Source organism: Pristiophorus japonicus, unplaced genomic scaffold (genome assembly GCF_044704955.1).
Source record: "Pristiophorus japonicus isolate sPriJap1 unplaced genomic scaffold, sPriJap1.hap1 HAP1_SCAFFOLD_29, whole genome shotgun sequence".
Classification (NCBI taxonomy): domain Eukaryota; kingdom Metazoa; phylum Chordata; class Chondrichthyes; family Pristiophoridae; genus Pristiophorus; species Pristiophorus japonicus.
Window position 1 is genome coordinate 15,958,798 of NW_027252668.1, and position 72,089 is coordinate 16,030,886.

General features: G+C 46.9%; 6 non-coding genes across 6 annotated transcripts; 1 reads left to right on the forward strand and 5 right to left on the reverse strand.

The window, feature by feature from the left end:
• Positions 1-4,928: 4,928 nt before the first annotated feature.
• trnak-cuu (transfer RNA lysine (anticodon CUU)) lies at positions 4,929-5,001 on the reverse strand. The gene has a single exon. It is a non-coding gene; the product is annotated as a tRNA-Lys (tRNA).
• An 18,227-nt stretch (positions 5,002-23,228) lies between these two features.
• On the reverse strand, positions 23,229-23,301 carry trnav-cac (transfer RNA valine (anticodon CAC)). The gene has a single exon. It is a non-coding gene; the product is annotated as a tRNA-Val (tRNA).
• An 8,695-nt stretch (positions 23,302-31,996) lies between these two features.
• On the reverse strand, positions 31,997-32,069 carry trnav-cac (transfer RNA valine (anticodon CAC)). The gene has a single exon. It is a non-coding gene; the product is annotated as a tRNA-Val (tRNA).
• A 1,285-nt stretch (positions 32,070-33,354) lies between these two features.
• Positions 33,355-33,443, forward strand: trnaq-uug (transfer RNA glutamine (anticodon UUG)). The gene is given in 2 exon segments: positions 33,355-33,390; positions 33,408-33,443. It is a non-coding gene; the product is annotated as a tRNA-Gln (tRNA).
• A 7,345-nt stretch (positions 33,444-40,788) lies between these two features.
• On the reverse strand, positions 40,789-40,861 carry trnav-cac (transfer RNA valine (anticodon CAC)). The gene has a single exon. It is a non-coding gene; the product is annotated as a tRNA-Val (tRNA).
• An 8,719-nt stretch (positions 40,862-49,580) lies between these two features.
• Positions 49,581-49,653, reverse strand: trnav-cac (transfer RNA valine (anticodon CAC)). The gene has a single exon. It is a non-coding gene; the product is annotated as a tRNA-Val (tRNA).
• Positions 49,654-72,089: the final 22,436 nt, after the last annotated feature.

A 72,089-nucleotide genomic window follows, 5' to 3' on the forward strand; every position in this document is an offset into this window, starting at 1 on the left:
CTTCTTCAGGATGCCAACAGTTTGCTGCAAGTTTGTGTTGGATTCGTATTCTCGTCGCCAGTTATTGTGGTCCTAACAGAGATGATGCTGCACACAGGGAGGTTAAAGTAAGAGTGACCTCAGACTTTCATAAGACACTCCAGAGTGAGAAGCTCGCCTTCGGGTCCGGCTTACATACAGTGCTCCCAAGTATTGCTGGGATCCCTTGGGACTTCAGGGGATGAGCTCCCTGCAGGCAGAAAATGGGAGTGCATGCTTTACAGATACACAACACATACATTGCCTCAACTTTGATTTCTGCCAACATCCCTTGTGTTTAACCTTCGCCGCACCTCCGCCACGATCTCTCACCGTTCCTCCACCTCGACCTCTCACCGTTCCACCACCACGACCTCTCGTCACTCCTCCACCACGACTTCTCACCGCTCCTCCACTACGACCTCTCACCGCTCCTCCACCACAACCTCTCACCGTTCCAACACCATGATCTCTCACCGCTCCTCCACCACGACCCCTCACCACTGCTCCACCACGACCTCTCACCGATCCTCCACCACGACCTATCATCGCTCCTCCACCACGACCTCTCACCGTTCCTCCACCACGATCTCTCACCATTCCTCCACCAAGATGTCTCACCGTTCCTCCAACACGATCTCTCACCGTTCCTCCACCACGATCTCTCACCGTTCCTCCACACTGACCTTCGAGTTCCTCCGCTGTACCTGAGTCCCGCCGATGTTCCTTCCCATGCACCAAACGGTGACCTGGGTTTTTATGACGTGCAGCAGAGCAGGTCTCCAGCCGTCCTCGTTAACCCTTGCCACTGGACCAAGACCTCGCTCTGTCAAGCCCGTGTGGTGGCTGGTGTGCAATGGTCAGACCACATTAAAACCATCCACCCACAGGCATCTTCCACCCTTTGATTGGAGTTCAGGACTGCAACATCGGGTCCTTCATTGAAACACCTGTTAACACATGTGGAAGTAAGCCTTCCTCGTTCGAGGATCCACCTATGATGATGATGATGATGATGTGTGGGACCTTTCCAAATGCCTGCTGGAAACCATCAGATTAAATCTAGCAAGACCCGTCCCTTGATTCAGTTTTCACTGACCTTGCCTTAGGAAGGCTATATTGGCTTTGGAGGGAGCACTGTGTCGGTTTCCCATAATGATACCTGGATTCCAAGGTTTAAATTAAGATATGAGATTATACCCACTGGAAATTACAGGGTCGAGCAGTGATTTGATCAAAATTTTCAAGATAATAAGGGAGCAGATAGATTAGGTGGAGAGAAATGATTCCCGCTGGTTGGGGAGTACCAGACGAGGGACCGTAGTCTAAACATTAGAGCCAGACGTTTCAGGAGTGAAATTCGGAAACATTCCTACACACACATGGTGGGAGAGGAATGGAACTCCCTTCTGCAAAGGGCAGTTGGTGCGGGGTCAGTTGTTCATTTTACATCGCATTTTATCAAAATTATTAAGGAATATTGGCCAAAGGTGGGTATATGGAGTTTCGTCACAGATCAGCCATGATCACATTGAATGGCGGAACCGGCTCGAGGGGCTGAATGGCCTCCTCCTGTTCCTGTGTAACAGGCTCGAGGGGCTGAATGGCCTCCTCCTGTTCCTGTGTAACAGGCTCGAGGGGTGAATGGCCTCCTCCTTTTCCTGTGTCACAGGCTCTAGGGGCTGAATGTCCTCCTCCTGTTCCTGTGTAACAGGCTCGAGGGCCTGAATGGCCTCCTCCTGTTCCTGTGTAACAGGCTCGAGAGGCTGAATGGGCCTCATCCTGTTCCTGTGTAACAGGCTCGAGGGGCTGAATGGGCCTCCTCCTGTTCCTGTGTAACAGCCTCGAGGAGCTGATTGGGCCTCCTCCTGCTCCTGTGTAACAGGCTCGAGGGGCTGAATGGGCCTCCTCCTGTTCCTGTGTAAAAGGCTGAAGGGACTTAATGGGCCTCCTCCTGTTCCTGTGTAACAGGCTCGAGGGGCTTAATGGGCCTCCTCCTGTTCCTGTGTAACAGGCTCAAGGGGCTTAATGGGCCTTCTCCTGTACCTGTGTGTAAGGTCTGGGAAACAAAGGGAGGTGATATGAGAAAACATAAACTAAATGGTATTATGTTAAAAGGGAAGTTGAAGGATTGAGTGATTTACACACATAAATCTTTGAAGCTGGGTAGATAAGTTGCTAAGTTGTTTAAAAAGAATACAGCGCCCTTGGCTTTATATGTCGTGAAATGGAGGACACCAGCGAGGAAGTTATACCATACCTTTTCAATCCCGGTTTAGGTCTCAGTTGGAGAACTGTTTACAGTTCTGAGCACCACAATTTAGGAAGGATATCAAGGCATTGGAGAGAACGTAAGAAATATATAAGAAACATTTCCTGTTGTTGTTGAAGACACAAACACAGGCATTAATCGAGAATCAACCTGCAGGTGACCACACATAACTAAAGAGAGCCAGAGAGACTGACAGAATCGGGAAACACCGGCAAATAGACAAGAGATATTGACAAGGACTGAAAGAACTTTGCGATCAGAAAATTGACGGCCCAGCTGTGGTTAATGACACGGCTTTGGATGATTGATCTCCTTCCAAGCCTTGAAATTCAGGAGAACCGGTTTCGTGCTATGAAGCTCGAGATAAACCCACGGGGCGATGCCAACAGGCGCCTGGCAGCAATCAGCGACAGGAAGATGCAACTTTAGCTGGCCCGGCTCATTCAGTCGGCATCGTATTAGATTTTTAATCTCCGGGTCGTGGGATCGAGCCCCATGTTGGGTGAATTATTTTCCTTCAACTTTTATGGTGCTTTCACAAGAAAACATCATTAATGAACCCACAATCTTCTTTTGCACAATGAAAGAAATGCGAACTGAGGGAGAGTTGTTCATTTGATCATTTGTTCTGTATAAGAACACAAGAACCAGGCACAGGAGTAGGCCATTTGTCCCTTCGAGCCTGCCTTCTTTTGCACTGAAACAAATTATAACCGTGTTTTTAAATTAGCAGTGCGAGATATTTAGAGGGCACATTTCAATGTTTCACAAAACCATTCCTTTCGCGACAGCCACCCAGGATCGATTCCCGGTTTGAGAAGTAACTTTGATATCGTTGTTTGTCATTGAAGTGGGGTCATTTTATTAAGTTAGATGGATCTCCCAAAGCACTTGATAGTGGTGTCGAAACAAATGAGTTTGTAATTAAAAACACTGAATGTCAGGAGCTGGATTTGAACCCATACCACCAGAAGAGACTGTGAACTGAACACAGCACCTTAGACCGGTTGGCCATCCTGAATGTTAGATACTCCAGTTGCAAGTTATTACTCTGGAATGTTTCAGACCGGACACTTGTTCAGTGTTGCTGGAAGGATCAATGACCGGGATATGCTCTCCCCCGGGGTTTTCCTGAGCAGTTGCTCGGTGTATGGGGCGTTGGTCCGGGTCCGAGGTCGCTTGCATCATGTGACAATGCACCTCGAACTGCTCTTGTTCCATTTTATCGCACATTAGTTTTTGGTTCAAAAAATATATCAGAAAGGGGACATGAACCCACATTTTCAGAGGAGACATTGACCTGAACACAGAACCTTAGACCGCTAGGCCATCCTGATTATTCAGTGCTGTGTGGCCATTTGCAGGTTGATTTTGAACTTTTGTGTCCTGTCATGAAATAAATGAGGGCAGCAGGCTTGTCTCTGCCTGACACCGGGGAAACAGTGAGACAGACATTGCATTGTGTTCAGGTTTCATCACAGCAATATCCGCAGTCAGGAGCTGAAAAGGACGAAGAGCTGAAAAAACACAAGAAGAAAGCTAAGAAATGTCAGCAATTGTGGTAAACTCTTTAATGTGTTTCCTGCTCGTTTAGTGATGCGGTGCTCACAGAGGGAGCCCGGATGCAGAAAGTAAATCTTTCATTCGAAATCTTTAAAATAATGACATGCAACAAATTAAACTGTGTGTCGAGGGATGGGGATGGGTGAAGATTATTTGTTTTATTCCCCATTCATTAACCGACAGCGTTGTTTTGTAGAATTGCTACTGAGGGACAGTGGAAACTTCAATAACTGAACTTTAACTATGTACGGATTTTGAATCATTGATGAAGTTTTCTCCCCTTACTGACTTTACTCACTCTGTATGTTGGAGACTGGTTTAAAATGTTCAGTGCTCATGCGAAAAGGAACCGGGGGCGACTTTTGTTCAATTTATTTCACAGCAAAAATAGTCTCCAAAATAATGTTTCCACCCGTGCTCGAACGGGGTACCTTTCGCGTATGAGGCAAAACTGACGACCTCTACACTACAGAATCATTGTGGGTAAAGTAATCTTAGGAATACAACCAGAGCTTTAACCGACACAGCTGGCCGAAACGTCAGGAGCTGGTTTTACGAGAATAGAATGAAGGTGCGAAATTTAAGAAGGCTGTGAATGTAGCAGAAATTGATCTCGTGTTTCCCAGACTTCACCCATAGGAACAGGAGATGGCCATTTAGCACCGAGTGGTTAGGATCTGGGATGCACATCTTGAAAGGGTGGTGGAGGCAAATTCAATCTTATCTTTCAGACGGGAGTTGGATAAGTTTCTGAAGGAAAAACAATTGCAGGGCTGTGGGGAAAGGGTGGGGGAGTGGAACTCGCTGAGAGTCCGCACGGGCTCGTTGGGCCGAATGGCCTTCCGTGCTGTAACCATTCCATGATTCGATAAGTTATTGGCACATTTCATAGTGTGGGTGGGAGCACAACATTGCAAAGGGTCATGGATTAGTCAGCAAAACTAGATGCATCTGATTCAGGAGATTCGCGGGGCGTGGAAATTTCGGAGTTTAATGACTTTGAAAGGAACATTTTTGTTTTGGTGCCGTTTCGGTCATAGGTTTTCCATGAAAGCAACATGAAATGAAAAGAAATCGCCCAACGTGGGGCTCGAACCCACGACCCTGAGATTAAGAGTCTCATGCTCTTCCGACTGAGCTAGCCAGGCTTCGGACCAACACACATTTTATCACTCATTGCAGCCAGGCGCCTGTTGGCTCTGCCCCAGATGTTAAAATTTGCTGTTGAAGAACTGACAGGATCTTCTTCAATGGTGGACCAGGCTCGAGGGGCCGAATGGCAAACTCCGGCCCCTAATCCGTATGTGTTTATGTTTACGTCTTTATGCGGAGCTCCTTCAGGGTGAACGAGCCAAAGGAGGACAGCGGAAAAGTTACAAGGACACCCTCAAAGCCTTCCTGGTAAAGTGCAACATCACCACTGACACCTGGGCGACCCTGGCCGCAGACAGCCCGAGCTGGAGAAAGTCCATCCGGGAGGGCGTTGAGCTCTTTGTGGCTCGATGCAACGATAATGAAGAGACGAAGCGCAGGCAGCGGAAGGAGAACGCGGCAAACCAGTCCCAACAACCCCTTCCCTCGACGTATGTCTGTCCCACCTGTAACAGGATCTGTGGCTCTCATATCGCACTGTTCAGCCATCAAAGGACTCACTTTGGGAGTGGAAGAAAGTCCTCCTCGATCCCGAGGGACTGCCTCTGATGGTGTCGATGATTTGCGTGTGAGGCGAACGTGTTGACCGCTCCACTGCGGAAACATCTCCACTTTCAGCACCAGATTACCAGAATAAAACCCAATGTGATCGGGAGAAAATTTCCTCATATGCTCAGACCAAAATATATCATATGGCAATAGAATTTTATAAATTAATAAATGATGTTTAAATCAATGCTTCTATTTTTTTTACACAGTAGATGCAAAAAGATGTGTAAATTAGATGAACTATTTTTTTTATAAGGTTTTGAATGAAAAGTACAATTTCCCTGACCAGGAATCGAACCCAGGTCGTAGCCGTAAGAACGCAGCTCCGTAACACAGGACTCTGTGCTCTACGGGCTGTTCCCAGGGACATTCACCGAGACAGACATCACCTGCTGCTGGAGGGCCATCAACTCAGTCAAAGATGCTCTTTGGTTTTGCCGAAACTTACTGGTCTTCCAGATCAAGGAGATATCCACCTCTGCGTGTTGCAGACTGGCGCAATCCAATATCCAGGATTACGTGCTGAGGGACGCACTTAAAAGTGGTGCAGTTGCCGCAAAGGCAGGGTGGGGAAGGGTCACAGTTTAAAGCCCTTCTGACACGGTAAACCCCGGGGCAGGAATCAATATAAAACTCCCCTCGGGCCGTACTTGTAACTTCTTTATTGTGTACATGGAGCACCATGGTCTGTAAACACATCTGTAGTGCCATGTACAATGTAAGGTCTGTTTCGTGATGCACGTTGAAAAAAAGTGTAAGTGTACCGTTACCCATTCCTTGTACTGTACAGTGACACGTGTGATGTAATTTGTTGAATGTACTACAAGGTATCCCGTATTGTACCGAATTGTACTGGAACTGAAAAGCAAGGGAATATATCGATAGGAACTGCCGTCAGAACCCAAATGTAGTGTATGGGATTACTGACCGCAGCTAAATGTACTGAACTGCTTTTGAATGTACTGTACAAGTTTTTATATGAATAAAGTATTTTTTCAAATAAAGAAATATTCTCTGCCTGACACCGGGGAAACAGTGAGACAGACCTTGGAGCAAGGGTCTGGTTATTGACAAACAGCAAAAGAAACATTAATTCTGCAAGAACAATATCCGAACGAACAGTGACCCCGACGTGATTTAAACACGCAAGCTTCGGATTTAAAGTCAGACACACTACCGTTGCACCATGAGTCCGACATAGCGTGCTGGAGATGTTCCTCGATAGGAAGGTTCTGTAATACAAGGGTCTTTAAAATCTCCGTCCATTCCCACCAGGTATCACAAGTAGCGCTCACCTGACAGGCACCGTATGGTTTCTTCTCAAAGTTTTCTCTTGCTTTCACGGGAAACCATCATTAATTAACCCCTCACCTTCTTTTGCACAATCAAACAAATGCTAACTCAGGAACAGTCGGTACTTCAATCATTTGTCCTGTGCTTTGCATCTGAACTCGAAAACCATATCTCATTTTATTCACTGTGTTACAGCTTTCTGGTTCAAAATCTTGATTGCCGATGACACCACGAATCTGGGGCAACTTTTTTCAAATTTAACAGCACCGGTTATTCCTATCATGCACACAAAATACAATCAGTCGTGAAGATAAAATCCCAACATGCGTATTTTCAGATTCAACGCAGTAGCATTTCAAATAAAGTGAAAGAATTTTACACTGAAAAGTTTTGCAAGTGTTGCTTGTATTTGTGTCTTTAATTCATTTTTGTGGCGTCTGACTCCCGTTCATGCCACTGCTGAATAAGAAAGGAGGGTTTGACATTGACCAGACTGCACTGCCCCTGATATTTGTGAGCTCATCCTTTATATTCAGTGGTTTCTCGCCCTTTGTTGGGCTGCAGTGTAGCGGATATCACGTTGGCCTCACATTGAGTAATGTTGAGAGGGAAGACTCATCAGGGGAGGGCAGCAGCAGCCAAGTTCATGGCACCGTGGCTGGCTCTGCTACACAGGAGGGCAGGAAAAAGAGTGGGACAGCGATAGTGATAGGGGATTCGATTGTAAGGGGAATAGATAGGCGTTTCTGAGGCCGCAACCGAGTCTCCAGATGGTATGTTGCCTCCCTGGTGCAAGGGTCAAGGATGTCTCGGAACGGGTGCAGGACATTCAGAAAATGGAGGGTGACCAGCCAGTTGTAGTGGTGCACATTGGTACCAAAGATTTAGGTAAGAAAAGGGATGAGGTCCGACGAGATGAATTTAAGGAGCTAGGAGCTAAATTAAAAAGTAGGACCTCAAAAGTAGTAATCTCGGGATTGCTACCAGTGCCACGTGTTAGTCAGAGTAGGAATCACAGGATAGCTCAGATGAATACGTGGCTTGAGCAGTGGTGCAGCAGGGAGGGATTCAAATTCCTGGGGTATTGGAACCGGTTCTGGGGGAGGTGGGACCAGTACAAACCAGACGGGCTGCACCTGGGCAGGTCCGGAACCAATGTCCTAGGGGGAGTGTTTACTGGGGCTGTTGGGGAGGAGTTAACTAATATGGCATGGGGATGGGAAGCAATGCAGGGAGACAGAGGGAAACAAAATGGAGACAGAAACAAAAGACAGAAAGGAGATGAGTATAAGTGGAGGGCAGAGAAACCCAAGGCAAAAAATAAAAAGGGCCACTCGACAGCAAAATTCTAAAGGGTCAAAGTGTAATAAAAAGGCAAGCCTGAAAGCTCGGTGCCTCAATGCGAGGAGTGTTCAGAACGCAGGAGAGGGCTCTGAGCTAGTTAGAGTGGGTGAGAGCACAGATAAACAGGACCTCAAGAAAGAATGCAAAAGGCAGGAGGCAACAGAGCAGAGTCGCACTGGGGTAAGTGTAAACCACAAGGTGATAGGAAGGGACAATATGTATGAATATCAAGGGGCTGCAGGAGGAGTCAATACAAAAAATCATGGTCTAAAAACTAGTATTAAACACTCTACCTAAACGCACGCAGCATTCAAAATAAAGTAAATGAGTTGACGGCACAAATCATGACAAATGGGTATGATTTGGTGGCCATTACAGAAACGTGGTTGCAGGGTGGTGAAGACTGGGAATTAAACATACAGGGGTAGCTGACAATTCGGAAAGATAGACAAGAATGGAAAGGAGGTGGGGTAGTTCTGTTAATAATGGATGATATTAGTCAGTTGTGAGAGATGATATTGGCTCTAATGAATAAAATGTTGAAACATTGTGGGTGGAGATTACAGATAATAAAGGGAAAAAGTCACTGGTGGGCGTAGTTTATAGGCCCCCAATTAATAACTTGACGGTGGGGTGGGCAATAATCAAGGGAATAATGGAGGCATGTGAAAATGGAACGGCAGTAATCATGGGGGATTTTAACCTACATATTGTTTGGTCAAATCAAATCGCACGGGGTAGGCTGGAGGAGTAATTCATAGAATGCATACGGGATTGTTTCTTAGAACAATATGTTACAGAACCGACAAGGGAGCAAGCTATCTTAGATCTGGTCCTGTGCAATGAGACAGGAATAATAAACGATCTCCTAGTAAAAGATCCTCTCGGAATGAGTGATCACAGTATGGTTGAATTTGTAATATAGATTGAGGGTGAGGAAGTAGTGTCACAAACGAGTGCACAATGCTTAAACAAAGGGGACTACAGTGGGATGAGGGCAGAGTTGGCTAAAGTAGTTGGGAACACAGACTAAACGGTGGCACAATTGAGGAACAGCAGAGGACTTTTAAGGAGCTCTTTCACAATGCACAACAAAAATATATTCCAGTGAATAAGAAGGGCAGTAAGAGAAGGGATAACCTGCCGTGGATAACCAAGGAAATAAAGGACAGTATCAAATTAAAAACCAATGCGTATAAGGTGGCCAAGGTTAGTGGGAAACTAGAAGATTGGGAAAATTTTAAACGACAGCAAACAATGACAAAGAAAGCAATAAAGAAAGGAAAGATAGATTACGAAACTAAACTTGTGCAAAACATAAAAACAGATAGTAAAAGCGTTTACCCATATATAAAACGGCAAAGAGTGACTAAAGTAAATCTTGGTCCCTCAGATGATGAGAAGGGGGATTTAAAAATGGGAAATGTGGAAATGGCTGATATCTTAAACAATTATTTTGCTTTGGTCTTCACAGTGGAAGACACAAAAACCATTCCAGAAATTGCTGGTCACAGGAATGAGGGAAGGGAGGACCTTGAGACAATCGCTATCACGAGGCGGGTAGTGCTGGACAGGCTAATAGGACTCAAGGTAGACAAGTTCCCTGGTCCGGATGAAATGCATCCCAGGTTATTAAGAGATGGCGGATTATAGCAGATGCATTGGCTATAATCTTCCAAAATTCTCTGGACTCTGGGGAGGTACCAGCGGATCGGAAAGCAGCTAATGTAACGCCTCTGTTTAAAAAAGGGGGCAGACAAAAGGCAGGTAACTATAGGCCGGTTAGTATAACATCTCTCGTGGGGAAAATGTTTGAATCTATCATTTAGGAAGAAATAGCGGAACATCTAGATAGGCTTAGTGCAATCGAGCAGTCACAGCATGGACTCATGAAGGGGAAATCACGTTGAACTAATTTACTGGAATTCTTTGAGGATATAACGAGCATGGTGGATAAAGGTGTACCGATGGATATGGTGTATTTAGATTTCCAAAAGGCATTCGATAAGGTACTACACAAAAGGTTACTTCCGAAGTTATAGGTACGCGGATTCAGATGATATGTAATAGCATGGATCGAGAATTGGCTGGCGAACAGAAAGCAGAGAGTCGGGATAAATTGGTGCTTTTCAGGTTGGACATCGGTGGTTAGTGGTGTGCCACAGGGATCGGTGCTGGGACCACAACTGTTTGCAATGTACATAGATGACCTGGAAGAGGGGACAGAGTGTAGTGTAACAAAATTTGCAGATGACACAAAGATTAGTGGAAAGCGGGTTGTGCAGAAGACACAGAGAGGCTGCAAAGAGATTTGGATAGGTTAAGCGAATGGGCTAAGAGTTTGCAGCTGGAATACAATGTCGGAAAGTGTGAGGTCATCCACCTTGGGAAAAAATACAGTAAAAGGGAATATTATTTGAATAGGGAGAAATTACAACATGCTGCGGTGCAGAGGGACCTGGGGGTCCTTGTGCATGAATCCCAAAAAGTTAGTTTGCAGGTGCAGCAGGTAATCAGGAAGGTGAATGGAATGTTCGCTGTCATTGCGAGAGGGATGGAGTACAAAAGCAGGGAGGTCCTGCTGCAACTGTACAGTGTATTGGTGAGGCCGCACCTGGAGTACAGCGTGCAGTTTTGGTCACCTTACTTAAGGAAGGATATACTGGCTTTGGAGGGGATAGAGAGATGATTCACTCGGCTGATTCCGCAGATGAGGGGGTTACCTTTTGATGATAGATTGAGGAGACTGGGTCTTTACTCGGTGGAGTTCAGAAGGATGAGGGGTGAACTCATAGAAACATTTAAAAAAATGAAAGGGATAGACAAGATAGAGGCAGAGAGGTTGTTTCCACTGGTAGGGGAGACTAGAACTGGGAGGCACAGCCTCAAAATACGGGGGAGCCAATTTAAAACCGAGTTGAGAAGGAATTTCTTCTCCCAGAGTGTTGTGAATCTGTGGAATTATCTGCCCAAGGACGCAGTTAAGGCGAGCTCATTGAATGTATTCAAGTCACAGATAGATAGATTTTTAACCACTAAGGGAATTAAGGGTTACGGGGAGCGGGCGGGTAAGTGGAGCTGAGTCCACGGCCAGATCAGCCATGATCTTGTTGAATGGCGGAGCAGGCTCGAGGGGCTAGATGGCCTACTCCTGTTCTTAATTCTTATGTTTCTTATGTTTCTTATGGAGTAGGCGTCGACTAAAACCAAAAACATTTTTGAAAGGACCTGCGTAGTCCTCATGGATGCGTGCCCAAGGCTTGGTGGGCCAGGACCAGGGGCTAAGGGGGGCTTCCCTGGGCGCATTACCCAGTTGGGCAAACGTGTTGCACCTGCGAACACAAAGTTCCAGATCTGCGTCTATCCCTGGACACCAAATGTGTGACTTGGCAATTGCCTTCCTCATGACAATGCCCGGGTGGTCATTGTGGAGTTCTCTGATGAACACCTCTCTGCCCATGTGGTTTTTACGCGGTTTCCCCACAGTAGGCAATCGGCCTGGATCGATAGTTCATCCCTGCGCCTGTGGAATAGTTTAACTTCCTCAGGGCATGCCCTGTACGTGGCTGCCCAGTCCCCATTAAGGACACATTTATTGACTAGAGACAATAGCGGGTCTCTATTTGTCCAGACTTTAATCTGATGGGCTGTCACGGGTGAGCCTTCCCTTTCGAAAGCTTCAACAGCCATGACCATCTCAGAAACATGCTCGGTAGCCCCCTTAGTGGTGGATAGTGGGAGCCTGCTGATTGCATCGGCGCAGGTTTCGGTGCCCGGTCTGTGCAGAATTGTGTAGTCATAGGCGGCTAACGTGAGTGCCCACCTCTGTAGCGGGCCGATGCGTTTGCATTTATGGCCTTGTTGTCGGCCAAAAGGGACGTTAGGGGTTTGTGATCCATCTCCAGCTCAAATTTCCTGCCAAACAGGTACTTGTGCATTTTCTTTACCGCATATACACATGCGAGCGCCTCCTTTTCTACCATCCCATAGCCCCTTTCTGCCTGGGACAGACTTCTGGAGGCCTAAGCTACCGGCTGTAACTGATCCTTGGCATTGTCATGCTGCAACACACACCCGACACCATAGGACGACGCATCGCACGTTAACAAAAGTTTCTTACATGGGTCATATAGCGTTAACAGTGTGTTGGAACATAACAAATTGCGTGCTCTATTCAAAGCCCTTTCCTGGCTGTCCCCCCAGACACATGCGCGACCTTTGCGGAGGAGCATGTGTAGCGGCTCTCGCAGCGTGCTCAATTTGGAAGAAAGTTAACAAAATAGTTCAGGAGCCCCAGGAACGAACGCAGCTCCGTCGTGTTACGGGGTCTGGGTGCTCTCTGGATCGCTTCCGTTTTGGAGGCAGTAGGGCTGATCCCGTCTGCTGCTACCCTCCTCCCCAGGAATTCTACCTCTGGAGCTAGGAAGAAGCACTTCGCATTTTCCAGTCGCAGCCCTATCCGGTCCAGTCTGCATAGCACCTCCTACAGATTGTGGAGGTTTTCTTCAGTATCGTAATCCGTGATGAGGATGTCGTCCTGAAAAACCACCATCCCTGGATTCGACTTGAGGAGGCTTTCCATATTTCATTGGAAGATCGTGGCAGCCGAGCGAATCCCGAACGGACATCTGTTGTACTCAAACAACCCCTTGTGTGTCGTGACGGTGGTCAGCTTCTTCGACTCACTCGCCAGCTCCTGGGTCATGTAAGCTGAGGACAGGTCTAATTTTGAAAAAAGTTTGCCACCGGATAGCGTCGCAAAGAGGTCCTCCGCTATCAGTAGCGGGTACTGGTCTTGGAGTGACACCCAATTGATGGTGGCCTTGTAATCACCACATATCCTGACCGACCCATCCGCCTTGAGCACCGGCACAATCGGGCTCGCTCAGTCACTGAATTCGACTGGCGATATGATGCCTTCCCTTAGCAGGCAGTCCAATTCGCCTTCTATCTTTTTCCGCATCACGTACGGCTCCGCCCTGGTCTTGTGGTGTACTGGCCTGGCGTCCGTGTTTATGTGAATCACTACCTTGGCCCCCATGAAAGTGCCAATGCCGGGTTGAAATAATGAGTCAAATTTGTCCAGGATCTGTGAGCATGATACTCGCTCCACAGATGAAATTGCATTGACATCGTCCCATTTCCAGTTCATGACAGCAAGCCAACTTTGTGGGTCACGACTACCATGGCGCTGCCTAGCACCGGAATTATGTCCTTTGTGTATGTTCGCAGCTGTGGGTCAATCGGCATAATTTTGGCCTTCTGTCCTTGGACGCCCACAACCTTTTGAGCTATTTGATACCCATCAGGGACTGGCTGGCCCACGTGTCGAGCGCCACTGATACTGGGATGCCATTGAGGAGCACTTTCATCATTATCGGTGGCGTCCTTGTGTATGAACTGTATACGTGCTTCACATGAACTCGCTGAACTTTAGCTTCCAGCGATTTCCCCCAGTGTCCATTTCTGCAATTTCTGCAGGTATTTTGCTCATCTCTGCAAACTCCGGCTGAGTGTGTGCATGCACGCCTCCAACATGAGCTGCTGTTGGAAACAAAATGTCTCTTGCCAGTCGGTCGTCACTGACTGCCCCGTGATTGTCCTTGAGTGCACCATTAACAGGTGTTGATGGCCCCATTACTGGCCGCATTGTCCCTTGCAATGACGTGAATCGCCGTTCAGCTTGCCATTGTCTCTGTCGAACTCCCCCTCTGGGTTCGGCTACATATTGGGGCATGCCTGACTGCCCTTGGCTGCCTGGAGAAGTGTGTGATGCTTTAACAATGTTGAATCTCTGTCCCAACCATTGCTTAACACAGTACCTCTCGTCAGTTCTGCTAGTGGCCATGCTCGTGTGGTTTAAATCCCAGTTTCGCGTCGCCATTGATACGTCCTTACTATACAGTGTAAATGCACACGAGGCCCATGCTTCAGAGAAGGTCAGTCTGTGACTTGTCCTTTATTCCTTAGCACTCAAGTGATGGAAGTGGGTGGAGCTTCCCCTTTTACACCTGAAGATCCAGGTTAGGATTGTCTCCCACAAGTTCACCACCTAGTGGTCAATGTTCTCGCAGTGCACAACTTAGGTCAGATTATACATGGCTTACAATGCTGGTTGAATACATGTCAGTCCCGGCCTCACTCCCTCTGGAGCTGGGGACGAGCGATTAGTCGATGGGTTGTTTTCGGCTTCAATCTGCTGTTGTCAATCGAGGCGGAGATGCAGGATACTTTAATAATCTCTCACAACTCAACTGAAAGCAGCCGGAACGTGCAGCTTTGAGAGGGGCTTTCTGCACCGTCAGGGCTGGAAACGGGAGGGAGTGAGAGACACTGTGTCGAGTTTGAGTGTGTACAGAACTGTACAGAGAAACCAGCCAGTGTAACAGGGCTGTGAGACACTGCTTTTTTGTTCATAGTATAGTATTAGGCAGTCCCTCGTATCGAGGATGACTTGTTTCCACACGAAAAAGGGATGAGTTTACAGGTGTTTCGATGAGGGATCAGACAATCTAGGTCCAGAACTACATCCTGAAGGGTGGAAGATGCTTGTGGGTGGATTGTTTTAACGTGGGGTGACCGTTGCACACCAGCCACCACACGGGGGCGAGGTCTTGGTTCATGGGCGAGGTCTTGGTTCAGTGGCAAGGATTACCCAAGACGACCATAGACCAAGCTCTGCTGCATGGACCTAGTGTGAACACATGCGCCGACTATCCATAGATCGCAGTGTGGGCTGGCCCGTGCTGTCCCTGGTCCCTCGCCTCTCCTGAGCACCGATCACGACGCTCCTGGGCCCCGATCTCTCACCGCTCCTCCGCTCCGATCAAAAATGGAGCAGTCAGAAACAGGACATCAATTAGCCTCTCTTATCTTGGAGACATCAAATATCAACACTGTTATTTGAAATATCAAAATATTAAACTCCAGCCTAGTTGAAGGGTTTTTAACATCAGCATAAACAAACACCAACTTTGTTAATATTGAACCATTAATGTCAATTATTCCATTTTTTTATATTTTAATTGAACAATGTTCAAAATCTTTCCACCCGGTTTCAAACCAGGGACTTTTCGCGTGTTAGGCGAACGTGATAACCACTACACTACAGAAACACTGCGATTGGCATGGTGCTAGGAACATAACCAGAGCTTTAACCTACACAGCTGGCCGATACTTCAGGAGCTGGTTTTACGAGAATAGAATAATGGTGCTCTATTTAGGAAGGCTGTGAGTGTAGCAGAAATTGATCTCGTGTTTCCCAGACTTTACACATAGTCACAGGAGCGAGTGGTTAGGATCTGGGATGCATGGCTTGAAAGGGCGGTGGAGACAGACTGAATCTTATCTCTGAGATGGGAGTTGGATAAGTGTCTGAAGGAAAAACAATTGCAGGGCTCCGGGGAAAGGGCGGGGGAGTGGGACTCGCTGTGAGTCGGTACGGTCTCGACGGGCCGAATGGCCTTCCGTGCTGTAACCATACCATGATTCGATAAGTTAGTGGCACATTTCATAGTGTGGGTGGGAGCACAACATTGCAAATGGACATGGATTGAGTCGGCAAAAGTCGAGGCATCTGATTCAGGAGATTCGCGGGGCACGGAAATTCGGGAGTTTAATGACTTTGAAAGGAACATTTTTGGTTTGTGCCGTTTCGGTCAGAGAAATGTTTGGGAAAGGAATTTTTTGCAGAAAGGGATGCAGCATTTAACCTTCATCCTTAACCCTTCTTTCTGGGTGTCAGGTCACATTTCGTTTCAATGTTATTCTTCCAGAATTGCTATAAGAACATAAGAATTAGGAACAGGAGTGGGCCATCTCGCCCTTCGAGCCTGCTCCAACTTCCCAAACATCGGGAAAAATCTACCCGCATCTAACCAGTCCTGTGCCATCAGAATCTTGTATGTTTCGATGAGATCCCCTCTCATCCTTCCAAACTCCAATGTATAAAGGCCCAGTTGATAAAGTCTCTCCTCATTTGTCAGTCCAGTCATCCCGGGAATCAGTCGGGTGAACCTTCGCAGCTTACCCTCAATAGCAAGAACGTCCTTCCTCAGATTAGGAGACCAAAATTGTAAACAATATTCCAGGTGAGGCCTCACCAAGTCCCTGTACAGCGCTAGTAAGACCTCCCTGCTCCTGTACTCAAATCCCCTAGCTATGAAGGCCAAAATACCATTTACCTTTTTCCTGCCTGCTGTACCTGTATGCCAACTTTCAGTGACTGATGAACCATGACACCCAGGTCTCGTTGCACCTCCCCTTTTCCTAATCTGCCACCATGCATAAAATATTCTGTCTTCACGTGTTTGCCCTCAAAGTGGATAACCTCACATTTATCCACATTATACTGCATCTGCCATGAATTTGCCCACTCACCTAACAAGTCTAAGTGACCCTGCAGTCTCTTAGCGTACCCCTCACAGCTCAAACCGTCACCCAGTTTAGTGTCATCTGCAAACATGCAGATATTACACTCAATTCCTTCATCCAAATCATTGATGTACATTGTAAAGAGCTGGGCTCCCAGCACTGAGCCCTGCGGCACTCCACTAGTCACTGCCTGCCATTTTAAAAAGGACCCTTTATTCCCGACTCTCTGCTTCCTGTCTGCCAACCAGTTCTCGATCCACGTCAGTATATTACCCCCAATACCATGTGCTTTGATTTTGCACACCAATCTCTTGTGTGGACCCTTGTCAAAAGCCTTTAAAAGTCCAAATACACCACATCCACTGGTTCTCCCTTGTCTACTCTACTAGTTACATCCTCAAAAATTCCAGAAGATTTGTCAAGCATAAATCCATCCCTTTCATAAATCCATGCTGACTTGGACCGATCCTGTCACTGCTTTCCAAATGCGCTGCTGTTTCATCCTTAATAATTGATTCCAACATTTCCCCATGACTGATGTCAGGCTCACCGGTCTATAATTATTCGCTTTATCTCTCCCTCCCTTCTAAAAAAGTGGTTTTACATTAGCTAACCTCCAGTCCATTGGAACTGATCCCGAGTCAATCGACTGCTGGAAAATGATCACCAATGCATCCACCATTTCTAGGCCGACTTCCTTAAGTACTCTTGGATGTAGACTATCAGGCCCCAGGGATGTATCATCCTTCAATCCCAACAATGTCCCACCTCATAAGGATATCCTTCAGTTCCTCCTTCTCACTAGACCCTCGGTCCCCTCGTACTTTTGGAAGGTTATTCGTGTCTTCCTGCGTGAAGACGGAACTGAAGTATTTGTTCAATTGGTCTGCGATTTCTTTGTTCCCCATTATAAATTCACCTGAATCCGACTGCAAGGGACCTACAGTTGTCTTCACTAATCTTTTACTGTTCATATTTACAGAAGTTTTTGCAGTCAGTTTGTATGTTCCAAGCAAGCTTCTTCTCATAATCCATTTTCCCCCTCCTAATGTAACCCTTAGTCCTCCTCCATTGAATTATAAATTTCTCCCAGTCCTCAGGTTTGTTCCTTTTTCTGGCCAATTTATCTGTCTCTTCGTTGGTTTTAACACTATCCATAATTTCCCTTGTTAGCCACGGTTGAGCAACGTTCTCCGTTCTATTTTTACTCCAGACAGGGATGTGCAATTGCTGAAGTCACCCGTGTGATCTTTAAATATTTGCCATTGCCGATCCACCGTCAACCCTTTAAATATCCTTGGCCAGTCTATTCTAGCCAATTTACACCTCATATCGTCAAAATTACCTTTCCTTAAGTTCAGGACCCAAGTTTCTGAATTAACTGTGACACTCTCCATCTTAATGAAGAATTCTACCATATTATGTTACTCTTCCCCAAGGGGTCTCGCACAACAAGATTGCTAATTAGTTCCTTCTCATTACACATCAACCAGTCAAGGATGGCCAGCTCCCTTCTTGGTTGAGAAAACCATCCACAACACACTCCATGAAATCCTCCTCCACCACATTACTGCCATGTGGTTAGCCCAATCACTGTGTAGATTAAAGTCACCCATGATAACTGCTGTACCACCACTGTACACATCCCTTCTTTCTTGTTTGATGCTACACCAACCTTACCACTACTAACCAGTGAGACAGACATTGCAGCAAGTGTCTGGTTATTGTGAAACAGCAATTGCTAAAAGAACAGTGACCCCAGCATGATTTGAACACGCAACCCTTTAACCCAAAGTCAGGCACACTACCTTTGCACCACAAGGTCTACACATTAGTTAAGGGATGTTCGTCGATATGACGGTTCTGCAATACAAGGGGCTTTAAAATCCTCGCCCATTTTCACCAGGTATCACAAGCAGCGCTCACCTGACTGTCACCGGATGGTTTGTTCGAAAACTTGTCTCTTGCTTTCACAGGAAAACATCATTAATAACACCTCACCTTCTTTTACACATTCAAACAAAAGCTAACTCAGGGACACTCCATACTTCAATCATTTGTGCTGTGCTTTGCATCTTAACTCGAAAACCATATCCCATTTTACTCACTGTATTTTAGCTTTCTGGTTCAAACTCTTCATTGCCGATGACACCACGAATCTGGGGCAACTTTTCTCAAATTTAACAGCACCGGTTATTCCTACCGTGCACACAAAATACAATCAGTAGTGAAGATAAAATCCCACTATGCGTATTTTCAGATTCAACGCAGTAGGATTTCAAATAAAGTGAAAGAATTTTACACTGAAAAGATTTGGAAGTGTTCCTTGTATTTGTGTGTTTAATTAAACTTTGTGACGTCTGACTCCCGTTCATGCCACTGCTGAATAAGAAAGGAGGGTTTGACATTGACCAGACTGCACTGCCCCTGATATTGGTGAGCTCCTCCTTTATATTCAGTGGTTCCTCGCCCTTTAATGGGCTGCATTGCAGCGGATATCACGTTGGCCTCACACTCGAAAGGTCCTCGGTGGATCCGTTTTCTGTCACTCAAAGTTATCTATTTATTAAAGTGAAATAAAAAGCAATTAAGGAATAAGGGAGCCCTTTTGCCAGAGCAAATAAAAACAGCAAATGCTGGAAATCTCAGCAGGTCAGGCAGCCTTTGTTGGGAGACAAAACTCGACTCCGATTGTTCATCCACAGCAAGTTTAAACATAATGTTTCCACACAGAATCGAACCAGGGACCTTTTGCGTGTAAAGCAAACGTGATCACCACTGCAATACAGAAACCTCTGGTACAGCCGCTCCAACAGAGGGGAGCTGACCAGTGAGCTCCCTCTGTGCTGATCGGGAATGTGTTGGCTCACCTTCAACAACTTCTGTCCCACACTGAAAGTTCTCAATCCTTCTCCTCCGCTGACTTTTACAGAAATGTCACGGATCACCCAGCCACCGTGTTCACTTCCACAGACTCACAGTGGGGCCGCAGAGGCTCCTACCGTCTCACCGCGATCAGCCATATCAACCAGTTTACAAAATTAAACCCAGAGCACGTGCCCGGCAAAGGGCAGGGGAAGCCAGATCGTCTGTAAGCTCAGTCTATCACAGAAAGTATTGGTATTCATGGAGATTACAGCAATTATTAAACGTCTCACAGACCTCAATTATTTTTATGCGATGAATTGATCGAGGATGGAAACCAGGTTAGTGCCCCAGGTCTTAACCCCTTGACCACCAGAGAACAGATACGATACATGTCAATACATTTATATATATTTATATATGAACCTGAATGTCAATGGCTAGCTACCTAGACCTCGTGGCGCCCACGGTAGTGTGTCTAAACTTGAGTGAGAGAAATTGTTCCACAGTGACACCTGTCATTTGTTCTGCATGGTTACTGCTTGTACTATTACAAGGTGTGCACCAGAGGGCACTGCAGTGGGAGACTTTTAGCTTACCTGTACAGGTGTGCATGGCCTAGTGTAAAAGGCAGGCCACCAGGTCTGATCCTCACTCTGTGGTTATCAATAAATGAAACATTGTCTCGTAGAGTCATCATCAGAGCATCTGAAGGTATAACAATTGGCGACGAGATTCCAGATCTTCTCACGAAAATGGCTAACCTTGGTACGTTGCAGCATTTTGCTGATGGTGATGATTGGGAAGCCTTTGTGGAGAGGCTTGTCCATTTCTTCACAGCAAACGACCTGGCTGGTGACGACCTGGCCACACTGGCTGATAAGTACAGAGCTATCCTGCGAACCAATTGTGGGCCCACGGTCTGTGGCCTCGTCAGGGACTTGCTGGCACCAATGAAGACAATGAGGAGCTTGTAACACTGATCCAAGAACAACTCAAGCCCAAAGAGAGCATCCTCACCGCCAGAGAGCGGTTTTATACACAGCGACGGCCCGAAGGCCAGGAGATTCCGAAATATGCTGCAGACCTCAGGAGGCTGGCGGCACCGTGGGATTTTGGTGACCACCTCACTGAAGCACTGCGGGATATCTTTGTCATCGGAATCGGCAACGAGGGCCTTCTTCATAAGCAACTATCAGCAGATACCACAGTCACACTGCAGAAGGCCATCTCCATGAGCCAAGCATTCATGGCCTCGACCTGTGGCTCTAGGCAGATGACTCATCCTCAGGAATCAAACCCGGCAAGTACTGTGCACAGAGTGGTGCCTTTTAGAGGCTGGACTCTAGAACGTGAACCTTCTCAGGGGAGAGGGAACATGCCCCCGAGTCCGATAAATCAATGTCGATGGTCAGATCAGCCATGACCTTATTGAATGGCAGAGCAGGATCGAGGGGCCGATGGCCGACTCCTGTTCCTATTTCTCATGTTCTTTTGTGAATCATTTAAGGAGCTTGAATCATTGATGAAGTTTTCTCCCCTATCTGACATTACACATTCTGTATTTCGGAGACTGGTTTAAAATATTCAGTGCTCATGCGACAAGGAACCTGGGGCGAATTTTGTTCAATTTATTTCACAGCAAAAGTAGTCTCCAAAATAATGTTTCTACACGGGTTTAAACCGGGGACATTTCACGTGTGGTTCTCCAAAGTGGTGGAGGTTGTGCTCGAGTTTAAAATGGTGCATTCGATCCACTTTGAAAATGCATCTACTGCTACGAGGAACATTTTGCCCATGAATGGGCCCGCATAATCTATGTGCACCCGCGACCACGGTTTGGTAGGCCAGGGCCTCAGTGGAGCCTCCCTGGGGGCATTGCTGAGCTGGGCACAAATAGTGCACCTTCGGACGCAGAGCTCCAAGTCCGCGTCAATACCACGCCACCAGACGTAGGATCTGGCTATGGCCTTCATGAGAATGATCCCCGGGTGCTCGCGGTGGAGCTACCGGACAAATGCCTCTCTGCCTCGCAGAGGCATGACTACTCGTCTGCCCCACATCAGGCAGTCTGCTTGTAGTGATAGCTCATGCATGCTCCTGTGAAAGGGTTTTAATTGCTCCGGGCAGGCATCACGAGCCTCTGCCCAGTCACCGGTTAGGACACATCTTTTTTATAAGGATAACGTGGGGTTGCTGGCCGTCCAGGCTCTGATTTGGTGAGCTGTTAGGAGCGAACCTGTGGACTCAAAGGCATTGATTGCCATGACTATCTCACAGTCCTCTTCGTCAGACCCTTCCGTGGTGTCCAGGGATATCATGATGAGCGCGTCGGCACAGTTGTCTGTGCCTGGTCTGTGCCTTATGGTATAGTCGTAGGACGCCAGCATGATTGCCCACCGTTGAATTCGCGCCGAGGCGTTGCCGTTTATTGCCTTACAGAAACTTCTGGTACAACAGCCCCAACAGAGGGGAGCTGACCAGTGAGCGCCCTCGTTGCTGATCGGGAATGTGTTGGCTCACCTTAAACAACTTCTGTCCCACACTGAGGGCCCAACTTTCGGGTGGAGTTGCTCCTAGTGTTTTGGAGCAACTAGTTTACTTTGGAGAATGTTAGAAATTGCAATTCTCGGATATTAGTTTGCTCCAGTTCAACTGAGTTCGTTGAGGTTGGCTTCAGGTAAGGTATTTTTTTTCAAAAATGGGCGTGTCCAGCCACTCAGGCCTGTTTTGCAAGTTTCGGCAGTGAAAACTTAATACAAACTAACTTCGGCTGGAGTAAGTGCCCACTTTTGTAAGTTCAGAACAACCTTACCTCGAGGTAAGCTCAGTGCAGGCACAGCCAGAGAGGGGGTGTGAATCAAACACAAAAATGACTGAAGCATTAAACACATCACTTAAAATGTCCAAAAACCTCTTTTGATGAGATCTTGCCTTATATCTGCTGAATGAGGATAGTTGCTTCTCTTTTTATAAATAAACATGTGTAACCTCACCGCTGAGGCTGGCACATTCCGGCTGCTTTCAGATGAGCAGTGAGGGATTATTTAAGGGTACGACGGCCCTGTAGCCCCCCACACCAGGATATCCTCTCCCCCGGGGTTTTCCTCAGCTTGTGCTCGGTGTACGGGGAGCTTTGGCCCGGGTCCGAGGTAGCTTGCATCCCAGGGATGGACAATAACCCTCTGAGCTCTGGTCCTGGGAAGAGCAAAAACTAATGATTTTTTTGTGGGTTTGAAATGCGGCTTAGATCTGCTGGTATTAACCGAGGCAGGGGCTATGAGACATTGCATTGTGTTCAGGTTTAATCACAGCAATATCCGCAGTCAGGAGCTGAAACGGACGAAGAGCTGAAAAAACACAAGACAAAAGCTGAAGAAATGTCAGCAATTGTGGTAAACTCTTTAATGTGTTTCCTGCTGGTTCAGTGGTGCGGCGCTCACCGAGGGAGCCCGGATTCAGAAAGTAACTCTTTCATTCAAAATCTTTAAAATAATGACATGCAACGAATTAAACTGTGTGTCGGGGGATTGGGATGGGTGAAGATTATTTGTTTTATTCCCCATTCATTAACCGACAGCGTTGTTTTGTAGAATTGTTACTGAGGGTCAGTGGAAACTTCAATAAATGAAATTTAATCATTCGAGGATTTTGAATCATTGATGAAGTTTTCTCCCTTATCTGACTTTACACACTCTGCATTTAGGAGACTGGTTTAAAATGTTCAGTGCTCATGTGACAAGAAACTGGGGCGACTTTTGTTCAATTTATTTCACAGCAAAAATAGTCTCCAAAATAATGTTTCTGCCCGGGATCGAACCGGGGACCTTTCGCGTGTGAGGCGAACATGATAACCGCTACACTACAGAAACGCTATGGTTCAGGTAATCTCAGGAATATAACCAGAGCTTTAACCTACACAGCTGGCCGATACTTCAGGAGCTTGCTTTACGAGAATAGAATGACGCTGCTATATTTAGGAAGGCTGTGAGTGTGGCAGGAATTGATCTCGTGTTTCCCAGTCTTTACACATAGGAACAGGAGATGGCCATTTAGCAGCGCGTGGTTAGGATCTGGAATGCACGGCTTGAAAGGGCGGTGGAGGAAGACTCAACCTTGTCTTTCAGACGGGAGTTGTATAAGTGTCTGAAGGAAAAACAATTGCAGGGCTACGGGGGAAGGGCGGGGGAGTGGGACTCTCTGAGAGTCGGCACGGGCTCGATTAGCCGAATGGCCTTCCGTGCTGTAACCATTCCATGATTCGATAAGTTAGTGGAACATTTCATAGTGTGGGTGGGAGCACAACATTGCAAAGGGACATGGATTGAGTCGGCAAAACTAGAGGCATCTGATTCAGGAGATTCGTGGGGTGCGGAAATTCAGGTGTTTATTGACTTTGAAAGGAACATTTTTGCTTTGTGCCGTTTCGGACATTGAAACATTTGTGAAATGAATTTTTTGCAGAAAGGGATGCAGCATTTAACCATCTGCCTTAACACTTCTTTCAGGATGTCAGCTCACATTTCGTTTCGATGTTATTCTTCCAGAATTGCTATTTCCTTTGGTGTTTCACAATAACCGGCACCTTGCTCAAAAGTCAGTCTCACTGTTTCCCCAGTCTCCTGTTGATGTTATCAGCAATGAACATTTTGACCCAGACCCCGAAAGCACAGTTTGTAAAATGATTTATGGTTTCAGAATTCACTTGCAGAGCAGAGAAGAAATGATTCAATTATGGAGTTCCTTCAGTTAGCATTTCTTTATTGTGCAAAAGAAGATTGTGGGTTAATTAATGATGATTTTCCATGAAAGCAACATAAAATTAAAAGAAATGCAATCGCCCAACATGGGGCTTAAACCCAGGACCTTGTAATTAAAAGTCTCATGTTCTACCGACTGAGCACGCCGGGCTTCTGGCTAACGCTAGATTTTATCGCTCATTGCAGCCAGGCGCCTGTTGGCCACCCGCAGCCTGGATACAGTAACGTCCCAACAGCTCATTGGCAGTCGGAGTGGGACTGTGCGGTGCTTCAGAAGACAGGTCGAAAAAGCAAATTCACTGATTCCGTCCCATGTGCTCCACCGATCAAGAAAAGCAACACACTAAACATGCTTCAATAATGGTTACACCTGAGCTCCACAATTGTGCAGTAGTTGGCTCGTTGGTCTAGGTGTATGATTCTCGCTTTGGGGTTGTTACTTGAAATTTGCGAGAGGTCCCGGGTTCAAATCCCGGACGAGCCCTCAATTTACCCACGAATTTTGAACTTCATCGAATTTTTGCAAAGAAAGACTTGCATTTCGACAGCACCTTTCAGGAACTCATGACGCCCCAAAGCGCTTTCCAGCCGTTGAGTTATGTTTGAAGTGTTGGAGTGTGGGGAAAGATGTGCCCGAATCAACCCACACGAACTGCAACTCTTTGCGAAGGAGTTCGGTGCAAAGAATCAGGTATCTCAGGGACTTTGCCTTTCTATGAATGAGTTCTGCTTGTACCTGCATTCAAGCTTGAAACAGCAACTGGGCTTCATCTCACTGGAGCAGCGTGTAGCGGATAGTGAGTAGGTGACCAGGTTGATGTTCGCCGCTTTCAATCTTTGAAATTTCACCAAACAAAGATACGGTGAATCCAACTGTCCCTGTCAAGCGACAGATTGAAGGGATCGGTGCTCCAAACAGAGCTGGAACACGCGCAGTGCAGTAATATGGTCCGCAACATTAAATGTCAGAGTTATTAAACAGACAATAATTAAACATACACTTAACAACAGTACTTACACCCAAACCTTGCGAATGTTCGCCGAAGAACTCAAACACGTTACAGTTCCCAGCTCGGTGTACAGATTGATCAAAAATTAATCGGATTCTAAACTATCTGTTCCAAATACCACATTTTATAACTTTTCCTTACCCCTGCGACGTGGCAATTTAAATTTTTAATAGTATTACCGAACACAAGTGCCCAACTTCTGATGGAAGTTCATTAACCTGAAACGTTAACTCTGTTTCTCTCTCCACAGATGCTGCCTGACCTGCTCAGTGTTGCCAGCATTTACTCTTTTTATTCTCCTAACTTATAATCAGAAAATCACTTCCCTTGTCATCTAACTACACTCCTTCCTGATATGTAGCCTTGTCCTCCAAACCAGGCTCCTTTCGGATGATTCAGGCATTCATTGGAATTATAACTTCTGCACGATAACAATTCTGTGAATTATGTAACTATGTAATACTTGCCACCAGAGTGCGCGACTGTTGGAGTCCTAATGGTCACCTGCTCACACCTGCAGGGTCAGTATAAAAGGTCGGCTGCCATGTTGTTCAGGCACTCTGGAGTTGTAATAAAGAAGACTAAGGTCACACTAAGTTTAGCTCACAGTACTCAGCCTCGGGGAGTTTTTTTCTACACAACAATTGGCGACGAGTAACAGAACACGAACCTTCACACAACCATGGCTGCCGTTGGAATATTAGAGAGATCCGTAGAGGGTGATGATTGGGAAGCCTTCGTCGAGCATCTCGACCTGTACTTTGTGGCCAACGAGCTGGAAGGAGACACTAACGTGGCCAAGCAAAGGGTGGTTCTCCTCACCGTCTGTGGGACTAAAATATACAGCCTCATCAAGATTCTGCTCACACCGACAAAACCAACGGAGAAGGAATATTCAGAGTTGTGCACACTGGTTTGGGACTAGCTCAAGCCGAAGGAGAGTATCCTCATGGCCAGATATCGTTTTTACACGCACCATCGCTCTGCGGACCAGGACCTGGCGGATTATGTCACCTACCTGAGACACTTCGCGGGACCTTGCTATTTTGGAGCTGCGTTGGGGCAAATGCTGTGGGACTTTTACGTGCTGGGCATCATCCACGAGGTCATTCTTTGAAAGCTGTTGGCTGCTGAAAACCGAGACCTGAGCAGGGCCATCGCGATTGCCCAGGCATGCATGGCCACGGACGATAACACCAAACAGATATCTTCTCAACATCGAAGCTCACCGGCAAGTACTGTGCATAAAATGATGTCGCTAGCCGGCTGAACTGCATATGGGAGGGTCGATACGTCTGTGGGTGCAAGACCTGTGATGACTCAGAGTGCGCCATCGGGGGTAAATGTGAATCTATTAGCACCGTGTTGGTGCTGCGGGGGTAATCCTCGGGCCCATCAATGTCGATTCAAGCACTACGTGTGCAAAGGCTGCACAACGATGGGGTAACTCCAGTGAATGTGCAAACGTGCTGTGACATACCAAGTGGCTGAGGATGATCGATCCGGCAACTGAACCCAAGGAGCAAGGAGTGCAAGTGGGGATGTAGAATTCTATCAGGGAGGCGTGAGGGTGTGCCCGAAACGTTTCCTTTGGCCACCTGTGGCTCGCTTACCGTGTCGGAGTTCTGAGTAGAGCACTTGCTTAGGGAGTCTCATGTTGGGCATGTGGACAATGTGGCCCGCCCAGCGGAGCTTGTCGAGTGTGGTCAGTGCTTCAATGCTGGTGATGTTGGCCTGAGCAAGAACACTCATGTTGGTGCGTCTGTCCTCCCAGGGGATTTGCAGGATCTTGCGTAGACAGCCCTGGTGGTATTTGTCCAGTGATTTGAGATGTCTGCTGTATATAGTCCATGTCTCGGAGCCATACCGCGGTGCAGGTATCACCACCGCCTTGTAGACCATAAACCTGATGGCAGATTTGAGGTCCTGGTCTTCAAACACTCTCCTCCTCAGGTGATCGAAGGCTGTGCTGGCACACTGGAGGCGGTGTTGGACCTCGTCATCGATGTCTGCCATTGCTGATAGTAGTTTCCCGAGGCGTGGAAAAGGCACTTACAGTCTTCCTAAATATAGCACCCTTATTCTATTCTCTTAAAACAAGCTCCTGAATTCTCGGCTAGCTGTGCAGGTTAGAGCTGTGGTTTTATCCTCAGATAGATTCGACCACAGTGTTTCCGTAGTGTAGTCGTTATCACATTCGCCTCACACACGAAAGGTTCCCGGTCCGAAACCGAGCGGAAAGATCTTGAAAACTTGAATATGGGCCGAATACCTGACTCCTGTTCCTAACTCTTACGTTCTTCTGATCTCTTGACCTTTCACAGAAGAACAAACTCTCCTCTGAACATGCATGAGAAAGCTCCAGAAAATATTTCCCCCCGAGCTGCTTTCGCGTGTGAGGCGAACGTGTTAACCATTCCACTGCGGAAACATCTCCACTTTCAGCACCAGATTACCAAAATTAAACCCAATGAGATCGGGATAAAAGTTCCTCACATGCTCAGAACAAAATATATCATTGATGGTCGACAGAAGAATGAACAAACTTCAGCACCAGGTCAGACGGAAATGTTCAGCGAGCAGGTGGACTGCTGAATCGCACTTTTAAGAAGTTGGTGGTGACAAAACAAATTTGTTTCGCTTAATGATTAAATGGGACATGAACCCACATCTCCAGAGGAGAACAGTAACGTGAATACAGCACCTTACACCGCTCGGCCATCCTGACTATTCAGTGCTGTGTGTGGCCACCTGCAGGTTGATTTTGTACTTTTGTGTCCTCTCACATGAAATAAACGAGGGCATCAGGCGTATCTCTGCCTGACACCGGTGAAACAGTGAGACAGACCTTGGAGCAAGGGTTTGGTTATTTCGACACAGCAAAGGAAATATTAATTCTGGAAGAACAATATCCAAAAGAACAATGACCAGTGAGCACCCTCTGTGCTGACTGGGAATGTGTTCGCTCACCTTAAACAACTTCTGTCCCACACTGAAAGTTCTCAATCCTTCTCCTCCGCTGGCCTTTACAGAAATGTCACCAATCACCCAGCCACCGTGTTCACTTCCTCACAATGGGGCCACAGAGGCTCCTACCATCTCCCCGCGATCAGCGAACTCACCCAGTTTACAAAATTATACCTCGAACACGTGCCTGGCAAAGGGCAGGAGAAGCCAGATAGTCTGTGAGGTCGGTCTATCACAGAAAGTATTGGTATTCATGGTGATTACAGCAATTATTAACCGTCTCACAGAACTCAATTATTTTTATGCGATGAATTGATCGAGGACTGAAACCAGGTTAGTGCGCTGGATCTTAAACCCTTGACCACCAGGTAACAGTTATGATACATGTCGATATAGTTATATATATTTATATATGAACCTGAATGTCAATGGCTACCTACCTAGAACTCGCGGTGCCCACGGTAGTGTGTCTAACTTTGAGTGAGAGAAACGGTTCCACAGTGACACCTGTCATATGTCCTACATGGTTATTGCTTGTACTATTGCAAGTTATGCACCAGAGGAACTGCAGTGGGAGGCTTGTAGCTTACATGTTCAGGTGTGCCTGGTATAAAAGGCAAGCCATCAGGTGTGATCCTCACTCTGTGGTTATCAATAAAGGACGAAGGTCACTACAGTTCAAGCACTACACATTGTCTCGTGGAGTCATTATCAGAGCATCTGAAGGTATAACAATTGGCGACGCGATTACGGACCTTCACACGAAAATGGCTAACCTTGGTACGTTGCAGCAGTTCGCCGATGGTGATGATTGGGAAGCCTTTGTGGAGAGGCTTGTCCATTTCTTCATAGCAAACTATCTGGCAGGTGACAACACGGTCACACTGGCTGATAAGTGCAGAGCTATCCTGCTAACCAGTTGTGGGCCCACCGTCTACGGCCTCGTTAGGGACTTGCGGGCACCAGCGAAGACAATGACCAAGATGTACGAGGAGCTTGTAACACTGATCCAAGAACAACTCAAGCCCAAAGAGAGCATCCTCACAGCCAGACAGCGGTTTTATACACACCGACGGCCCGAAGGCCAGGAGATCACGAAATATGCTGCAGACCTCAGGAGGCATTCGGCACCGTGGAATGTTGGTGACCACCTCACCGAAGCACTGCGGGATATCTTTGTCATCGGAATCGGCCACGAGGGCCTTCTTCATAAGCTACTGTCAGCAGATACCACAGTCACACTGCAGAAGGCCATCTCCGTGAGCCAAGCATTCATGACCTCGACCTGTGGCTCCAGGCGGATGACTCATCCTCAGGACTCAAACCCGGCAAGTACTGTGCACAGAGTGGTGCCTTTTAGAGGCTGGACTGTAGAACGTGAACCTTCTCAGGGGAGAGAGAACAGGTCCCCGAGTCCCTAAACTCAATGTCCATGGTCAGATCAGCCATGATCTTATTGAATGGCAGAGCAGGATCGAGGGGCCGAATGTCCGACTCCTGTTCCTATTTCTTCTGTTCTTTTGTTAATCATTTAAGGAGCTTGAATTATTGATGAAGTTTTCTAAGCTATCTGACATTACACACTCTGTATTTCGGAGACTGGTTTAAAATTTTCAGTGCTCATGCGACAAGGAACCTGGGGCGAATTTTGTTCAATTTATTTCACAGCAAATGTAGTCTTAAAATAATGTTTCTACACGGGTTCAAACCGGGGACCTTTCACGTGTGGTTCTCCAAGTGGTGGAGGTTGTGCTCGAGTTTAAAATGGTGCATTCGATCCACTTTGAAAATGCATCTACAACTACGAGGATCATTTTGCCCATGAATGGGCCCGCATAGTCTACGTTCACCCGCGACCACGGTTTGGGAGGCCAGGGCCAGGGGCTCAGTGGAGCCTCCCTGGGGGCATTGCTGAGCTGGGCACAAATAGTGCACCTTCGGACGCAGAGCTCCAGGTCCGCGTCAATACCAGGCCACCAGACGTGGGATCTGGCTATTGCCTTCATGAGAACAATCCCCGGGTGCTCGCGGTGGAGCTACCAGACAAATGCCTCTCTGCCTCGCTGAGGCATGACTACTAGACTGCCCCACATCAGGCAGTCAGCTTGAAGTGATAGCTCATGCATGCTCCTGTGAAAGGGTTTTAATTCCTCAGGGCAGGCATCACGAGCCTCTGCCCAGTCACCGGTTAGGACACATCTTTTTACTAAGGATAACGTGGGGTTGCTGGCCGTCCAGGCTCTGATTTGGTGAGTTGTTATGGGCGAACCTGTGGACTCAAAGGCATTGATTGCCATGACTATCTCACAGTCCTGTTCGTCAGACCCTTCCGTGGTGGCCAGGGGTAGCATGCTTAGGGCGTCGGAACAGTTGTCTGTGCCTGGTCTGTGCCTTATGGTATAGTCGTAGGACGCCAGCATGAGTGCCAACCGTTGAATTGGCGCCGAGGCGTTGCCGTTTATTGCCTTACAGAAACTTCTGGTACAACAGCCCCAACAGAGGGGAGCTGACCAGTGAGCTCCCTCGTTGCTGATCGGGAATGTGTTGGCTCACCTTAAACAACTTCTGTCCCACACTGAGGGCCCAACTTTAGGGTGGAGTTGCTCCTAGTTTTTTGGAGCAACTAGTTTACTTTTTAGAATGTTAGAAATTGCAATTCTCGGATATTAGTTTGCTCCAGTTCAACTGAGTTCGTTGTGGTTGGCTTCAGGTAAGGTATTTTTTTTCAAAAGGGGGTGTGTCCAGCCACTCAAGCCTTTTTTGCAAGATTCGGCAGTGCAAACCTACTACAAACTAACTCCGGCTGGAGTAAGTTCCCACTTTTGTAAGTTCAGAACAACCTTACGTAGAGGTAAGCTCAGTGCAGGCACAGCCAGAGAGGGGGTGGGAATTAAACACAAAAAGGACTGAAGCATTAAACACATCACTTAAAATGTCCAAAAACCTCTTTTGATGATATCTTGCCTTATATTTGCTGAATGAGGATAGTTGCTTCTCTTTTTATAAATAAACAAGTGTTACCTCACGGCTGAGGCAGGCACATTCCGGCTGCTTTCTGATGAGCTGTTAGAGATTATTTAAGAGTCCGAGGATCCTGTAGCCCCCACAATAGGATATCCTCTCCCCCGGAGTTTTCCTCAGCGTGTGCTCGGTGTACGGGGAGCTTTGGCCTGGGTCTGAGGTAGCTTGCATCACAGCGATGGACAATAAACCTCTGAGCTCTGGAACTGGGAAGAGCGAATAACTAATGAGTTGTTTGTGGGTTTGAAATGCGGCTTAGATCTGCTGGTATTAACCGAGGCAGGGACTGTGAGACATTGCATTGTGTTCAGATTTAATCACAGCAATATCCGCAGTCATGAGCTGAAAAGGACGAATAGCTGAAAAAACACAAGAAAAAAGCTTAAGAAATGTCAGCAATTGTGGTCAACTATTTAATCTGTTTCCTGCTCGTTTAGTGGTGCGGCGCTCACAGAGGGAGTCCGGATTCAGAAAGTAACTCTTTCATTCAAAATCTTTAAAAGAATGACATGCAACGAATTAAACTCTGTGTCGGGGGATGGGGATGGGTGAAGATTATTTGTTTTATTCCCCATTCATTAACCGACAGCGTTGTTTTGTAGAATCGTTACTGAGGGACAGTGGAAACTTCAATCACTGAACTTTAATTATTTAAGGATTTTGCATCATTGATGGTGTTTTCTCCCCTATCTGACTTTATACACTCTGCATTTAGGAGCCTTGTTTAAAATGTTCAGTGCTCATGCGACAAGGAACCTGGGGCGACTTTTGTTCAATTTATTTCATGGCAAAAATAGTCTCCAAAATAATGTTTCTGCCCGGGCTCGAACCGGGGACCTTTCGCGTGTGAGGCGAACGTGATAACCGCTACACTACAGAAACGCTGCGGTTCAAATCATCTCAGGAATATAACCAGAGCTTTAACCTACACAGCTGGCCAATACTTCAGGAGCTGGTTTTACGAGAAGAGAATGATGGTGCTATATTTAGGAAGGCTGTGAGTGTGGCAGGAACTGATCTCGTGTTTCCAAGACTTTACACATAGGAACAGGAGATGGCCATTTAGCAGCGAGTGGCTAAGATCTGGAATGCACAGCTTGAAAGGGCGGTGGAGGAAGAATCAATCTTATCTTTCAGACGGGAGTTGGATAAGTGTCTGAAGGAAAAACAATTGCAGGGCTACGGGGGAAGGGCGGGGGAGTGGGACTCTCTGAAAGTCGGCACGGGCTCGTATGGCCGAATGGCCTTCCGTGCTGTAACCATTCCATGATTCGATAAGTTAGTGGCACATTTCATAGTGTGGGTGGGAGCACAACATTGCAAAGGGACATGGATTGAGTCGGCAAAACTAGAGGCATCTGATTCAGGAGATTCGCGGGGTGCGGAAATTCAGGTGTTTATTGACTTTGAAAGGAACATTTTTGCTTTGTGCCGTTTCGGACATTGAAATATTTGTGAAAGGAATTTTTTGCAGAAAGGGATGCAGCATTTAACCTTCTGCCATAACACTTCTTTCAGGGTGTCAGCTCACATTTCGTTTCGATGTTATTCTTCCAGAATTGCTATTTTCTTTGGTGTTTCACAATAACCAGACCCTTGCTCTAAAGTCAGTCTCACTGTTTCCCCAGTCTCCTCTTGATGTTATCAGCAATGAACATTTTGACCCAGACCCCGAAAGCACAGTGTGTAAAATGGTTTATGGTTTCAGAGTTCACTTGCAGAGCAGAGAAGAAATGATTCAATTATGGAGATCCTTCAGTTAGCATTTCTTTAATTGAGCAAAAGGAGATTGTGGGTTCATTAATGATGATTTTCCATGAAAGCAACATAAAATTAAAAGAAATGCAATCGCCCAACATGGGGCTCAAACCCAGGACCTTGTAATAAAGCGTCTCATGTTCTACCGACTGAGCACGCCGGGATTCTGTCTAACGCTAGATTTTATCGCTCATTGCAGCCAGGCGCCTGTTGGCCACCCGCAGCCTGGATACAGTAACGTCCCAACAGCTCATTGACTATCGGAGTGGGACTGTGCGGTGCTTCAGAAGACAGGTCAAAAAAGCAAATTCACTGATTCCGTCCCATGTGCTCCTCCAATCAAGAATAGCAACACACTAAACATGCTTCAATAATGGTTACACCTGAGCTCCACAGATGTGCAGTAGTTGGCTCGTTGGTCTAGGGGTATGATTCTCGCTTTTGGGGTTGTTGCTTGAAATTTGCGAGAGGTCCCGGGTTCAAATCCCGGAGGAGCCCTCAATTTAACCACGAATTTTGAACTTGCATCGAATTTTTGCAAAGAAGGACTTGCATTTCGACAGCACCTTTCAGGAACTCATGACGCCCCAAAGCGCTTTACAGCCGTTGAGTTGTGTTTGAAGTGTTGGAGTGTGGGGAAAGATGTGCCCGAATCAACCCACACGAACTGCAACTCTTTACGAAGGAGTTCGGTGCAAAGAATCAGGTATCTCAGGGACTTTGCCTTTCTATGAATGAGGTCTGCTTGTACCTGCATTCAAGCTTGAAACAGCAACTGGGCTTCATCTCACTGGAGCAGCGTGTAGCGGATAGTGAGTAGGTGACCAGGTTGATGTCCGCCGCTTTCAACCTTTGAAATTTCACCAAACAAATATACGGTGAATCCAACTGTCCCAGTCAAGCGACAGATTGAAGGGATCGGTGCTTCAAACAGAGCTGGAACACGCGCAGTGCAGTAATATGGTCCGCAACATTAAATGTCAGAGTTATTAAACAGACAATAATTAAACATACACTTAACAAGAGTACTTACACCCAAACCTTGCGAATGATCGCCGAAGAACTCAAACACGTTACAGTTCCCAGCTCGGTGTACAAATTGATCAAAAATTAATCGGATTCTAAACTATCTGTTCCAAATGCCACATTTTATATATTTTCCTTATCCCTGCTACGTGACAATTTACATTTTTAATAGTATTACCTAACACAATGCCCAACTTCTGATGGAAGGTCATTAACCTGAAACGTTAACTCTGTTTCTCTCTCCACAGATGCTGCCTGACCTGCTCAGTGTTAACAGCATTTACTCTTTTTATTCTCCTAACTTATAATCAGAAAATCACTTCCCTTGTCATCTAACTACACTCCTTCCTGATATGTAGCCTTGCCCTACAAACCAGGCTCCTTTCGGATGATTCAGGCATTCTTTGGAATTATAACTTCTGAACGATAACAATTATGTGAATTATGTAACTATGTAATACTTGCCACCAGAGGGCGTGACTGTTGGAGTCCTAATGGTCACCTGCCGACACGTGCAGGGCCATGTTGTTCAGGCACTCTGGAATTGTAATAAAGAAGACTAAGGTCACACTAAATTTAGCTCACAGTACTCAGCCTCGGGGTGTTCTTCTCGACACAACAATTGGCGACGAGTAACAGAATACGAACCTTCAAACAACCATGGCTGCCGTTGGAATATTAGAGAGATCCGTAGAGGGTGATGATTGGGAAGCCTTCGTCGAGCAGCTCGACCAGTACTTTGTGGGCAACGAGCTGGAAGGAGACACTAACGTGGCCAAGCACAGGGTGGTTTTCCTCACCGTCTGTGGGCCTAAAATATACAGCCTCATCAAGAATCTGCTCACACCGACAAAACCAACGGAGAAGGAATATTCACAGTTGTGCACACTGGTTTTGGACTACCTCAAGCCGAAGGAGAGTATCCTCATGGCCAGATATCGTTTTGACATGCACCATCGCTCCGGGGACCAGGACCTGGCGGATTATGTCACCGACCTGAGACAATTCTCGGGACCTTGCTGCGTTGGGTCAAATGCTGTGGGACTTTTACGTGCTGGGCATCAGCCACGAGGTCAGTCTTTGAAAGCTGTTGGCTGCTGAAAACCGAGACCTGAGCAGGGCCATCGCGATCTCCCAGGCATGCATGGCCACGGCCGATATCACCAAACAGATATCTTCTCAAAATCGAAGCTCACCGGCAAGTACTGTGCATAAAATGATGTCGCTAGCAGGCCGAACTGCGTATGGCAGGATTGATACGTCTGTGGCTGCAAGACCTGTGATGACTCAGAGTGCGCCATCGTGGGTAAATGTGAATCTATTAGCACCGTGTTGGTGCTGCGGGGGTAATCCTCGGGCCCATCAATGTCGATTCAAGCACGACGTGTGCAAAGGCTGTACAACGATGGTGTACCTCCAGTGAATGTGCAAACGTGCTGTGACTTACCACGTGGCTGAGGATGATCGGTCCGGCACGGATCACGCAGCACATGCAACTCAACCCAAGGAACAAGGACTCCCAGGTGCAGGTGGGGATGTAGCATTTTATCAGGGAGGCTTTGAGGGTGCGCCCGAAAGGTTTCCTTTGGCCACCTGTGGCTCGCTTACCGTGTCGGAGTTCTGAGTAGAGCGCTTGCTTAGGGAGTATCATGTTGGGCATGTGGACAATGTGGCCCGCCCAGCGGAGCTTGTCGAGTGTGGTCAGTGCTTCAATGCTGGTGATGTTGGCCTGAGTGAGAACACTAATGTTGGTGCGTCTGTCCTCCCAGGGGATTTGCAGGATCTTGCGTAGACAGCCCTGGTGGTATTTGTCCAGTGATTTGAGATGTCTGCTGTATATAGTCCAAATCTCGGAGCCATACCGCGGTGCAGGTATCACCACCGCCCTGTAGACCATAAGCCTGATGCCAGATTTGAGGACCTGGTCTTCAAACACCCTCCTCCTCAGGTGATCGAAGGCTGTGCTGGCATACTGGAGGCGGTGTTGGAACTCGTCATCGATGTCTGCCGTTGCTGATAGTGGGTTCCCGAGGCGTGGAAAAGGTTCCCGAGGCGTGGAAAAGGCACTTACAGCCTTCCTAAATATAGCACCCTTATTCTATTCTCTTAAAACAAGCTCCTGAATTCTCGGCTAGCTGTGTAGGTTAGAGCTGTGGTTTTATCCTCAGATAGATTCGACCACAGTGTTTCCGTAGTGTAGTAGTTATCACATTCGCCTCACACACGAAAGGTCCCCGTTCTGAAACCGGGCGGAAAGATCTTGAAAACTTGAATATGGGCCGAATACCTGACTCCTGTTCGTAACTCTTCCGTTCTTCTGATCTCTTGACCTTTCACAGAAGAACAAACTCTCCTCTGAACATGCATGAGAAAGCTCCAGAAAATACTTCCCCCCGAGGAGCTTTCGCGTGTGAGGCGAACGTGTTAACCGTTACACTGCGGAAACATCTCCACTTTCAGCACCAGATTACCAAAATTAAACCCAATGAGATCGGGATAAAAGTTCCTCACATGCTCAGAGAAAAATATATCATTGATGGTCGACAGAAGAATGAACAAACTTCAGCACCAGGTCAGACGGAAATGTTCAGCGAGCAGGTGGACTGTTGAATCGCACATTTATGGAGTTGGTGGTGACAAAACAAATAGGTTTCGCAAAATGATTAAATGGGACATAAACCCACATCTCCAGAGGAGAACAGTGACATGAACACAGCACCTTACACCGCTCGGCCGCCCTGACTATTCAGGGCTGTGTGTTGCCACCTGCAGGTTGATTTTGAACTATTGTGTCCTTTCACATGAAATAAACGAGGGCAGCAGGCGTATCTCTGCCTGACACCGGGGAAACAGTGAGACAGACCTTGGAGCAAGGGTTTGGTTATTTCGACACAGCAAAGGAAATATTAATTCTGGAAGGACAATATGCAAAAGAACAATGACCAGTGAGCTCCCTCGGAGCTGAGTGGGAATGTGTTGGCTCACCTTAAACAACTTCTGTCCCACACTGAAAGTTCTCAATCCTTCTCCTCCGCTGCCCTTTACAGAAATGTCACCAATCACCCAACCACCGTGTTAACTTCCTCACAATGGGGCCACAGAGTCTCCTACCATCTGCCCGCAATCAGCGAACTCACCCTGATTACAAAATTATACCTCGAACACTTGCCTGGCAAAGGGCAGGAGAAGCCAGATAGTCTGTAAGGTCGGTCTATCACAGAAAGTATTGGTATTCATGGTGATTACAGCAATTATTAACCGTCTCACAGAACTCAATTATTTTTATGCGATGAATTGATCGAGGACTGAAACCAGGTTAGTGCGCTGGATCTTAACCCCTTGACCACCAGGGAACAGTTATGATACATGTCGATATAGTTATATATATTTATATATGAACCTGAATGTCAATGGCTACCTACCTAGAACTCGCGGTGCCCACGGTAGTGTGTCTAACTTTGAGTGAGAGAAACGGATCCACAGTGACACCTGTCATGTGTCCTACATGGTTATTGCTTGTACTATTGCAAGTTGTGCACCAGAGGTAACTGCAGTGGGAGGCTTGTAGCTTACATGTTCAGGTGTGCCTGGCCTGGTATAAAAGGCAAGCCATCAGGTGTGATCCTCACTCCGTGGTTATCAATAAAGGACGAAGGTCACTACAGTTCAAGCACTACACATTGTCTCGTGGAGTCATTATCAGAGCATCTGAAGGTATAACAATTGGCGACGGGATAACGGACCTTCACACGAAAATGGCTAACCTTGGTACGTTGCAGCAGTTCGCCGATGGTGATGATTGGGAAGCATTTGTGGAGAGGCTTGTCCATTTCTTCACAGCAAACTATCTGGCAGGTGATAACACGGTCACACTGGCTGATAAGTGCAGAGCTATCCTGCTAACCAGTTGTGGGCCCACCGTCTACGGCCTCGTCAGGGACTTGCTGGCACCAGCGATGACAATGACCAAGATGTACGAGGAGCTTGTAACACTGATCCAAGAACAACTCAAGCCCAAAGAGAGCATCCTCACAGCCAGACAGCGGTTTTATACACACCGACGGCCCGAAGGCCAGGAGATCACGAAATATGCTGCAGACCTCAGGAGGCATTCGGCACCGTGGGATTTTGGTGACCTCCTCACCGAAGCACTGCGGGATATCTTTGTCATCGGAATCGGCCACGAGGGCCTTCTTCATAAGCTACTGTCAGCAGATACCACAGTCACACTGCAGAAGGCCATCTCCGTGAGCCAATCATTCATGACCTCGACCTGTGGCTCTAGGCGGATGACTCATCCTCAGGACTCGAACCCGGCAAGTACTGTGCACAGAGTAGTGCCTTTTAGAGGCTAGACTGTAGAACGTGAACCTTTTCAGGGGAGAGAGAACAGGTCCCCGAGTCCCTAAACTCAATGTCCATGGTCAGATCAGCCATGATCTTATTGATGAGCAGAGCAGGATCGAGGGGCCTAATGTCCGACTCCTGTTCCTATTTCTTCTGTTCTTTTGTTAATAATTTAAGGAGCTTGAATTATTGATGAAGTTTTCTACGCTATCTGACATTACACACTCTGTATTTCGGAGACTGGTTTAAAATTTTCAGTGCTCATGCGACAAGGAACCTGGGGCGAATTTTGTTAAATTTATTTCACAGCAAATGTAGTCTTAAAATAATGTTTCTACACGGGTTCAAACCGGGGACCTTTCACGTGTGGTTCTCCAAGTGGTGGAGGTTGCGCTCGAGTTTAAAATGGTGTATTCGATCCACTTTGAAAATGCATCTACAACTACGAGGATCATTTTGCCCATGTTTGGGCCCGCATCGTCTACGTGCACCCGCGACCACGGTTTGGTAGGCCAGGGCCAGGGGCTCAGTGGAGCCTCCCTGGGGGCATTGCTGAGCTGGGCACAAATAGTGCACCTTCGGACGCAGAGCTCCAGGTCCGCGACAATACCAGGCCACCAGACGTGGGATCTGGCTATGGCCTTCATGAGAACAATCCCCGGGTGCTCGCGGTGGAGCTACCAGACAAATGCCTCTCTGCCTCGCAGAGGCATGGCTACTCGACTGCCCCACATCAGGCAGTCTGCTTGAAGTGATAGCTCATGCATGCTCCTGTGAAAGGGTTTTAATTCCTCAGGGAAGGCATCACGAGCCTCTGCCCAGTCACCGGTTAGGACACATCTTTTTACTAAGGATAACGTGGGGTTGCTGGCCGTCCAGGCTCTGATTTGGTGAGTTGTTATGGGCGAACCTGTGGACTCAAAGGCATTGATTGACATGACTATGTCACAGTCCTGTTCGTCAGACCCTTCCGTGGTGGCCAGGGGTAGCATGATGAGCGCCTCGGAACAGTTGTCTGTGCCTGGTCTGTGCCTTATGGTATAGTCGTAGGACGCCAGCATGAGTGCCCACCGTTGAATTGGCGCCGAGGCGTTGCCGTTTATTGCCTTACAGAAACTTCTGGTACAACAGCCCCAACAGAGGGGAGCTGACCAGTGAGCTCCCTCGTTGCTGATCGGGAATGTGTTGGCTCACCTTAAACAACTTCTGTCCCAAACTGAGGGCCCAACTTTCGGGTGGAGTTGCTCCTAGTTTTTTGGAGCAACTAGTTTACTTTGGAGAATGTTAGAAATTGCAATTCTCGGATATTAGTTTGCTCCAGTTCAACTGAGTTCGTTGAGGTTGGCTTCACATAAGTTATTTTTTTTCAAAATGGGGTGTGTCCAGCCATTCAAGCCTTTTTTGCAAGATTCGGCAGTGAAAACTTACTACAAACTATCTCCGGCTGGAGTAAGTTCCCACTTTGTAAGTTCAGAACAACCTTACCGAGACGTAAGCTCAGTGCAGGCACAGCCAGAGAGGGGGTGGGAATTAAACACAAAAAGGACTGAAGCATTAAACACATCACTTAAAATTTCCAAAAACCTCTTTTGATGATATCTTGCCTTATATTTGCTGAATGAGGATAGTTGCTTCTCTTTTTATAAATAAACAAGTGTTACCTCACGGCTGAGGCAGGCACATTCCGGCTGCTTTCAGATGAGCTGTAAGAGATTATTTAAGAGTCCAAGGATCCTGTAGCCCCCCACAATAGGATATCCTCTCCCCCGGAGTTTTCCTCAGCGTGTGCTCGGTGTACGGGGAGCTTTGGCCTGGGTCTGAGGTAGCTTGCATCACAGGGATGGACAATAACCCTCTGAGCTCTGGAACTGGGAAGAGCGAATAACTAATGAGTTGTTTGTGGGTTTGAAATGCGGCTTAGATCTGCTGGTATTAACCGAGGCAGGGACTGTGAGACATTAATTGTGTTCAGATTTAATCACAGCAATATCCGCAGTCATGAGCTGAAAAGGACGAATAGCTGAAAAAACACAAGAAAAAAGCTTAAGAAATGTCAGCAATTGTGGTCAACTATTTAATGTGTTTCCTGCTCGTTTAGTGGTGCGGCGCTCACAGAGGGAGTCCGGATTCAGAAAGTAACTCTTTCATTCAAAATCTTTAAAAGAATGACATGCAACGAATTAAACTCTGTGTCGGGGGATGGGGATGGGTGAAGATTATTTGTTTTATTCCCCATTCATTAACCGACAGCGTTGTTTTGTAGAATCGTTACTGAGGGACAGTGGAAACTTCAATCACTGAACTTTAATTATTTAAGGATGTTGCATCATTGATGGTGTTTTCTCCCCTATCTGACTTTATACACTCTGCATTTAGGAGCCTTGTTTAAAATGTTCAGTGCTCATGCGACAAGGAACCTGGGGCGACTTTTGTTCAATTTATTTCACGGCAAAAATAGTCTCCAAAATAATGTTTCTGCCCGGGCTCGAACCGGGGACCTTTCGCGTGTGAGGCGAACGTGATAACCGCTACACTACAGAAACGCTGTGGTTCAAATCATCTCAGGAATATAACCAGAGCTTTAACCTACACAGCTGGCCGATACTTCAGGAGCTGGTTTTACGAGAAGAGAATGATGGTGCTATATTTAGGAAGGCTGTGAGTGTGGCAGGAACTGATCTCGTGTTTCCAAGACTTTACACATAGGAACAGGAGATGGCCATTTAGCAGCGAGTGGTTATGATCTGGAATGCACGGCTTGAAAGGGCGGTGGAGGAAGAATCAATCTTATCTTTCAGACGGGAGTTGGATAAGTGTCTGAAGGAAAAACAATTGCAGGGCTACGGGGGAAGGGCGGGGGAGTGGGACTCTCTGAGAGTCGGCACGGGCTCGATTGGCCGAATGGCCTTCCGTGCTGTAACCATTCCATGATTCGATAAGTTAGAGGCACATTTCATAGTGTGGGTGGGAGCACAACATTGCAAAGGGACATGGATTGAGTCGGCAAAACTAGAGGCATCTGATTCAGGAGATTCGCGGGGTGCGGGAATTCAGGTGTTTATTGACTTTGAAAGGAACATTTTTGCTTTGTGCCGTTTCGGACATTGAAATATTTGTGAAAGGAATTTTTTGCAGAAAGGGATGCAGCATTTAACCTTCTGCCATAACACTTCTTTCAGGTTGTCAGCTCACATTTCGTTTCGATGTTATTCTTCCAGAATTGCTATTTTCTTTGGTGTTTCACAATAACCAGACCCTTGCTCTAAAGTCAGTCTCACTGTTTCCCCAGTCTCCTGTTGATGTTATCAGCAATGAACATTTTGACCCAGACCCCGAAAGCACAGTGTGTAAAATGGTTTATGGTTTCAGAGTTCACTTGCAGAGCAGAGAAGAAATGATTCAATTATGGAGATCCTTCAGTTAGCATTTCTTTAATTGAGCAAAAGGAGAATGTGGGTTCATTAATGATGATTTTCCATGAAAGCAACATAAAATTAAAAGAAATGCAATCGCCCAACATGGGGCTCAAACCCAGGACCTTGTAATAAAGCGTCTCATGTTCTACCGACTGAGCACGCCGGGATTCTGTCTAACGCTAGATTTTATCGCTCATTGCAGCCAGGCGCCTGTTGGCCACCCGCAGCCTGGATACAGTAACGTCCCAACAGCTCATTGACTGTGGGAGTGGGACTGTGCGGTGCTTCAGAAGACAGGTCGAAAAAGCAAATTCACTGATTCCGTCCCATGTGCTCCTCCAATCAAGAATAGCAACACACTAAACATGCTTCAATAATGGTTACACCTGAGCTCCACAGATGTGCAGTAGTTGGCTCGTTGGTCTACGGGTATGATTCTCGCTTTGGGGTTGTTGCTTGAAATTTGCGAGAGGTCCCGGGTTCAAATCCCGGACGAGCCCTCAATTTACCCACGAATTTTGAACTTGCATCGAATTTTTGCAAATAAGGACTTGCATTTCGACAGCACCTTTCAGGAACTCATGACGCCCCAAAGCGCTTTACAGCCGTTGAGTTGTGTTTGAAGTGTTGGAGTGTGGGGAAAGATGTGCCCGAATCAACCCACACGAACTGCAACTCTTTACGAAGGAGTTCGGTGCAAAGAATCAGGTATCTCAGGAACTTTGCCTTTCTATGAATGAGGTCTGCTTGTACCTGCATTCAAGCTTGAAACAGCAACTGGGCTTCATCTCACGGGAGCAGCGTGTAGCGGATAGTGAGTAGGTGACCAGGTTGATGTCCGCCGCTTTCAATCTTTGAAATTTCACCAAACAAAGATACGGTGAATCCAACTGTCCCAGTCAAGCGACAGATTGAAGGGATCGGTGCTTCAAACAGAGCTGGAACACGCGCAGTGCAGTAATATGGTCCGCAACATTAAATGTCAGAGTTATTAAACAGACAATAATTAAACATACACTTAACAACAGTACTTACACCCAAACCTTGCGAATGTTCGCCGAAGAACTCAAACACGTTACAGTTCCCAGCTCGGTGTACAAATTGATCAAAAATTAATCGGATTCTAAACTATCTGTTCCAAATGCCACATTTTATATATTTTCCTTATCCCTGCTACGTGACAATTTAAATCTTTAATAGTATTACCTAACACAATGCCCAACTTCTGATGGAAAGTCATTAACCTGAAACGTTAACTCTGTTTCTCTCTCCACAGATGCTGCCTGACCTGCTCAGTGTTAACAGCATTTACTCTTTTTATTCTCCTAACTTATAATCAGAATATCACTTCCCTTGTCATCTAACTACACTCCTTCCTGATATGTAGCCTTGCCCTACAAACCAGGCTCCTTTCGGATGATTCAGGCATTCTTTGGAATTATAACTTCTGAACGATAACAATTATGTGAATTATGTAACTGTGTAATACTTGCCACCAGAGGGCGTGACTGTTGGAGTCCTAATGGTCACCTGCCCACACGTGCAGGGCCATGTTGTTCAGGCACTCTGGAATTGTAATAAAGAAGACTAAGGTCACACTAAATTTAGCTCACAGTACTCAGCCTCGGGGAGTTCTTCTCGACACAACAATTGGCGACGAGTAACAGAATACGAACCTTCAAACAACCATGGCTGCCGTTGGAATATTAGAGAGATCCGTAGAGGGTGATGATTGGGAAGCCTTCGTCGAGCAGCTCGACCAGTACTTTGTGGGCAACGAGCTGGAAGGAGACACTAACGTGGCCAAGCACAGGGTGGTTCTCCTCACCGTCTGTGGGCCTAAAATATACAGCCTCATCAAGAATCTGCTCACACCGACAAAACCAACGGAGAAGGAATATTCACAGTTGTGCACACTGGTTTTGGACTACCTCAAGCCGAAGGAGAGTATCCTCATGGACAGATATCGTTTTGACATGCACCATCGCTCCGGGGACCATGACCTGGCGGATTATGTCACCGACCTGAGACACCTCTCGGGACCTTGCTGCGTTGGGGCAAATGCTGTGGGACTTTTACGTGCTGGGCATCAGCCACGAGGTCAGTCTTTGAAAGCTGTTGGCTGCTGAAAACCGAGACCTGAGCAGGGCCATCGCTATCGCCCAGGCATGCATGGCCACGGACGATATCACCAAACAGATATCTTCTCAAAATCGAAGCTCACCGGCAAGTACTGTGCATAAAATGATGTCGCTAGCAGGCCGAACTGCATATGGCAGGATTGATACGTCTGTGGCTGCAAGACCTGTGATGACTCAGAGTGCGCCATCGTGGGTAAATGTGAATCTATTAGCAGCGTGTTGGTGCTGCGGGGGTAATCCTCGGGCCCATCAATGTCGATTCAAGCACGACGTGTGCAAAGGCTGTACAACGATGGGGTACCTCCAGTGAATGTGCAAACGTGCTGTGACTTACCACGTGGCTGAGGATGATCGATCCGGCACGGATCGCGCAGCACATGCAACTCAACCCAAGGAACAAGGACTCCCAGGTGCAGGTGGGGATGTAGCATTTTATCAGGGAGGCTTTGAGGGTGCGCCCGAAACGTTTCCTTTGGCCACCTGTGGCTCGCTTACCGTGTCGGAGTTCTGAGTAGAGCGCTTGCTTAGGGAGTATCATGTTGGGCATGTGGACAATGTGGCCCGCCCAGCGGAGCTTGTCGAGTGTGGTCAGTGCTTCAATGCTGGTGATGTTGGCCTGAGCGAGAACACTAATGTTGGTGCGTCTGTCCTCCCAGGGGATTTGCAGGATCTTGCGTAGACAGCCCTGGTGGTATTTGTCCAGTGATTTGCGATGTCTGCTGTATATAGTCCAAATCTCGGAGCCATACCGCGGTGCAGGTATCACCACCGCCCTGTAGACCATAAGCCTGATGCCAGATTTGAGGTCCTGGTCTTCAAACACCCTCCTCTTCAGGTGATCGAAGGCTGTGCTGGCACACTGGAGGCGGTGTTGTACCTCGTCAAAGATGTCTGCCATTGCTGAAAGTGGGTTCCCGAGGCGTGGAAAAGGTTCCCGAGGCGTGGAAAACGCACTTACAGCCTTCCTAAATATAGCACCCTTATTCTATTCTCTTAAAACAAGCTCCTGAATTCTCGGCTAGCTGTGTAGGTTAGAGCTGTGGTTTTATCCTCAGATAGATTCGACCACAGTGTTTCTGTAGTGTAGTAATTATCACATTCGCCTCACACACGAAAGGTCCCCGTTCTGAAACCGGGCGGAAAGATCTTGAAAACTTGAATATGGGCCGAATACCTGACTCCTGTTCGTAACTCTTCCGTTCTTCTGATCTCTTGACCTTTCACAGAAGAACAAACTCTCCTCTGAACATGCATGAGAAAGCTCCAGAAAATATTTCCCACCGTGGAGCTTTCGCGTGTGAGGCGAACGTGTTAACCGTTACACTGCGGAAACATCTCCACTTTCAGCACCAGATTACCAAAATTAAACCCAATGAGATCGGGATAAAAGTTCCTCACATGCTCAGAGAAAAATATATCATTGATGGTCGACAGAAGAATGAACAAACTTCAGCACCACGTCAGACGGAAATGTTCAGCGAGCAGGTGGACTGTTGAATCGCACATTTAAGGAGTTGGTGGTGACAAAACAAATGGGTTTCGCAAAATGATTAAATGGGACATAAACCCACATCTCCAGAGGAGAACAGTGACATGAACACAGCATCTTACACCGCTCGGCCGCCCTGACTATTCAGGGCTGTGTGTTGCCACCTGCAGGTTGATTTTGAACTATTGTGTCCTTTCACATGAAATAAACGAGGGCAGCAGGCGTATCTCTGCCTGACACCGGGGAAACAGTGAGACAGACCTTGGAGCAAGGGTTTGGTTATTTCGACACAGCAAAGGAAATATTAATTCTGGAAGGACAATATGCAAAAGAACAATGACCAGTGAGCTCCCTCGGAGCTGAGTGGGAATGTGTTGGCTCACCTTAAACAACTTCTGTCCCACACTGAAAGTTCTCAATCCTTCTCCTCCGCTGCCCTTTACAGAAATGTCACCAATCACCCAACCACCGTGTTCACTTCCTCACAATGGGGCCACAGAGTCTCCTACCATCTGCCCGCAATCAGCGAACTCACCCTGCTTACAAAATTATACCTCGAACACTTGCCTGGCAAAGGGCAGGAGAAGCCAGATAGTCTGTAAGGTCGGTCTATCACAGAAAGTATTGGTATTCATGGTGATTACAGCAATTATTAACCGTCTCACAGAACTCAATTATTTTTATGCGATGAATTGATCGAGGACTGAAACCAGGTTAGTGCGCTGGATCTTAACCCCTTGACCACCAGGGAACAGTTATGATACATGTCGATATAGTTATATATATTTATATATGAACCGAAATGTCAATGGCTACCTACCTAGAACTCGCGGTGCCCACGGTAGTGTGTCTAACTTTGAGTGAGAGAAACGGATCCACAGTGACACCTGTCATGAGTCCTACATGGTTATTGCTTGTACTATTGCAAGTTGTGCACCAGAGGTAACTGCAGTGGGAGGCTTGTAGCTTACATGTTCAGGTGTGCCTGGCCTGGTATAAAAGGCAAGCCATCAGGTGTGATCCTCACTCCGTGGTTATCAATAAAGGACGAAGGTCACTACAGTTCAAGCACTACACATTGTCTCGTGGAGTCATTATCAGAGCATCTGAAGGTATAACAATTGGCGACGGGATAACGGACCTTCACACGAAAATGGCTAACCTTGGTACGTTGCAGCAGGTCGCCGATTGTGATGATTGGGAAGCCTTTGTGGAGAGGCTTGTCCATTTCTTCACAGCAAACTATCTGGCAGGTGACAACACGGTCACACTGGCTGATAAGTGCAGAGCTATCCTGCTAACCAGTTGTGGGCCCACCGTCTACGGCCTCGTCAGGGACTTGTTGGCACCAGCGATGACAATGACCAAGATGTACGAGGAGCTTGTAACACTGATCCAAGAACAACTCAAGCCCAAAGAGAGCATCCTCACAGCCAGACAGCGGTTTTATACACACCGACGGCCCGAAGGCCAGGAGATCACGAAATATGCTGCAGACCTCAGGAGGCATTCGGCACCGTTGGATTTTGGTGACCTCCTCACCGAAGCACTGCGGGATATCTTCGTCATCGGAATCGGCCACGAGGGCCTTCTTCATAAGCTACTGTCAGCAGATACCACAGTCACACTGCAGAAGGCCATCTCCGTGAGCCAATCATTCATGACCTCGACCTGTGGCTCCAGGCAGATGACTCATCCTCAGGACTCGAACCCGGCAAGTACTGTGCACAGAGTGGTGCCTTTTAGAGGCTGGACTGTAGAACGTGAACCTTTTCAGGGGAGAGAGAACAGGTCCCCGAGTCCCTAAACTCAATGTCCATGGTCAGATCAGCCATGATCTTATTGAATAGCAGAGCAGGATCGAGGGGCCTAATGTCCGACTCCTGTTCCTATTTCTTCTGTTCTTTTGTTAATCATTTAAGGAGCTTGAATTATTGATGAAGTTTTCTACGCTATCTGACATTACACACTCTGTATTTCGGAGACTGGTTTAAAATTTTCAGTGCTCATGCGACAAGGAACCTGGGGCGAATTTTGTTCAATTTATTTCACAGCAAATGTAGTCTTAAAATAATGTTTCTACACGGGTTCAAACCGGGGACCTTTCACGTGTGGTTCTCCAAGTGGTGGAGGTTGCGCTCGAGTTTAAAATGGTGTATTCGATCCACTTTGAAAATGCATCTACAACTACGAGGATCATTTTGCCCATGTTTGGGCCCGCATCGTCTACGTGCACCCGCGACCACGGTTTGGTAGGCCAGGGCCAGGGGCTCAGTGGAGCCTCCCTGGGGGCATTGCTGAGCTGGGCACAAATAGTGCACCTTCGGACGCAGAGCTCCAGGTGCGCGTCAATACCAGGCCACCAGACGTGGGATCTGGCTATGGCCTTCATGAGAACAATCCCCAGGTGCTCGCGGTGGAGCTACCAGACAAATGCCTCTCTGCCTCGCAGAGGCATGACTACTCGACTGCCCCACATCAGGCAGTCTGCTTGAAGTGATAGCTCATGCATGCTCCTGTGAAAGGGTTTTAATTCCTCAGGGAAGGCATCACGAGCCTCTGCCCAGTCACCGGTTAGGACACATCTTTTTACTAAGGATAACGTGAGGTTGCTGGCCGTCCAGGCTCTGATTTGGTGAGTTGTTATGGGCGAACCTGTGGACTCAAAGGCATTGATTGCCATGACTATCTCACAGTCCTGTTCGTCAGACCCTTCCGTGGTGGCCAGGGGTAGCATGATGAGCGCCTCGGAACAGTTGTCTGTGCCTGGTCTGTGCCTTATGGTATTGTCGTAGGACGCCAGCATGAGTGCCCACCGTTGAATTGGCGCCGAGGCGTTGCCGTTTATTGCCTTACAGAAACTTCTGGTACAACAGCCCCAACAGAGGGGAGCTGACCAGTGAGCTCCCTCGTTGCTGATCGGGAATGTGTTGGCTCACCTTAAACAACTTCTGCCCCACACTGAGGGCCCAACTTTCGGGTGGAGTTGCTCCTAGTTTTTTGGAGCAACTAGTTTACTTTGGAGAATGTTAGAAATTGCAATTCTCGGATATTAGTTTGCTCCAGTTCAACTGAGTTCGTTGAGTTTGGCTTCACATAAGGTATTTTTTTTCAAAATGGGGTGTGTCCAGCCATTCAAGCCTTTTTTGCAAGATTCGGCAGTGAAAACTTACTACAAACTAACTCCGGCTGGAGTAAGTTCCCACTTAGTAAGTTCAGAACAACCTTACCGAGAGGTAAGCTCAGTGCAGGCACAGCCAGAGAGGGGGTGGGAATTAAACACAAAAAGGACTGAAGCATTAAACACATCACTTAAAATGTCCAAAAACCTCTTTTGATGATATCTTGCCTTATATTTGCTGAATGAGGATAGTTGCTTCTCTTTTTATAAATAAACAAGTGTTACCTCACGGCTGAGGCAGGCACATTCCGGCTGCTTTCAGATGAGCTGTAAGAGATTATTTAAGAGTCCAAGGATCCTGTAGCCCCCCACAATAGGATATCCTCTCCCCCGGAGTTTTCCTCAGCGTGTGCTCGGTGTACGGGGAGCTTTGGCCTGGGTCTGAGGTAGCTTGCATCACAGGGATGGACAATAACCCTCTGAGCTCTGGAACTGGGAAGAGCGAATAACTAATGAGTTGTTTGTGGGTTTGAAATGCGGCTTAGATCTGCTGGTATTAACCGAGGCAGGGACTGTGAGACATTGCATTGTGTTCAGGTTTAATCACAGCAATATCCACAGTCAGGAGCTGAAAAGGACGAATAGCTGAAAAAACACAAGAAAAAAGCTTAAGAAATGTCAGCAATTGTGGTCAACTATTTAATGTGTTTCCTGCTCGTTTAGTGGTGCGGCGCTCACAGAGGGAGCCCGGATTCAGAAAGTAACTCTTTCATTCAAAATCTTTAAAAGAATGACATGCAACGAATTAAACTCTGTGTCGGGGGATGGGGATGGGTGAAGATTATTTGTTTTATTCCCCATTCATTAACCGACAGCGTTGTTTTGTAGAATCGTTGCTGAGCAACAGTGGAAACTTCAATAACTGAACTTTAATTATTTAAGAATTTTGAATCATTGATGAAGTTTTCTCCCCTATCTGACTTTATACACTCTGCATTTAGGAGCCTTGTTTAAAATGTTCAGTGCTCATGCGACAAGGAACCTGGGGCGACTTTTGTTCAATTTATTTCACGGCAAAAATAGTCTCCAAAATAATGTTTCTGCCCGGGCTCGAACCGGGGACCTTTCGCGTGTGAGGCGAACGTGATAACCGCTACACTACAGAAACGCTGTGGTTCAAATCATCTCAGGAATATAACCAGAGCTTTAACCTACACAGCTGGCCGATACTTCAGGAGCTGGTTTTACGAGAATGGAATTACGGTGCTGTATTTAGGAAGGCTGTTATTGTGGCAGGAATTGATCTCGTGTTTCCAAGACTTTACACATAGGAACAGGAGATGGCCATTTAGCAGCGAGTGGTTAGGATCTGGAATGCACGGCTTGAAAGGGCGGTGGAGGAAGAATCAATCTTATCTTTCAGACGGGAGTTGGATCAGTGTCTGAAGGAAAAACAATTGCAGGGCTACGGGGGAAGGGCGGGGGAGTGGGACTCTCTGAGAGTCGGCACGTGCTCGATTGGCCGAATGGCCTTCCGTGCTGTAACCATTCCATGATTCGATAAGTTAGTGGCACATTTCATAGTGTGGGTGGGAGCACAACATTGCAAAGGGACATGGATTGAGTCGGCAAAACTAGAGGCATCTGATTCAGGAGATTCGCGGGGTGCGGAAATTCAGGTGTTTATTGACATTGAAAGGAACATTTTTGCTTTGTGCCGTTTCGGACATTGAAATATTTGTGAAAGGAATTTTTTGCAGAAAGGGATGCAGCATTAAACCTTCTGCCTTAACACTTCTTTCAGGGTGTCAGCTCACATTTCGTTTCGATGTTATTCTTCCAGAATTGCTATTTTCTTTGGTGTTTCACAATAACCAGACACTTGCTCTAAAGTCAGTCTCACTGTTTCCCCAGTCTCCTGTTGATGTTACCAGCAATGAACATTTTGACGCAGACCCCGAAAGCACAGTGTGTAAAATGGTTTACGGTTTCAGAGTTCACTTGCAGAGCAGAGAAGAAATGATTCAATTATGGAGTTCCTTCAGTTAGCATTTCTTTAATTGAGCAAATGAAGATTGTGGATTCATTAATGATGATTTTCCATGAAAGCAACATAAAATTAAAAGAAATGCAATCGCCCAACATGGGGCTCAAACCCAGGACCTTGTTATGAAGAGTCTCATGTTCTACCGACTGAGCACGCCGGGATTCTGGCTAACGCTATATTTTATCGCTCATTGCAGCCAGGCGCCTGTTGGCCACCCGCAGCCTGGATACAGTAACGTCCCAACAGCTCATTGACTGTCGGGGTGGGACTGTGCGGTGCTTCAGAAGAGAGGTCGAAAAAGCAAATTCACTGATTCCGTCCCATGTGCTCCTCCAATCAAGAATAGCAACACACTAAACATGCTTCAATAATGGTTACACCTGAGCTCCACAGATGCGCAGTAGTTGGCTCGTTGGTCTAGGGGTATGATTCTCGCTTTGGGGTTGTTACTTGAAATTTGCGAGAGGTCCCGGTTTCAAATCACGGACGAGCCCTCAATTTCCCCACGAATTTTGAACTTGCATCGAATTTTTGCAAAGAAGGACTTGCATTTCGACAGCACCTTTCAGGAACTCATGACGCCCCAAAGCGCTTTACAGCCGTTGAGTTGCGTTTGAAGTGTTGGAGTGTGGGGAAAGATGTGCCCGAATCACCCCACACGAACTGCAACTCTTTACGAAGGAGTTCGGTGCAAAGAATCAATTATCTCAGGGACTTTGCCTTTGTATGAATGAGGTCTGCTTGTACCTGCATTCAAGCTTGAAACAGCAACTGGGCTTCATCTCACGGGAGCAGCGTGTAGCGGATAGTGAGTAGGTGACCAGGTTGATGTCCGCCGCTTTCAATCTTTGAAATTTCACCAAACAAAGATACGGTGAATCCAACTGTCCCAGTCAAGCGACAGATTGAAGGGATCGGTGCTTCAAACAGAGCTGGAACACGCGCAGTGCAGTAATATGGTCCGCAACATTAAATGTCAGAGTTATTAAACAGACAATAATTAAACATACACTTAACAACAGTACTTACACCCAAACCTTGCGAATGTTCGCCGAAGAACTCAAACATGTTACAGTTCCCAGCTCGGTCTACAAATTGATCAAAAATTAATCGGATTCTAAACTATCTGTTCCAAATGCCACATTTTATATATTTTCCTTATCCCTGCTACGTGACAATTTAAATTTTTAATAGTATTACCTAACAAAAGTGCCCAACTTCTGATGGAAGGTCATTAACCTGAAACGTTAACTCTGTTTCTCTCTCCACAGATGCTGCCTGACCTGCTCAGTGTTACCAGCATTTACTCTTTTTATTCTCCAAACTTATAATAGGGAAAATAACTTCCCTTGTCATCTAACTACACTCCTTCCTGATATGTAGCCTTGCCCTACAAACCAGGCTCCTTTCGGATGATTCAGGCATTCATTGGAATTATAACTTCTGAACGATAACAATTATGTGAATTATGTAACTATGTAATACTTGCCACCAGAGGGCGTGACTGCTGGAGTCCTAATGGTCACCTGCCCACACGTGCAGGGCCAGTATCAAAGGTCGGCTGCCATGTTGTTCAGGCACTCTGGAGTTGTAATAAAGAAGACTAAGATCACACTCAATTTAGCTCACAGTACTCAGCCTCGGGGCGTTCTTCTCTACACAACAATTGGCGACGAGTAACAGAATACGAACCTTCAAACAACCATGGCTGCCGTTGGAATATTAGAGAGATCCGTAGAGGGTGATGATTGGGAAGCCTTCGTCGAGCAGCTCGACCAGTACTTTGTGGGCAACGAGCTGGAAGGAGACACTAACGTGGCCAAGCACAGGGTGGTTCTCCTCACCGTCTGTGGGCCTAAAATATACAGCCTCATTAAGAATCTGCTCACACCGACAAAACAAACGGAGAAGGAATATTCAGAGTTGTGCACACTGGTTTGGGACTACCTCAAGCCGAAGGAGAGTATCCTCATGGCCAGATTTCGTTTTGACACGCAACATCGCTGCGGGGACCAGGACCTGGCGGATTATGTCACCGACCTGAGACACCTCTCGGGACCTTGCTGCGTTGGGGCAAATGCTGTGGGACTTTTACGTGCTGGGCATCAGCCACGAGCTCAGCCTTTGAAAGCTGTTGGCTGCTGAAAACCGAGACCTGAGCAGGGCAATCGCGATCGCCCAGGCATGCATGGCCACGGACGAGAACACCAAACAAATATCTTCTCAACATCGAAGCTCACCGGCAAGTACTGTGCATAAAATGATGTCGCTAGCAGTCCCAACTGCATATGGCAGGGCCTATACGTCTGTGGCTGCAAGACCTGTGATGACTCAGAGTGCGCCATCGTGGGTAAATGTGAATCTATTAGCACCTTGTTGGTGCTGCGGGGGTAATCCTCGGGCCCATCAATGTCGATTCAAGCACGACGTGTGCAAAGGCTGCACAACGATGGGGTACCTCCAGTGAATGTGCAAACGTGCTGTGACATACCACGTGGCTGAGGATGTTCGATCCGGCACGGATCACGCAGCACATGCAACTCAATCCAAGGAACAAGGACTCCCAGGTGCAGGTGGGGATGTAGCTTTTTATCAGGGAGGCTTTGTGGGTGCGCCCGAAACGTTTCCTTTGGCCACCTGTGGCTCGCTTACCGTGTCGGAGTTCTGAGTAGAGCGCTTGCTTAGGGAGTCTCATGTTGGGCATGTGGACAATGTGGCCCGCCCAGCGGAGCTTGTCGAGTGTGGTCAGTGCTTCAATGCTGGTGATGTTGGCCTGAGCGAGAACACTAATGTTGGTGCGTCTGTCCTCCCAGGGGATTTGCAGGATCTTGCGTAGACAGCCCTGGTGGTATTTGTCCAGTGATTTGAGATGTCTGCTGTATATAATCCATGTCTCGGAGCCATACCGCGGTGCAGGTATCACCACCGTCCTTTAGACCATAAGCCTGATGCCAGATTTGAGGTCCTGGTCTTCAAACACCCTCCTCCTCAGGTGATCGAAGGCTGTGCTGGCACACTGGAGGCGGTGTTGGACCTCGTCATCGATATCTGCCATTGCTGATAGTAGGTTCCCGAGGCGTGGAAAAGGTTCCCGAGGCGTGGAAAAGGCACTTACAGCCTTCCTAAATATAGCACCCTTATTCTATTCTCTTAAAACAAGCTCCTGAATTCTCGGCTAGCTATGTAGGTTAGAGCTGTGGTTTTATCCTCAGATCGATTCGACCACAGTGTTTCCGTCGTGTAGTAGTTATCACATTCGCCTCACACACGAAAGGTCCCCGTTCTGAAACCGGGCGGAAAGATCTTGAAAACTTGAATATGGGCCGAATACCTGACTCCTGTTCGTAACTCTTACGTTCTTCTGATCTCTTGACCTTTCACAGAAGAACAAACTCTCCTCTGAACATGCATGAGAAAGCTCCAGAAAATATTTCCCCCCGAGGTGCTTTCGCGTGTGAGGCGAACGTGTTAACCGTTACACTGCGGAAACATCTCCACTTTCAGCACCAGATTACCAAAGTTAAACCCAATGAGATCGGGATAAAAGTTCCTCACATGCTCAGAGCAAAATATATCATTGATGGTCGACAGAAGAATGAACAAACTTCAGCACCAGGTCAGACGGAAATGTTCAGCGAGCAGGTGGACTGTTGAATCGCACATTTAAGGAGTTGGTGGTGACAAAACAAATGGGTTTCGCTTAATGATTAAATGGGACATGAACCCAAATCTCCAGAAGAGAAAAGTGACGTGAACACAGCACCTTACACCGCTCGGCCGCCCTGACTATTCAGGGCTGTGTGTGGCCACCTGCAGGTTGATTTTGAACTATTGTGTCCTTTCACATGAAATAAACGAGGGCAGCAGGCGTATCTCTGCCTGACACCGGGGAAACAGTGAGACAGACCTTGAAGCAAGGGTTTGGTTATTTCGACACAGCAAAGGAAATATTAATTCTGGAAGGACAATATGCAAAAGAACAATGACCTGTGAGCTCCCTCGGAGCTGAGTGGGAATTTGTTGGCTCACCTTAAACAACTTCTGTCCCACACTGAAAGTTCTCAATCATTCTCCTCCGCTGCCCTTTACAGAAATGTCACCAATCACCCAGCCACCGTGTTCACTTCCTCACAATGGGGCCACCGAGTCTCCTACCATCTGCCCGCAATCAGCGAACTCACCCTGCTTACAAAATTATACCTCGAACACGTGCCTGGCAAAGGGCAGGAGAAGCCAGATAGTCTGTAAGCTCGGTCTATCACAGAAAGTATTGGTATTCATGGTGATTACAGCAATTATTAATCGTCTCACAGACCTCAATTATTTTTATGCGACGAATTGATCGAGGATTGAAACCAGGTTATCGCACTGGATCTTAACCGCTTGACCACCAGGGAACAGTTATGATACATGTCGATTTATTTATATATATTTATATATGAACCTGAATGTCAATGGCTACCTACCTAGACCTCGTCGTGCCCACGGTAGTGTGTCTAACTTTGAGTGAGAGGAACGGTTCCACAGTGACAACTGTCATGTGTCCTACATGGTTATTGCTTGAACTATTGGAAGTTGTGCACCAGAGGGCACTGCAGTGGGAGGCTTGTAGATTACCTGTTCAGGTGTGCCTGGCCTGGTATAAAAGGCAAGCCATCAGGTTTGATGCTCACTCTGTGGTTATCAATAAAGGACGAAGATCACTACAGTTCAAGCACTACACATTGTCTCGTGGAGTCATTATCAGAGCATCTGAAGGTGACGCGATTACGGACCTCCACACGAAAATGGCTAAACTTGGTACGTTGCAGCAGTTCGCCGATGGTGATGATTGGGAAGCCTTTGTGGAGTGGCTTGTCCATTTCTTCACAGCAAACTATCTGGCAGGTGACAACCCGGTCACACTGGCTGATAAGTGCAGAGCTATCCTGCTAACCAGTTGTGGGCCCACCTTCTACAGCCTCGTCAGGGACTTGCTGGCACCAGCGAAGACAATGACCAAGATGTACGAGGAGCTTGTAACACTGATCCAAGAACAACTCAAGCCCAAAGAGAGCATCTTCACAGCCAGACAGCGGTTTTATACACACCGACGGCCCGAAGGCCAGGAGATCGAAATATGCTGCAGACCTCAGGAGGCTGGCGGCACCGTGGGATTTTGGTGACCACCTCACCGAAACACTGCGGGATATCTTTGTCATCGGAATCGGCCACAAGGGCCTTCTTCATAAGCTACTGTCAGCGGATACCAAAGTCACACTGCAGAAGGCCATCTCCGTGAGCCAAGCATTCATGACCTCGACCTGTGGCTCTCGGCGGATGACTCATCCTCAGGACTCAAACCCGGCAAGTATTGTGCACAGAGTGGTGCCTTTTAGAGGCTGGACTGCAGAAAGTGAACCTTCTCAGGGGAGAGAGAACAGGCCCCCGAGTCCCTTAACTCAGAATCCATGGTTAGATCAGCCATGAACTTTTTGAATGGCAGAACAGGATCGAGAGGCCGAATGGCCGACTCCTGTTCCTATTTCTTCTGTTCTTATGTTAATCATTTAAAGAGCTTAATCATTGATGTAGTTTTCTCCCCTATCTGACTTTATCCACTCTGTGTGTAGGAGACTAGTTTAAAATATTCACTGCTCATGCGACAAGGAACCTTGGGCGACTTTTGTTCAATTCATTTACAACAAAATAGCCTCCAAAATAATGTTTCCGCTTGGGCTTGAACCAGAGACTTTTCGCGTGTGAGGCGAGTGTGATAACCGCTACACTACAGAAACGGAGTGATTAAAGTAATCTTAGGAATATAATCAGAGCTTTAACCTACACAGCGGGCCGACACTTCAGCAGCTGGTTTTCCGAGAATAGAATGACGATGTTGGAGTGGATTTTCAGACAAAGCAAAGCATGATGGGGTAAGCCACCACGAAATGAAATTTGTTCCAAGAAGCCTATCTGCTGTCCCTGATATGAACTCTGCAGCAACAAGTGACTCCTGGCCAGGTGCAGGCCACTGTTTCATCGATAGCTATGCAACAGAATAACTAACCACAAAAGAAGATAAAGAGGAAGGGCCCGCAAACTCGCACCATGCTATCAGGTTTTACTAGGACTAAAAAGTTGAATGTAAATGAATTGCGTTGCCATATGGATCGATTGGTTGTTTGTAAATTAATTTAAATGATTGTATTCCGCCCCCTGTAAACTGCTTAGAACCCTGCGGCACAAGGCACTCGGGGAGATCGCTGGATCTCAACTCTTCTCCCAGAGCTCTGTTAGCAATAAAGTTGTTTCTCTTACCTTACCAGAATCTATGTGAATTTATTTTCACCAACAGTGGATGCAGAGAGGATTTTTCCACCGATGGGGGAGACTGGAACTAGGGGCATGATCTTAGAATAAGGGGCCGCCTATTTAAAACTGAGATGAGGAGGAATTTCTTCTCTCAGAGGGCTGTAAATCTGTGGAATTCACTGTTACAGAGAGCTGTGGAAGCTGGGAAATTGAATATATTTAGGACAGAAATAGACAGTTTCTTCAACAATAAGGGGTTAAGGGGTTATGGGCAGCGGTCGGGGAAGTGGAGCTGAGTCCATGATCGGATCATCCATGATCTTATTAAATGGTGGAGCAGGCTCGAGGGGCCGTATGGCCGACTCTTGCTCCTATTTCTTATGTTCCTTTGACTAATACACATCAACATCCTGGGCGTCACCATTGACAAAGTAGATGTGGGCAAGCCTGGCGAGCTCAGCCTGTAAAGCATGAGATTTTTAATGTGAAGGTCATGTGTTCGAGCCCCACCTTGCGTGAATTATTTTCCTTAAACTTTTATGTTACTTTCACGGGAATTAACCCACACATTCAAAAAGTAGTTAGATTTGTCCCTTATGTCTAAAAGGATCAAGGGGTATGGAGAGAAAGCAGGAAAGTGGTACTGAGGGAATGATCAGCTATGATCATAGTGAATGGTGGTGCAGGTTCGAAGGGCCGAATGGCCGACTACTGCACCTATTTTCTATGTTTCTATGTTTCCCCTTGTGGGGGAGTCTAGAACTTGGGGGCACAGTTTCAGAATAAGCGGTCATAAGAACATAAGAAGTCGGAGCAGGAGTAGGCCACATGGTCCCTCGATCCTGCTCCACCATTCAATACGATCATGGCTGATCCCCATAACCCTTTATTCCCTGAAGGTTTAAGGGTCGCCCATTTAAAAGGGAGATGAGGAGGAATTTCTTCTCTCAGGGAGTGGTGAATCTTTGGAGATCTCTGCCCCAGAGAGCTGTGGAGGCTGGGTCATTGAATATATTTCAGGTGGAGATGGACAGATTTTTGGACGAGGCCATATGGATTGAATTGGAGAACAGAAAAGGGGCAATCACACGACTGGGAATGTACGGGACACCCCCGAACATCCAGAGGGAGATGTAGGGTCTGGTTATTGTGATTAAGCAAGGAAACTATCGATCCTGGAGGACAAATACTCTGTTCCAAAGGAAACGGACCCAGCCTCTCCAATTGATCAGTTAATTAATGATGTTTTCGCGTGAAAGCAAGAGAAAAGTTTAACAAAACTTATTCGCCCAACCCTGAATTTAAAAGTCTCAAGCTTTACCGACTGAGCTAGCCAGGCTGGGCAAATGTGGCATCCTTGACGTATGTCAAATATTGTGGGTGGATTAATGATAATTGAAATCATGATTGAGTATCTGACAGACTTGAATAATGGAGTTCCTTCAGTTAGCATTTCTTTCATTGTGCAAAAGAAGATTGTGGGTTATTAATGATGTTTTTCCATGAAAGCTGCATTAAATTCAAATAAATGTAATCCCCTGACGTGGGGCTCGTACTCACGACCTTGAGATTAAAAGTGTCATACTCTACCGACTGAGCTAGCCGGGCTTCCGGCTAACGCAGGTTTTTATCGCTCATTGCAGCCAGGCGCCTGTTGGCTCCGCCCCAGATGTTGAAACTTGCTGTTGAAACTTGTGCAGTGTTTATCACGTTTGCTTTACACGCATAACGTCCCTGGTTCAATCCCGGCCAGAAACATTATGTTTAAACTTTCTGTGGATGAACAATCGGAGGCGAGTTTAGTCTCCCGGCAAATGCTGCCTGACCTGCTGAGATTTCCAGCATTTGCTGTTTTTATTTGCTATTTATTCTCCTGGCAAAAGGGCTCCCTTATTCATTAATTGCTCTTTATTTCACTTCAATAAATGGATAACATTGACTGAGAGAAAACGGGTCCACCGGGGACCTTTTGCGTGTGAGGCCAACGTGATATCCGCTACACTGCAGCCCATCAAAGGGCGAGAAAACACTGAATATAAAGGATGAGCTGACAAATATCAGGTGCAGTGCAGTCTGGTCAACGTCACACCCTCCTTTCTTATTCAGCAGAGGCATGAACGGGAGTCAGACGCCACAAAGTTTCATTAAAGACACAAATACAAGTAACACTTGCAAATCTTTTCAGTGTAAAATTCTTTGACTTTATTTGAAATCCTATTGCGTTGAATCTGCAAATACGCACGGAGGGATATTATCTTCACTACTGATTGTATTTTGTGTGCACGATAGGAATAACCGGTGCTGTTAAATTTGATAATAAATTTGCCCCAGATCCCTGAAGACTTTGAACCAGAAAGCTAAAATACAGTGAGTAAAATGGGATATGGTTTTCGAGTTAAGATGCAAAGCACAGGAGAAATGATTGAAGTATGGACTGTTCCTGCGTTAGCATTTGATTGATTGTGCAACAGAATGTGAGGGGTTAATGATTGATGGTTTCCCGTGAAAGCAAGAGAAAAGTTTAAGAAGAAATCATACGGTGCCTGTCAGGTGAGCGCTGTCTGTGATACCTGGTGGGAATGGGAGCGGATTTTAAAGCCCCTTGTATTGCAGTACCTTCATATAGTAAAACATCTCCAGCTCACTGTGTAGGTCTCATGGTGCAACGGTAGTGTGTCTGAATCCAGATCCGAAGGTTGTGTGTTCAGATCACTGCGGGGTCACTGTTCTCTTGGATATTTCTCTTCCAGAATTATTATTTCCTTGGCTGTTTGGCAATTACCAGACCCTTGCTCCAAGGTCTGTCTAACTGTTTCCCCGGTGGCAGGCAGAGATATGATTTCTGCCCTCATTTATTTCATGTGACAGGACACAAAAGTTCAAAATCAACCTGCAGGTGGCCAGAGGCAGCACTGAATATTCAGGATGGCCGAGCGGTGTAAGGTGCTGTGTTCACGTCACTGTTTCCTCTGGAAATGTCGGTTTATGTCCCACTTCTGACATTTCTTATATTTAATCATGAAGCGGAATCCATTTGTTTTGTCACCACCAACTTCTTAAAAGTACGATTCAGCAGTCCACCTGCTCGCTTAACATTTCCGTCTGACCTGGTACTGAAGTTTGTTCATTCTTTTGTAGACCGGCAATTATATATTTTGCCATGAGCATGTGAGGAACTTTTATCCCGATCTCATTGGGTTTAATTTTGGTAATCTGGTGCTGAAAGTGGAGATGTTTCTGCAGTGTAATGGTTAACAAGTTCACGTCACAAGCGAAAGCACCTCGGGGGGAAATATTTTCTGGAGCTTTCTCATGCATGTTCAGAGGAGAGTTTGTTCTCCTGTGAAAGGTCAAGAGATCATAAGAACGTAAGCGTTAGGAACAGGAGTCAGCCAATCGTCTATCTTTCAAGTTTTCAAGATCTTTCCGGCCGGTTTCGGACCGGGGTCCTTTCGTGTGTGAGGCGAATGTGATTTCTACTTCACTACGGAAACACTGTGATAGAATCTATCTGAGGATAAAACCACAGCTCTAACCTACACAGCTAGCCGAGAATTCAGGAACTTGTTTTAAGAGAATAGAATGAGGGTGCTATATTTAGGAAGGCTGTAATTGTGGCCTTCGACAGCGTGGACAATATTCCACGCCGCGGGAAACTACTATCAGCAAGGGCAGACATCGATGACGAGGTCCAACACCGCCTCCAGTGTGCCAGCACAGCCGTCGATCACCTGAGGAGGAGAGTGTTTGAAGACCAGGACCTCAAATCTAGCACCAGGCTTATGGTGTGCAGGACGGTGGTGATACCTGCCCCGCAGTATGGCTCCGAGACATGGATTATATACAGCAAACATCTCAAATCACTGGAGAAATAACACCAGGGATGTCTCCGCAAGATCCTGCAAATCCCCTGGGAGGACAGACGCACCAACATCAGTGTTCTCGCTCAGGCCTACTACCCCAGCACTGAAGCACTGACCACACTCGACCAGCTCCGCTGGGCGGGCCACATTGTCCACATGCCCGACACGAGAATCCCGAAGCAAGCGCTCTACTCAGAATTCCGACACGGTAAGCGAGCCCCAGGTGAGCAGTGTAATTTATTTCACACTACTCTATATAACTGTACCTTACCATGCTATACATGAAAGTAACTAGATATGACCTTTAACCACAAGCATACTTTACAACCAGGGATGCACTTGCAGGAGACACTGCATACCTGTTCCACACAGGTATATAAAGGCAGGTCTCAGGCAAGTGTGGCACTCAAGAGCTGTGAAATAAAGGTGCAGGTCAAGACTGACCTTGACTTCAGCATGTGCCTCGTGTAAGTCTGTACTGCAGGGTCAGGACGTTAAAGTGGCGACGAGTTACGGGATCACAGAATCCACAGAATGGCTACCAACGGCTCAGGTGAGAAATATAATGCTGGAGACAATTGGGAGGACTTTATAGAAAGGCTCCAGCAAAGCTTTGTAACCAAAGACTGGTTAGGTGACGATAAGGCAGACAAGAGAAGAGCCCATCTCTTGACCAGCTGAGGCTCGAAAACATACGCCTTAATGAAGGACATGCTGGCACCCGAGAAACCAGCAAGCAAGTCGTTTGAGGAGTTGAGCACACTGGTGAGAGACCACCTGAAGCAAGCGAGCAGCCTACATATGGCCAGGCACAGGTTCTACAACTACAGACGCTGTGTGGGCCAGAGCATACCCGACTTTGTGGCGGAACTTCGGACGTTGGCTAGTTTATGTGTGTTCTCCAATGAACTAAGGAGAGAAGTACTGAGAGACTTTTTTTATTGAAGGAATAGGCCACGCAGGCATATTCCGAAAGCTTATAGAGACCAAGAACTGGACCCTAGAGGCAGCAGCACTGATTGCACAGACATTCTTGGCAGGAGAAGAAGAAACAAGGTTGATCTACACTGCGGGTACGACAACTAATGTAACATCGCAACAAGGGGTTCACAGCTTGAAACAAGCCGCTACCCCCACACACAGACAAAGGCAGGAGAGCAGGGCTTCACAGCAGGCAGTGGCGCCAGAAGCCGATAAAGGGCCAAATGAACGGCCATTCACACCTCATCAACCCACAATGCGAGCAATCAACATCAGAATGAGAGAAGCTCAAGAGAGATCAGCCAGACGCAGCTCATCCTTCGGAAACAAAGGAAGCGGTCTGTGCTAGAGATGTGGGGGAAGGCACTCAACAAGGGGGTGTCGAATTCAGCATGCTGTTTGCAGAAACTGCAACTTTCCAGGATATCTGGCTAACGTGCAAAAAACAGCAGCTCGGCTGTTATACGAATCGGAAGGGTCGGAAAGCGGACCAGAAGAAGGTGGGGACAGTGCCCGGGACACCGAGGTACAGCGGGTCAACACGATCAATGTCCACTGTTCTTACAACAAGACGCCTCCAATAATGATGAGGGTCCTACTCAACGGGATACCCGTCAACATGGAACTGGACACGGGAGCTAGTCAATCTCTCATGAGCGTTCAAAGATTTGAACATCTGTGGCCGCACAAAAGCAACAGACCAAAACTCACAAGTATCGACACCAAACTAAGGACCTATACCAAAGAAATCATCCCAGTCCTTGGCAGCGCCATGCTCTCTGTCACACACAAAGGGACAGTGAACCGATTTCCATGTGGATTGTCCCCCAAGATCTCCCAACATTGTTGGGAAGAAGCTGTCAGGCAAAACTAAATTGGAAATGGGATGATATTCACACCGTGTCGTCAGAGGAACGGGCCTCCTGCTCAACAGTTCCAAGTCGTTTTGAACATCTCTTTCAGCCTTCAAAGGGGCGAAAGTTAAAATCTACGTCACACAGGATGCCAGACCGGTCCATCACAAGGCTAGAGCTGTGCCTTATGTGATGACGGAAAAGATTGAACACGAACTGGACAGGCTTCTGCGGGAAGGCATTATCTCACCCGTGGAATTAAGCGACTGGGCAAGTCCCATCGTCCCCGTCATGAAGACTGATGGATCTGTAAAAATCTGTGGGGATTATAAGTCTACCATAAACAGAGTCTCCCTCCAGGACCAGTACCCGCTGACCAGAGCGGAGGATCTATTTGCCACATTGGCTGGAGGAAAACTTTTCTCGAAACTAGATCTCACATCTGCGTATATGACGCAAGAACTGAACAAAGAGACTAAGCTACTCACCACCATCAACACACATCGAGGCCTTTTCATGTACAATCGATGCCCATTCGGCATCAAGTCGGCAGCTGCTATATTCCAGCACAAAATGGAGAGTCTGCTCAAGTCCATCCCGGGGACGGTTGTATTTCAAGACAAGATACTTATCACGGGCAGGGACACCGACTCCCATCTCTGCAATTTGGAGGAAGTACGAAGTCGATGGGATCGGGTAGGCCTAAGAGTTAAGAAATCCAAGTGTCTGTTTCTCGCGCCCGAGGTTGAATTTTTGGGCAGAAGGATGCCGCTGATGGAATCTGCCCAACAGAATCCAAAACAGAAGCAATTCGCTTGGCACCCAGGCCCCGGAATGTCTCAGAACTGCGCGCCTTTCTCGGGCTACTCAATTACTTTGGGAACTTTATGCAGACATGAAGCACGCTGCTGGAGCCTCTCCATGTGCTATTCAGGAAGGGGTGCGATTGGTTTTGGGGGGAGACCCAGGAACGCGCCTTCAATAAGGCATGCAACCTTCTATGTTCGAACAGTGTTTTGGTTTTCTTTGATCCAGGTAAAAAGCTAGTTCTCACAGGTGATGCGTCAGCGTATGGGGTCGGGTGCATTTTACAACATGTCAATGATGCGGGTAAATTACAACCCATAGCTTCCGCCTCCAGGTCACTTTCGCGGGCGGAGCTCGGGTACTGTATGGTTGAGAAGGTGGCGCTCGTGTGCGTGTACGGTGTCAAAAAGATGCACCAATACCTTTTCGGGGCCAAGTTCGCGTGAGAAACTGACCACAAACCCTCACGTCCCTGCTATCCGAGTGCAAGGCAATAAACGCCAACGCCTCGTCGCGCATTCAGCGTTTGGCACTCATGCTAGCGTCTTACGACTATACAATAAGGCAGAGACTTGGCACAGACACCTGTGCCGACGCGCTTAGCAGGCTATCCCTGGCGACCACGGAAGGGTCCGACGAACAGGACTGTGAGATGGTCATGGCAATCAATGCCTTTGAATCCACAGGTTCACCCATGACGGCTCGCCAAATCAGAGCTTTGGACGACCAGCGACCCCACGTTATCCTTCGTCAAAAGATGTGTTTTAACTGGTGACTGGGCAGAGACTCGTGATGCCTGCTCCGAGGAGATCAAACCTTTCCATAGGCGCATGCTTGAACTATCACTACAGGCAGACTGCCTGACATGGGGCAGCCGAGTAGTTATGCCCTTGCGAGGTAGACAGCGTTTTTCCCGGAGCTCCACTGCGAGCACCCAGGGATCGTCCTGATGAAGGCCATAGCCAGATCCCACGTCTGCTGGCCTGGCACTGACGCGGACTTGGAGCTCTGCGTCCGTCGATGCACCATTTGTGCCCAACGCAGTAATACCCCCAGTGAGGCCGCCCTAAGCCCCTCGCCCTCGCACACCAAACCGTGGTCGCTGGTGCATGTAGACTATGAGGGCGCATTCATGGGCAAAATGTTCCTCGTATTCGTCGATGCATTTTCAAAGTGGATCGAATGCACCATTTTAAACTCGAGCACCACCTCTACCACTGTGGAGAGCCTTAGAACCATGTTTGCTACGCCCGGAATCCCTGACATATTGCTCAGTGATAATGGTCCGTGCTTCAACAGCGCAGAATTTCAAGATTTCATAGTTGACCACGGCATAAATCACGTTCAGACGGCACCATTCGAGCCGGCCTCCACTGGCCAGGTGGAGCGAGCAGTGCAAATCGTGAAACAAGAATGCTAAAAATCCAAGGTCCCACGCTGCAGAGCCGCGAGTGCTGCTGACATACAGACCTCGTCCGCATTCGTTGACTGGAGTTCCCCCCGCGCAACTATTGATGAAACAAACCTTAAAGATGAGACTCCCTTTAATCCTCCCAGATAAGCATGAAATTGTTGAGGCAAAGCGCCGGAAGCTAACTGAGTACCATGACCGAAATTCGAGGGGGAGGTGGAATGTGATAGAGGACAAAGTGTTTGTGCTGACCTATGGCCGGGGTCCCAAATGGTTTGCAGGGACAGTAACAGATAAGGAAGTAAACAGGCTACTGTGGTACAAATGGACAATGGCCAAACCTGCCGGAGGCATGTAGGCCAAGTAAAAAGTAGATTCACTGATAAAACTGCAGAACCAGAGGCAGACTACAAATTGGAACTCACACCACACCTGGTGGACAGACAAAAGGAACAACCTGAGAAAAGGGCAGTCTCAAAAGACAGCCCAGGCGAGATACCAGCAATCACACCGAAAGAAAAACAGGCACCAAGGCAAACAACTGAACCACAACTAAGACGCTCCACGCGAGAGCGGAGACCACCTGAGAGACTGAACCTATAAAGACAATGATACCTTGGGGGAGGGTTATGTTATGTATCTCACATTACTATATATAACTGTACCTTACCATGCTATACATGACTGTAACTAGATATGACCTGTAACCAAAGCGTACTTTACCACCAGGGGTGCACTTGCAGGAGACACTGCATATCTGTTCCACACAGGTATATAAAGGCAGGTCTCAGGCAAGACTGGCACTTGAGAGCTGTGAAATAAAGGTGCAGGTCCAGAGTGACCTTGACTTCAGCACGTGCCTCGTGCATGTCTGTGCTGCAAGTTCAGGATTTTACAGGCAGAGGAAACGTTTCGGGCACACACTCAAAGCCTCCCTGATAAAATGCAACATCCCCAGCGGCACCTGGGAGTCCTTGTTCCTCGGGTTGAGTTGCCTCTGCTGCGTGATCCATGCCGGATCGATCATCCGCTGCCACGTGATTTGTCACAGCACGTTTGCACATTCACTGGAGGTGCCCCATCATTGTGCAGCCTTTGCACACGTAGTGCTTGAATCGACATTGATGGGTACGATGATTACCCCCGCAGCACCAACACGGTGCTCATAGATTCACATTCACCCCCGATGGCGCACTCTGAGTCATCACAGGTCTTGCAGCCACAGACGTATAGGCCCTGCCATATGCAGTTCGGCCTGCTAGCGACATCATTTTATGCACAGTACTTGCCGGTGAGCTTCGATGTTGAGAAGGTATCTGTTTGGTGTTATCGTCCGTGGCCATGTATGCCTGGGCGATCGCGATGGCCCTGCTCAGGTCTAGGGTTTCAGCAGCCAGCAGCTTTCGAAGAATGGCCTCGTGGCTGATGCCCAGCACGGAAAAGTCCCACAGCATTTGCCCCAACGCAGCTGCAAAATCGCAAGTTCCCGTGAGGTGTCTCAGGTCGGTGACATAATCCGCCAGGTCCTGGTCCCTGGAGCGATGGTGCGTGTAAAAACGATATCTGACCATGAGGATACTCTCCTTCGGCTTGAGGTAGTCGCAAACCAGTGTGCACAAATTTCAATATTCCTTCTCCGTTGGTTTTGTCGGTGTGAGCAAATTCTTGATGAGGCTGTATATTTTAGGTCCACAGACGGTGAGGAGAACCGCCCTGTGCTTGGCCATGTTAGTGTCTCCTTCCAGCTCGTTGACCACAAAGTGCTGGTAGAGCTGCTCGACGAAGGCTTGCCAATCATCACCCTCTACGGATCTCTCTAATATTCCAACAACAGCCATGGTTGCATGAAGATTCGTATTCTGTTACTCGTCGCCAATTGTTGTGTATAGAAGAACTCCCCGAGGCTGAGTACTGTGACCTAAACTTAGTGTGACCTTAGTCTTCTTTATTACAACTCCAGAGTTTCTGAACAACATGGCAGCCCACCTTTTATACTGGCCCTGTGTGGGCAGGTGACCATTAGGACTCCAACAGTCGCGCCCTCTGGTGGCAAGTATTACAGAATTACATACATCATATAATTGTTATCGTGAAGAAGTTATAATTCCAATGAAAGCCTATATCGTTCGAAAGGAGCCTGTTTGTAGGACAAGGCTACATATCAGGAAGGAGTGTAGTTAGATGACAAGGGAAGTGATACTCTGATTATAAGTTTGATGAATTAAAGAGTAAATGCTGGAATCAATGAGCACGCCAGGCAGCATCTGTGGAGAGAGAAACAGAATTAACGTTTCAGGTTAATGACCTTCCATCAGAAGTTGGGCAGTTGTGTTCGGTAATACTATTAAAAGTTTCAATTGACACGTAGCAGGGGTAAGGAAAAGATATAAAATGTGGCATTTGGAACAGATAGTTTAGAATCCGTTTAATGTTTGATCAATTTGTACACCGACCTGGGAAATGTAACGTGTTTGAGTTCTTCGGCGAACATTCGCAAGGTTTGGGTGTAAGTACTGTTGTTAAATGTATGTTTAAATATGGTCTGCTTAATAACTCTGACATTTAATGTTGCGGACCCTATTACTGCACTGCGCGTGTTCCAGCTGTGTTTGGAGCACCGACCACTTCAACCCGTTGCTTACAGGGACAGTTGGATTAACCGTTTCTTTGTTTGGTGAAATTTCAAAGATTGAAAGCGGCGCACCTCAACCTGGTCACCTACTCACTAACCGCTACACGCTGTTCCCCTGAGATGGAAGCCCAGTTACTGTTTCAAGCTTGAACGCAGGTACAAGCAGAACTCATTCATAGAAAGTCCAAGTCCCTGAGGCACCTGATTATTTGCACCGAACTCCTTCGCAAAGAGTTGCAGTTCGTGTGGGGTGATTTGGGCACATCTTTCCCCACACGACAACACTTTAAACATAACTCAACGGCTGTAAAGCGCTTTGGGTCGTCATGAGTTCCTGAAAGGTGTTGTAGAAATGCAACTCCTTCTTTGCAAAAGTTCGATGCAATTTCAAAATTCTTGGCTGAACTGAGGGCTCGTCCAGGATTTGAACCCGGGACATCTCGCAAAATTTAAGTAACAACCCCAAAGCAAGAATCATAGCCCGAGACCAAGGAGCCAACTGTTTAACGAATGTGTAGATAAGGTGTAACCATTATTGAAGCATTTTTCGTGTGTTGCTGTTCTTGATCGAAGGAGCACATGAGACGGAATCAGTGACTTTGCTTTTTCGACCTGTCTTCTGAAGCACCGCACGGTCCCACTCCGACAGTCAATGAGCTGTTGGGACATCAGTGTATCCAGGCTGCAAGTGGTCACCCCGAGCGCAGCAGAGGGGTTTCTGCATTAGTTCTGGGTGGGGACAGTATATTTCCCCTTCTCTCTTCCTCTTGTCAATATCCCTGTGCTTTGGTTTCTCTATTTATTCCCCTGTCTCAGTTTCTCGTTTTTAAAAGGGAACAAAAGATGAAATGATTGTCACTGTGGAACAATTTCTCTCACTCAAAGTTAGACACACTACCGTTGCACCATGAGGTCTAGTTAGGTAGCCGCTGATAATCAGGTTCATATATAAATATATATAAATATATCGACATGTATCGTAACTGTTCCCTGGTGGTCGAGGGGTTAAGATCTGGCGCACTAACCTGGTTTAAATCCTCGATCAATTCATCGCATAAAAATAATTGAGGTCTGTGAGACGATTAATAATTGCTGTAATCACCATGAATATCAGTACTGTCATGTATCTCACACTACTGTACATAACTGGACCTTACCATGCCATACATGACTGTAACCAGAGATGACCTGTAACCACATCCTTACCTTACCACCAGGGGTGCATTTGCAGGAGACACTGGATACCGTTCCCAGACAGGTATATAAGGACAGGTCTAAGGCAAGTGTGGCATTCGAGAGCTATGTAATAAAGGTGCAGGTCCTGAGTGACCTTGACTTCAGTATGTGCCTCGTGTGAGTCTTCATTACAGGGTCAGGACTTTACAGTGGCGACGAGTTACGGGATTACAGAATCCACAAAATGGCGACCAACGGCTCAGATGTAAAATACAATGCTGGAGATAATTGGGAGGACTTTATAGAAAGGCTCCAGCAAAGCTTTGTAACCAAAGACTGGTTCGCAACAATAAGGCAGACAAGAGAAGAGTCCATCTCTTGACCTGCTGTGGCTCGAAAACATACGCTTCAATGAAGGATCTGCTGGCACCCGAGAAACCAGCAAGCAAGTCGTTTGAAGAATTGAGCACACTGGTAAGAGACCACCTGATGCCAGCAAGCAGCCAACACATGCAAGCTACCTCGGACCCGTGCCAAAGCTCCCCGTACACCGAACACAGGCTCATGAAAACCCCGGGGGTTCACTGGGCCTTCCAGCAACATTGAACAAGTGCCCGGTCTGAAACTTTCCAGTGAAATAACTTGCAACTGGAACATCCAACAGTCAGGTTGTCCGAGCGGTCGAAGTCGCTGCGTTCAGGTCGCAGTCTTCTCTGGAGGCGTGTGTTCAAATCCCACTCCTGACATTCAGTATTTTTAATTACAAACTCATTTGTTTGGACACCACTCTCAAGTGCTTTGCGACATCCATTGACCTTAATAAAATGACCCCACTTCAATTGCAAACAGTAATATCAAAGTTACTTCCCAAACTGGGAATCGATTACGGGTGGCGGTAACGAAAGGAATGGTTTTGTGAAGCATTGAAACGTGCCCTCGAAATGTCTCGCACTGCTCATTTCAAAACACGGTTATAATTTGTTTGAGTGCAAAAGAAGGCAGGCTCGAAGGGCCAAATGGCCGACTCCTGCTCCTGATTCTTGTGTTCTTATACAGAGCACAGAACAAATGATTAAATGAACAACTCTCCCTCAGTCGCATTTCTTTCATTGTGCAAAATAATTTATGGGTTAATTAATGATGTTTTCCTGTGAAAGCAGCATAAAAATTTAAGGAAAATAAATCGGCCAACGTGGGGCGAAACTCACAACCCTGAGATTAAGCGTCTCATACACGACCAACTGAGCTAACCCGGACTGCTTAAGTTGCGTCTTCCTGTCGCTGATCGCTGCCAGGGGCCTGTTGGCTCCGCACCATGGGTTTATCTCGAACTTCAAACCTCGAAACTGGTTCTCCTGATTTCCAAGCCACTTGCATTGCGGAACCTTCATTTCGACGAACATCTCCAGCTTAATGTGTAGGCCTCGTGGCGGAACGGTAGTTTGTCTTAATTTAGATCCGAAAGTTGTGTGTTCAAATCAGGTCGGGGTCACTGTTCTATCAGACAGTTTTTTTCCAGAATTAATATTTTTTTTGCTGTTTGGCAATAACCAGACCCTTGCTCCAAGGTCTCTCTCACTATTTCCCCGGTGTCAGGCAGAGATACGCCTGCTGTCCTCATTTATTATATGTGACAGGAGACACAAGTTCAAAATCAACCTGCAGGTGGCCACACACAGCACTGAATAGTCAGGGTGGCCTGACTATTATCCCTACCACAGTGGACAACCTCATATTTCATACATTATACTCCATCTGACAAATTACTGCCCAGTCACTGACCCAATCGATATCGCTTTGCAGATTGTTTGTGTCCTCCTCACAACTTGCTTTCCCACCGATCTTTGGATCATCTTGGCTACATTACCAACATGCAGAGCACAGAACCAATTATTGACCGACTGACTTTCCGTCAGTTTGCATTTCTTTCATTGTGCAAAAGCAGATTATCGATTCATTAACGATGTTATACCATGAAAGCAAAATAAAAGTTAAACGAAAATAATTTGCACACTTGAAAGGAATATTTTTGGTTGGTGCAGTTCCGGTCAGGAACTTTTTGTAGAGAGAGGGATTGAGTATTTCAGCTTATTGCTAAACATTTCTCTCTGGGCATAGAACTAGGCACCAGTTTCTTCTAGTGTAGCAGTTATCACATTCGCCTCACACGCGAAAGTTCCCCGGTTCAAGCCTGGGCCGAAACATTATTTCTGAAACAAAAACTGGTTTTAAATGTTCATTGTTCATGTGACAATGGCGTCCTTCCGTGCTGCAAACTTCTCTGATTCCATGATGAGCAACGAACATTTAAAACCAGTCTCCTAAAATACAGAGTGTGTAAAATCAGAAAGGGAATAAAACTTCCTCAATAATTCAAGTTTTACAAATTATTAAAATTAAGTTGTTGAAGTTTCGACTGTCCCTCAGTGATCATGTTCGCATTTCTTACACTCTGCTAAACAATGCTATCGGTTAATATCAGCAGATACAAGCCGCATTTCAAACCCGGAATCAACTTTTTCATTATTCACCCTTCCCAGTTCAACTGCACAGATGGTTATTTATACTCCATCCCAGAAACTCAAATCCAACTTCTGACATTCCTTATTTCGAATTACCAACTCATTTGTTTTGACACCACTCTGAAGTGCTTTGGGTCATCTGTGTAATTTAATTAAATTACTTCACTTTAATTAAAAACGGTGGTCGCAAAATTACTTCTCCAACTGTGAATCGAACCCCGGTAGCTGTCGTGATCAGAATGTTTTGTGAAGCATTTAAATATGCTCTCTAAAAATCTCGCATTCCTAATTTACAAATAGGGTTACCATTTGTTTCAGTGTGAAAGAAGGAGATTGAAAATGACAACAAAAACACCAGGCAGCGACTACATTAAGAAAAATTCAAACTTTTTACAAAGTTGGTTTTACGAAGTAACGGCTGAGCTAAAGTTGGCACTAACCAGTCCCATCAGAATTTTAAATGTTTCTATGAGATCCCCGCTCATCCTTCTAAATTCCAATGTATAAAGGCCCAGTTGATCCAGTCTCTCCTCATATGTCAGTCCGGCTTGCCCCTTATCCTTAGACTGTGTCCCCTGGTTCTGGACTTCCCCAACATCGGGAACATTCTTCCTGCATCTAACCTGTCCCGTTCCGTCCAAATTTTAAATGTTTCTATGAGATCCCCTCTCATCCTTCTAAACTCCAGTGAATACAGGCCCAATTGTTCCAGTCTCTCCTCATATGTCAGTCCTGCCATCCCGGGAATCAGTCTGATGAACCTTCGTTGCACTCCCTCAATAGCAAGAAGGTCCTTCCTCAGATTAGGAGACCAAAACTGAACACAATATTCCAGGTGGTGCCTCACCAAGGCCCTGTACAACTGCAGTAAAACCTCCCTGCTCCGATACTCAAATCCCCTCGCTATGAAGGCCAACATACCATTTGCCTTCTTCATCGCCTGCTGTACCTGCATGCCAACTTTCAATGACTGATGAACCATGACACCCAGGTCTCGTTGCACCGCCCCTTTTCCAAATC